Raw genomic sequence first — 68173 nt, forward strand, 5'->3', positions numbered from 1 at the left:
TTGGAAAAGGCCTTGATGATTACCCATAGAGGAACTGACACTCTCCTCTATACACCCTTTGCAGTTATCTTGCCTTTATGACTTGACATCTCTGTGGTGTGCAAAGAGACCAACCTCTACTACCAAAACTCCCAATAGGTATACCCTTGGAGTCAGGGGACCAGAAAAGCTCTTCCAAACACCTTGAGAGGCAATCACTGAGTTGAATGTGCAGCACAGCTCCCTCCTTCCATGCAAGGGCTGCCCCTTGTCCCAAGGTATGGCTGCAGAAGTCATGATTATGTCAGTGGTTTATTTATTTACCTGGAATGGGTTGGGAGCAGATGCAGACGGACTGGGTTGGTTGGTTTACTGACCTTAACATGTATCCTGGTGCTACTCTCTATTTGAATAGTCACTAGACAGAAACTGTCATGGTTATCACCTTTGGCATGTCAGGTGCACAGACATCTTGCCACAGGTGAAAGTGTTCTTTCAATGCGTACAGGCGAGAGGGTTTTCAATATTCTGCATGTTCTTGCACATCACATATGAACTGACTGTTTAATCACATGGGAGAAGGCAAAGAAGAATAGAAGAACTCTTTTTTTTTTTTTCTGAGATCAGACTGCTGCTTGCTGTCTGCACCAACCAATTGCTTTGTACATCCTGAAAAAATTTCAACAAGCCGCTACAGCCCATGTGTCCGCTGTGCACCGGAGTGTCACAAGACGTGTTGCATGAGGATAACGGTGAAGACTGCTGTTGCAATGTTGATCGCCCCCAGCAGGCACCTCAACAGCAGGGAGGGATGAGGAGCAACCCCACCATGCCCATGCCGATGGGTCACTGGCTGATTGGCCAAGGGCAGAGGTAGCAGCATGAAGAAGCCCGGCTCCCACCTGCTATAAAACCAGGGTGTCTGGAGCAAAACAGTACTCCCTGGATGCACATAATTCCTGGTGAACCAAACCCATCATCAGGTAAGTAATTCCAGGGCCTCTTTCAGGAAAGATGCCATTCAGTCTCTCTGCAAATCCATCTTCCTGGAACCATCTAAATTGCAAACTGTTGGAAGAATCTGTGAATATAAACAAGAACTAGAGGAGGCTGGGAAAGAAAATAAACATTCATATGAGTATTGGAGCCCAGAGCGTTTGGAAGCTGGAGTTGGGGTTTCCTAACTGCAGGGGAGACTGGTAAGGTGCCTTGATGCTGGAGGAGACACCCAACGTCTTCTGTTCTGGGGGGAGCAGGGACTTTACGGGGCAAAGTTCAGGTAGCAAAATATATTTTCCATCTTTTCAGGCTTCAGTCAACTCAAAAGGTTGAATTGTGTTACTGTTTCTGGTCACCAAGAATTTCCTGCCTTCTTGCTCCTCCCCGGGGCTCGGCTGCATGGAGCGCTGGCAGTAAATGTGAGGCTGGGGAGTTTTCTTATTGCTGAGAAACCTGGGAATTAACGTGAGTTGAGGTGGTACAGTCCCTAACTGAGCCAGGATGACCTTCCTGAGCCTGGGGAAGCAGAGGTGATGGGGCAGGGTGGTTTCAGTGGCCAGCTGTGGACCACCTGAGGTGTATAGCACCAACTAGCCCTTCATATAGTGTGGCATCTCCAGGTGCAAACATTTCTCTGACTTCCAGAGCCTGGATCTTTTATTGACCTAACTATTGGAATTGCACTGACTATTGACACAAGCATCTCCTGATGTGTAAACCATCTCTGCTTTGGCATTTGATTAAGAAGAGACAGAAGTGAGAGAACAAATGCACTAGTGGTACTTCTGACCTGCTGACTGTGCTAGAAAGTGTATCTCGTGTTACCCCTTGATTCTGTATCGCAGGAAAATTATTTAATTCTGCTCAGGAGACAAACATGCCCTGTGAAAGTCCTGAGGGACTATAAATATTAAAAGTAATTTTTCTTTCCTTATAATCTGAGTTTCAGTAGATGCTGTCCTGAATAAAATGGCAACAATTAAACATGAGTCTTCTAGTCTGTGTTTTGGGGAAAATACCAGGAAGAACTGCGAGGAATCATTGAATCATAGAATAGGTTGGAAGGGACCTTAAAGATCATCTAATTCCAAGCCCCCTGCCATGGGCAGGGACGCCTTCCACTAGACCTGATTGCTCAAAGACAGTGAAAAACACTCTAGTTTGTCCAACAGGCTGGTACTTCCCCAAATGCTTCAAGAATATCCATGAACTTGTAATGCTGAGTCTTTATTACCTCCTTTTGTTAGTGATGGTGGTTCTGCCGTTTGGCATGCCATGTGTGCCCAGCCTTCTCCATGCCCTTTCTTTGTTGCCTTTTTGTCTCCCCTCTGCAGCTCCGTGAAGACCTGGGACAGGCGCAAACCATGCGGATCCTGTACCTGCTCTTCCCCTTCATCCTCCTCTTGGTCCAGGGTGCTGCAGGTGAGAAGAGGGCAGTTGGGGTGAGGTGTGAACCCCCACGAGTGGGGTTCTTCATGTTCTGGGAAGTGATTTGCCAGAGATGGGTAACGATTAGGAGGTGTTGGTTCTGATGAACGGCTGGGCTTTTGGGTTTGATGCTTTGTGCACATGGTTGGCTGAGATCCATGGGCAGTATCAGCCCCTCTAGACCCACACACGATTTTTATAGGTATCCCATACTCATGTTCTTTAACTTTTGCTCTGTGCAGGATCCTCCTTGGTTCCAGGAAACAAGCAGCAATGTCATCGAGAAAAGGGCTTCTGTGGATTTCTGAACTGCCCTTTCCCCTTTGGCATCTCAGGGAAATGTTCAAGATTTTTCTTTTGCTGCAAAAAGTAAGCTTTGGGATTGGAGATGAAGTTGGGCTGCGACTGTGATAGCAGAAATAGCTGCTGTTGTGTTTAAGCCCCAAGCCTCGCTACTGGCTTTGTGCTATACATGCTCCAGGGCAGAAACCAGGGGAGGTGGAAGGATCTAGGAAAGGAGAAGGTGCCCTGTGAGGGGCAGGTGGAGCCATAAGTCAGACAGCACCTTCCCCGTTCCCCTCAGCTCCATGGGGCTGCCTGACCTGGGGGCTTTCAGAAATCCTTCCCCGGGCTAGAAAAGAATGAAGGCTGTCCTGTAGGTAGTGTGAAGCTGAGGAACCACTCCCTCCTCTGCAAATCCTTGGAAACAAGGTTGCAAACAAGCCATCTGCAATACAAACTGATTATCTGCATTGGGATTAGTCTTAATATGTCATTGCCATTGTTATCCAGGAGAAGTGATATGCACAGGGAGATAAAAAAAGAAGGGAAACAGAATAAAAGCAGATGACTTCAAAGCGTGCTTTCTTTCTGCAGACTATTCGGTTGAACAGCTGGACTTTCAAAGCAGGATGTCCCCCTCGCTTCTCGCTCCTGGAAACAGCTCCTGACATCCTCTCCCCTTCCCGCCCCTGCAGTCTCCCCGTGCAGTGCCCGTGGGAGTGGAAGCACTGCTCCTGCTGGGTGCGAGGGCACCCGTGTGCTGGAGACATCCTGCCCCAGGCCTGCTGCCGTTTGGCCAAAGGCTGCTTTTCCCTGCTCGAATAAAGGCGTGCAGTTTGGCATTGCAGCTGGTGGGAAGCGTGCGCGTGTCCTTGTGCCAGAGGGTGCCCAGGGGTGCTGTTCCCCACCAGCACCGTGGGGATGCCGGGGCTGGCAGTCCCTGTGGGGCCAGGCTGTTTGCTGCGGGTGAGGAAGGCGCTGTGTGGGTGCTGCCTGCTGGGGAGGGTGAGCACGGGCATCCCTTATCCCAGGCAGCCACAAGTGCCAGCAGCGTGAAGAGGGCTGTGCCTTGCTGGGCACGGCCAGGGCTGCCCATCCGACCCCATCTGTTGGCCCTACAGGTCTCACCACACAGCGGGATGGGACCCACATCTCCCTCATCAGCTGCCAGCCCCACAGAACCCAGCCTTCTCTCAGCCCCACATCCCTTCTGGAGGGGTCTGATCCCCCAGGCAGCACACAAGGAGTCCTTTATAGTTCTTGGAGGGAATATCATACAATCCTAGAATGGCTCAGGTTGGAAGGGATCTTAAAGATCACCCAGTTCCAACCCCCTGCCATCAGCAGGGATGCCACCCACTAGATCAGGTTGCTCACAGCCTCATCCAACCTGGCCTTGAACACCTCCAGGGATGGGGCATCCACAACCTCTCTGGGCAACCTGTTCTGGTGCCTCACCATCCTCTGAGTGAAGGATTTCCTCCTCACCTCTAATGTAAATCTCCCCTCAAGCAAGGGCCAAGGCAAAGGGCTCGAGCTTAAAAGAAGTCCTCCAATGATGTTTGGGAGGGTCCTGCTTATCACAGCTGTTTCTCATGCAGCACTGTGATTCAACGCCATGTAGCAGCTCCACGTGAATCCTGGCTTTGAAAACAGGCAGCTGAACCTCGTAAAGGGGTGGGATGAGCACATACCATTCCCTGTGTCTCTCCTGAGATGGCAACCCTGTACCTGGGGGCCCCAGGGCTTGGCACTTTCCCTAGGAGGGACTTTCAGTCTTGTCAAGATGGGAAGGAAGTGCTTCTCTATGTTGTACTTGATGATATGTATGAGTCTGCTTTCCTACTGTATTCAAAAAGCAGACTTGTCTCAAGATAAAGGTTGAAGCTCAAAAAATCACCAAAAAGAAGTTTCTGCTCGAATTGAACTCTAGGGAAACCTTGACAGCTGGTGCCTGGCTGCCCACCAACTCCTCCTGCGTTGTGAAATAACCACGATTCTTGTCCTTCATGTTCATGGTGTGTGCTTTGTCCGCAGACCTAACCATGGAAGGTTACCTTGTGGAGCAGTGCTGCTCAAGAGAATATAAGCACTTTGGACAAGCTTATGTAGTTCAGGCAGAACTGCAGGGGGGAAGAAAGAAGTCAAGCCAAGAAGAAATATTTCGATACCAAATATGATGTGATCTGTGCAGTACGTACTGCTTGAACACCTACATTTCTAGTGCCATCTGATATTGCTCTTGGACTCCGTGTGCTGTTGTAGAAGAGTGAAGGTCTCTTGCAAGTCCTGTCCGTTGCACACCTGTAATTCTAAATGTTGTAAGTAAGGTTTAAGGATCTTATCTGTGCGGTGTGTTAACTGCGTTGAACGCTCTTTAGTGTAGGAAGTTGTAGCAGAAACAGCAAGCTAGATGTTGCTTTTTCATATTGTATTTGGTCTAATAATGAATACAGCATAATTATCCTGCTTATCTGCTGGTTAAATAGTAAAAACTGTTTTTTTATAAGATAATTCTTTTCCACTGTTGCATTTCTCAGCACCTGTTATGGTGACTACTGAAATCACCCTGATGCTTTCAGACAGTTTCACAGCTTTGTTTCTGTTCTGGTGTCTTTTTTTCCCCATTAATACAGAGCACTGGGCTTGCTTTCATCCACAGCAGCGTGGCCATCAGGGCAAGGGAGGGGATTTTCCCCCTCTCCTCTGCTCCGTTTTGTTTGTTTGTTTGTTTGTTTTTTGGGGGGGGGGGGTTATTGCAAGACAAAGAGAATTTTTTGCTTCTTTTCATTTCCCATACGTGCTTCCTAGCACGTGTTACAAGGCCAATGGGGGGAAAAGGAGAAAGGAATCCTTGTCCTATTTAAGGGTTGCCCTAGTCACCATGCTACCCGAATTTGGCATGACAGTCCCTGCCTTTGGCTACGATACGGAAATGATGGGAAAAAAAATCAGGATATGAATTTTTATATCACTACATAAGAAATTGTGCTACAGAGGATTAGAAGTCAGATGGGACACCTGAGGATAAGATTGTTCCCACCTAAGAAGTGCAAAGAAAGTCACGGGACGTATAAGTGCTGTGTTTTTGGCGCACAAACAAAATCACCTCCTGAGCAGCGTTTCAGAAGTGTATGTATCCCAGTTAAGAACTGGAGGCAGTGTGTCATGGGGTGGCAGAGGAACTAATGAAGAGAGACAGGCATAAGCTATAATTCTCCAGCTATTGGCTTTTATGCATCTTCTCAGAGGGACAGGTGAAAAATAAAAGGCAAAACTTGCACCTTTTGCTGTGAAACTGCAGGACAAACAACTTCTGGAGAGCAAAGAAGTGGCTGAACCTGTTGCACTGTTAAAAAAAAAAAAATAAGGAAATAGGCCTACATCTTTCCAGGGATGCTCATAGGCAGCTTCCAGCAGCCACAGCATTGAGTCCCACGTGCTGATGTTTTAACAGATTGTGGGTATCTCTTTTTTCAGTTATTTCTATTCCTCTTTCCCAAAAGAAAATAAAGGGTTTCTGCATATCTTTGTTCGTTTGTTTGTTTTGCTTTTTCTGTTTGTTTTGAAGAATTTTGGCATCTGAGTACCTTCCCACAAAGGGAAGCTGAGTTCTTCCAGCCAGTAAGGTATTCAGTCCATGTCTATCTATCCCTTGACAGCTACATATCTCAGAAAAACCCAAATTAAGGAGCGGTTGGCACACTGTAAATTGATAACCTTTGGAGTTTACGTATCAAACCCCAGGTACAGTCGTCACCCTTAGCCCATGCAATGGACACCCACGTTTCAGCAATGTGAATGCTACGCAATGGCAATTTATTCAAAAGGAGGGAAGGCAATGCAGAATACCTTTGGATTTACTCTATATCATAAAGCTTTTTGCATTAAAAACAAGAGGTGCTTAAGACTTTGTTGTAGCAGGATCCAGTGGTTGTAGCAGGAAGGGGATTCAAAGAAAGTTCCTGGAAGAAATTTTCGTAGCTCTTGAATGGACAGTCCACGAAGTTTTTATACATCCCATGGCCTGCACAAAGAGAAAAAAGAAATGTATTTGCATTCCTTCCCTACTTACTCGCAGTCCATGCATATTTTCCTCCTGGGTATATACATTCCCAAATACCTAATGTCAGGTGCAAGTCAGGCTGGGGCAGCCTTGTGCACTCACGCCTGTGAGTGGGAAGGGTGCTTTCCGATTGCCCCAGGAAAAGCAGGGAATTAAATTGCTGTTCCTTGATATTGGGGTGAGTGTGTTCATTCCCGAGTGAAAATAGAATAGGTTATCTTTGGTATGAGAGTTTCTTTTTATGACATAGTTGCATTTTTTTTTTTACACACATCCGATAACACTCAGATCTCTGTTCACCCTGCAGTCAAAACTGAATTCCCATTTGTTCCCCACACACCACAGCAACCCAGCTCTGAAAATATTAAACTCTGATGTTTTGCTCCATCAGAGGAGTTCTAAAGTGGTCAAAGAGACCTGGGGCAGCACATGCCTGACATCTCTGACTATACTTTGCCCTTCTTGCTGAGGCACATCATGGAGCACATCTCAGGAGAAAGAGCACCCCGGAGCTCTGCTAGCAACCTACTTCAAGACCAGACTGTCCTCATGACATATTATTTTTTTTCTTATGTCCAGTCTGAACATTCAAAAATTCACTTTGGGGTTAAGGACATAGGCAATATATTTGTCTGCTATGGATGAACCTCAGTGAATGGCAAACTCACGATTTGCAGCAGGAGCGGAACCCAAAGCAGCTTCCAACTCTGACCAGGTGGATGGGACATCTTCCGAAGTGGCAGGACCCTTTCCTACAGAGAAACATGTCCCGCTGGGGCGAAGACAATCCTGCAACAAGAAGAACAAAGTTACTTCCCTCCGATTCTGCAGGGCAGGGTGAATGCAGTCTCAGTGCCAGCAGGATTTCCCATTCGTTGAGCTGCCTTCACCAATAACTGTTCTTAAAGTCTGTTGCTGTTGCCCAGATTTGGCCACATGGAAAGGACAGGTAAGAGCAGAGCTCACAAAGCAGATTTACAAATCCTTCCCTGCGTTATCCTCCCACGTATCGATTTTTACATGGACTCTTCTGCATTCCAGTGTGTCCTGGTTTCAGTTAGGACAGAGTTAATTTTCCTCCTAGTAGCTGGTAGGGTGCTATGTTTTGGATTAGGATGAGAAGAGCGCTGATAACATGCTGATGTTTTAATTGTTGCAGAGCAGTGTTTACACCAGGCCAAGGACTTTTCAGCTTCTCGCTCTGTCCTGCCAGCGGGCAGGCTGGGGGTGCAGCAGGAGCTGGGAGGGGACAGACCCAGGACAGCTGACCCAAACTGGCCAAAGGGGTATTCCATACCATCTGACGTCCTGCTAAACAATATATAGGGGTGGGGAGGCTGGCTGCTCGGGGGTAGGCTGGGCATCGGTCAGCGGGTGGTGAGCAATTGCATTGTGCATCATTTGTTTGTACACATTATTATTATTAGTACTATTATTATTGTTATTATTATTTTCCTGTCTTAATAAACTGTCTTTATCTCAACTCACAGGCTTCACTTTCCCGTTTCTCTCCCCCATCCCAGAGAGGGAGGGGGGAGGGTGAGCGAACGGCTGTGTGGTGGTTAGCTGCCGGCCAGGTTCAACCACAACACGGGGACAGCATTTTCAGGGAGAAGGTCAGACTGATAAATGCCTATGTGGCATTGCTGAACACTTAGGGGTAGGACTCCCAAAGTCCCAGCCCTGTATCTTGGTCATGGAGGCAGAATATCTAGCATTAAAGCACAGGTTAGGAAAGATACAGACCTCCTGGCTCCTTGTCCTTTACCTTATGGAACAGAGACATGCCTCAGAGGCTTCACTACTGGTTCCTATCCAAAAATAGTTGGCCAATCTTCATTTTTGCCCACATGTGCACCACTTTGTTGTTTGAAAACCATGGCCAGCACAGGCAGAGTCTCGGGTGTCTAACTCCAGAACATTTAGCATCAACATTTTAGGAAGACACCAACGAAGAGGATTTTTTTTTTTTTTTTCAGCAGTCATTATTTCCCCAACTTTGAAAGAGTTTTCACAGGAGACGTGGACAGCACAGGCACCAAGCTGAGTATTTGATTAACTCCTGTTTGGTTTCTATTCATTTTAACTAATAGTGCTTAAAATGCGCCAGGGAGCTTGCTTCGGGTGCACAAAAATCCCTTCCTAGCATCCTTTCGTTTCTTTTCATCTTACCTGGAGAAACCTGGAGCGCCAGGAAGAGGAGAGAAAAGAGCAGGTAAAGGATCCTCATGGCTGCAGGTCTGCTGAGCCACTACAGGGAAGAAGACCAAGAAAGGTGTGACAGACAGCCCTCAAACTTACTGTCTTCTGAACTGTACAAACATTGTATTAATCAAAATGGCACTTATATTACTTTTTGTTCAAACTTTCAATAAACCCAGTAATGCCTGTGTGGCCTCATGACTGCTGTGTGAGCATTTCTGGGAAAAGGAAAGACATATGGGGCAACATGCTTTCGGGATATGTGATTATTAAATTATTTTAGCTCAGATTTCCTCTCACATTTTGCAAATAGCCCTTAGCCAAAATGCAGACATGACCTTAGGTTTGGTTAAATGTTTTATCTAATAAATAAACAACACTAAGCAGAAAGAGGTGATCCTACAGACAAGCTTACAAACTACAAGAAGAAACGTTCATTTTGCAACTTTAAAACTTATCAAGAAATAGCAGCTAAAAGCTACTTGCTCAAATTCATCAGTTTTATTCTAGAATGATTGAAATTTTAAAAAACAAACGTGCAATGACTTCATTAAAGCAGTCAATGATTAATGCGACTAATGTTTGTAAAATGGGATAAGTTAGCCTAGAGGGGGCTTCTGGATAGAAAGGAGGTATTTAATCATATATCTTGACATTCTGATCCATCACAAATTATTTTCTCTTAAGCAATGCAGGGAAACGAGGTTGTGATGGAATACTGTATTTCTGCAAATAGAACGGCAGAGAGTAGCCCAAAGGGGATTTGCAATTAGTATCAGAAGTCCGCTCCAAATTCTACATATTTGAAAGTATCAGGGGAAATAAATAAACAAAGTTAACTTAATTCTGAAAATTAAATAAAGTTCTTAACATAGATACCGAATATATTCTGGTTTCTGCCTAAGAAGCCAGCAGCTTCTCTGGACCACAGACCTCTTTAAAACAACCTGACCCAGACCCATTTTTTCCTAGGAGTTAATAAGCAGAGTATCTTTATCAAAGCCTACTACGCATTAGCTCTTATTTGAACTGCTTACTCAACCTGTGTAACTGTGTAGATTAACATTTTTAGTAACATAAAAATTTAGGTTAATAATGCAGAGGTTTTTTTGTTTGTAAAAAAAAAAAAAAAGAGAAAAAAAAAAGAAAAAAAATACGTAACAGGAGAAGATATTAAAAGAAAGACTGAAAAGAACCGAGAAGTTACCAGGTACTAGATGAGCCCAAAGGTCAGACGAACTCTTCTTGGTCCCTTCCTTCCACGGGGCTTTAGTTGTGAGATGAAAGCGTCTTTTATAACATCTTTGCTATGGGTAGTGACGATTGCTTTCTCTTTTCACCAAGTATACATTGAGCCAATCAAAACGGGACTCATCTTTTTGGTGACTTCTAATCCAACCAGAATCGAGTTGCTTCTCACTTCCCAGTCAAAAAGCAGAGTTTGCCTCAGCCTACTGAAGATTTGCTCCTGGAAAATCCCAGGTTCTCCATGCAATACCTCTTGTGACACTCCGGTTTGTGTAAGATGCGTTAAACCACAGGGGTATGTGTCAAACATCTTGGGACATATGTCGAACCATTCCTGGTTGGGAGCAACAGAAGGCACTGCAATACAGAGCGTCTGTGTGCTCTCCCCGTTAGTTTATTTTCTGTTCCATGAATGCAGAATATAAGAACATAGAGCCTTTGGGAATAGTCTAGCTACAATCACATGCAATAACCAAAATGCGTCTTGGATTTGTATAGTGCTTAATTGCGTTTATTCTTTTGTTTCCACATCTTCATTTATATATTTTTTTCAGTTCCTAACATCTGTCTTGCCTGTTTGTTCATAGGTAAACACTGACGTTCCTAGAGAAGCACCCACAATGAAATTTTCAATTGCATTAGCATAGTTTTGAAGTAATACCCTCGTGGTCTTCATGCTGATTCAGGTTGCGCAGGGGTTTTCATGCATGCAAACTATATTCCCTAGGAGGAAAGTGAACAAGACGTTTTACTTTAAAGGTGCTCCAAAGGTGCTCTGAAGGTATTGCAGTGCCTAGTGTGGGCTATACCACCACCAGGTCCTGTAGTGTGCATCCAATATTTCTTTCTCTTTTAAACCTGGAGAATTTGTACATGAGGATCAGCAATATGAGGAGAGGCTGAGGGACCCATCTTTGTTCAGCTTGGAGAAAAAGATAGTTAAAGGGGAATCTAATTACTGTTCATAATCACCCAATAGTAGCCATAACGAAGATGGAGCCACACTCCTGTCTGAGGCTCACAGTGATGAGAGGTAACAAACAGAAACTTTAGCTGGGGAAATTCCAATTAGATGTAAAGTTAAAAACCTCTCACAATGAGGGTTGTCAAACACTTGAACAGGGTCCCAGCAAATTTGTAGTATCTTGATACCTGTGGATATTCAAACTCAGTAGACAAGGCCATAAGCAATCCCGTCTATCTTTGAAATTGGCTCTATTCTGAAGGCACAGCTGTGCCTCCAAACACCCACTCAACTTTACTTGGCTTTATGGCTCTATTTAAAAGCAAAATCCAATCCAAACTCAATCTGTAAATCCATACAACAAAGATTTGAGGAGCATCAGCAGTCTCTAAGGTCTGTGGATCGTTTCTTATTTACTAAACTTCCATCGCACCAAGTCACTTGTTAAGTTTGGTGTACCCAGCAGCTATCCAAAGACACCAATACTGAATATTCTTTCATATCATATTTTAATTTACACCTCCCTTCAGTCAACAAAGCATTGTTTATGTATCATTTTAATATAACACTCAAATTATATCATAATAGGTTATGATGCATTTGCTATTTTCAATGACAGGTGTATTTAACAGACCAAAATCCATCTTCAAATGGCACCATGGCTCAGAGATCATTTATTCTCAAAACTAAACTGAAATATTTAATTTCTTATTGAGTCCTCAATTTAGTTATTAGTATGGTAATTTTTTTAATACTTTGATATCAATTTCATAAGTGTACATACATATACATATGTGCATACATGCACAGGCACACACAGAGAGAGAGATATATAGAGACACATATGAAAATATGCCTACAAATGATTTCCCTGAAATTCATATCCTGATATGAATGAGGTAGCTTTTTATTTTCTACATATTTTTGAAAATGAACAGGTTTCTTTGCAGTATAAAAAACTGATAGTTCAATTCCTGGTGTGTCTATGAACTTCTGACCATAAAGCAAGAAAATGGAGGGAAAGAAAATGGCATAACATGCAGTTGCTTCACAACTTGCCAAGAGTTTGTGGTTAGCTTGCCTACCAACTGTAATTGTTACTCAACCTGAGGCAGTTAGGAGCAAAATGAAGGGATAATTCCAAACTTTGCTCCTAATAGTTTTCTGGTCAAAAAAAAAAAAAAAAAAAGTAGAAAATATTAAGAAGGTCTTTTATAGTATCATTTTCATTGAATTATTTAATTATTAATAAATTATTTAATAAAATTACTATTAAAGATATCAAATTATTTAATAAATCTCTTATTTAAAATGCTACTACACCAATACCTGACTGCTGTTCCACCCCTCACCTCCAGAGGACAGTTTGTTCATTGCAATGAAGGCTTCAGGCATCTCCAGGTCATTGTATTCAGACACAGCCAGGACACTGTTCCTCATTTGTGTGACAATGGCACCCCTTAACCTCCTTCATGTGTGTTGAACTGAATTCTTGCCATAAGGCATAACCATTGCATAGGAGGCGAATGCATTTTAATGCAATTGTGGAGTGTACAGTATAAAGAAATTCAGATTCCTCTAGATTCACTGCAAAAGCTGTTACCAGCTGTTGTACTACCAAAGTAAATCCACCCGAAGCAGGATAGCTGGTATTTAGGTGGTGTTCTATATTTGTAAGTGCATCTGTAATGGATGTACTTCGTGAAAGCTAACAGACAAAGCTTCAAGACAAGTTTAGATCATCTCAATTAGTAACAAATATATATACGTGGTTATACACTTTGATCAGTGTACTAAAACTATCTAACCAAGGTGATGAATTTAATGATCATGTAGTAATCTTGATTAACCAAGGAGAAATCATAATATGAGGTTAAAATCTCCATGGACAGATCCCACTCCATCTTCTCTTTGATTTGACAGCTAAAGGTATCAAGCTAGGAGCAGAGTCCAGCCCTTTGGTGCTGCTGTGCCAGCAGTAAGGTCCACACAGTGGGAATGTGTTTGCTGGTGTCCTTGTCCCCTCTTTGTGCCTCTTTTCTAATTGGTCCTGTCAGGGGTCCAATGTCATCCAAAATATTGCTGTATTTCACTTTCATGAGGTCCCCTCAGGAGCGAAATGTCTCAAATGCCTCCAGGCCCACTGAAGGAAGTGGCTGGAGATACCTTGGCATTTTCTACACTGCTAGGCAACGATGACAGAGAAAAAGAGACAGAAAGCATGAAATCTGTCTCTGACATCTCAGTCCAAAATAGTAAAATGCCTTGGAAAAGCAGCTTTGAAGCTACAGGAACATGTACCTGTTGTACAATAGCACCCATCACAGAGAGAAACTACGTTTCATTCCTGACCATGGTCACTGCAAGAGTCTTCCAGGAACGTGGCCATTGAGGATCAAATGACCTCCCTTTTCCCTGGGGTTGCAGCAGGACACAAGTGTTAGATCATAGAATCATAGAATCGTTTACGTTGGAAAAGACCCTAAATACCTCCAAGTCCAACCATCACCTAACACCACCAGGTCCACCGCTAAAGCATGTTCCTAAGTGCTACATCCCCATATCTCTTAAATACCTCCAGGGATGGGGACACCACCACTTTCCTGGGAAGCCTGTTCCAATGCCTAAACTCTCTCTTCTGTGAAGAATTTCTTCCTGATATCTAATCCAAACCTCCCCTGGCACAATTTGAGGCAGATTTCCTCATGCCCTTGTCACCCACCTCGCTACAGCCTCCTTTCATGTAATTGTAGAGAATGATGTTTCCCCTCAGCCTCTTTTTCTCCAGACTCTACAAGCCACCAGCCCACCTGTGTGTTACTGCTTATGGTGAGAGTATTCCTAGGAAAAATCCCCTCCTTCCCCACCAAACACAGCCAAAGTTCAACCATATGAATGCCATCAGAAGTAATTTTATTAAAGGGAGGAAAGAAATGGTTTCTGTGGTGAGGCCTGGTCCAAATTTATGTTTTCACAGATGCTGTTGTTTGCTTCAGTGCAAAGGAAACTTGTGAGAGCAAGATCTGTTGCCACCAGGAGTGATGGGGTCAGGGTGATTGAGAGGCCACTAGGTAGATGCAGAAAGGATTTCCAAGGAGAATCCAGGGAGTCATCAGTGCCTCCACCCCCTGCATGGTGAAAAAGAGACACTCTCAGCTTACACACCAGGAGGTTTTCTGCAGTGATGTTATTCTGGGGGGATCTCTCTGCTTTATGTCACGGCACCACAAGATAAGCTGCCATGGAACGTGAATGCCCCCTGAGGACCCTCCGTGCCAGCAAAGCTGGTGCTGGGGAAGTGAGAGAAGATGTTGTCAGCAGCTGTGCCTCTCAGATATTACTCAGGAGAAAATACCAAGAGGATCTCAGTCACTGCTGAGGTGATGCCTTGCACTTTCACATACCTCGCACAGCAGGAACCTCCATTACGACACGTTCCAACCCAGTAATATGGCCGCCGACATATCCCCGGAAAGCAGATTCCATTTTGGAGTACACAAGGGTCGACTGGCCTAGGGAAGACGTGCTGACCTGCACGGCGAAAAAAAAAGAATAGTTGTTTACCACATAAGTGAGCAGAAGTGGATGCACCTTCTCTCTCCTCTCTAATTCCTCTTCACATCTCAGAATCACAGAATCGCAGCATGGGGGCACCCCTGGGTGCCCCTTTCCCCCCCCCTACCCCTGTAGGGTGCCCAGCCCCATGTCCTGGCAGCTCTGGGAGCTCTCCAAGGAGGCCCCCCAGGTCCATTTCTGCAGAGCTGCTTTCTATCTGGGTGCCCTTGACCTGTCCTGGTGCTGGGCCTGTTCCTCCCCAGGACTTTGGGCTTCTCCTTGGTGAACCTCTTGACACTCCTGTAGGCCCACCTCTCCAGCCTGCCATGGTCACAGCTTACCTGCCACTCCTTGGAGCACCATGAAGAGGACAGCCAGGAGCTGGTAAAGGATCCTCATGGCCACTGCTGAGCTGTGAAGTCCTTATCTGCAAGGAACAGAGACTACAAGACCAAAATTCACCGCATGGCTGCTCCCTCCTGACTGGGGGAGTGCTTAAAACATGCCCTGAATGACGAAACCCAGAGGCTTATAAAATACAGTGAACTTGAATGAAGAATGCTGTGGAAACTGCATCCTTGGAGATATCCAAAACCTCCCTAAATGCACCTCTGACCCAACCTAACCACATCTTCTTTGAGCAGGGATTCAGACTAGAAGTCCCCACAGTTCCTTTCAACTTAAATTGTCCTGGTCTTCTTGCATTGAAAAATGATATTCCAGACCTGCACGACACAGGACAGATTACTCTGAAACCAACACACACCCATGAATTTTACTTTCAACCCTACTGTAGTTCACAAAGTGTTCAGGGACTAAGTCTACTACCATCATCCTTCTGAAAGTCAGAAAAGGACTTATTTATCTCTTGAACTCAGCCAAAATGGGACTGAAATTTGGGCAAGTTACGTAGCTCAAAAGGCAATCTCTGATGCCTACAGTGGATGTTTCTGGGTCTATCTCCACTCCCTTTGGAGGTCAGCAAAGACAGCTTCCTCCTGCAGTCCCTGCAAGCCACCCGTGGTTCTGCAGGACATGCACACATCGCCACGCTCACTGCAGTAATGAGACGGGAGGGGTTAACGAGTGCTGAATACTCGTTGGATTGAAGAGGAATGAAAGCAAAAGAAGTGGAAAAGGGGAAGGAGGTGAGGGTGCGTGTCCAAGACAAGGCACGGGAGGAGGTATCAGCAGAGGAGGTGCAGGATCACTCACCACTGCCTTCTGTCTCTCTTCTCCAGCAGATGCCCCAGACCCAAACATGCCTCTTTATATAAAATTTGGGGTTGCTGGCAGAGCAGTCATGGGCCAATGAATGAAGCCTTTCCCAGCTAGCTTTGTTCAGCACTTTGGTGTCTTCCAATGAGACAGGAGGCTCCGTTTTGGAACTGCTTTGACCACAAATCCCCCGATCTTGGTGCAATCCATCTTACAGCATTTCACTTTTTGTAAGAGACGTTAGGCCACAGGGTTATGTGAAATACCTGGGAACATGCAATGACTGCCTCCTAGGTCCTGCAGGGTCTTTGTTCTGCCTTCAGCGTGCAGCTTAATTGTCTAGCTTGCAACAGCAGCATGGCCATTGTGTGCCTCCGTAACATTTTGTCCTTTACGTCTATCCTGGTTTTCTTTTGTCCATGTCAATAAAAGAATGAGCACTGCTTTCTTTTCGGCTTCTTAACTGCATAGTTAATAGTTTACTGCATAGTAGTATATGAAATTTTAACCTAAATGCATACAACTTTTCATACAAAATCATAATGGATCACATTTCCATTTCTACTGCTGCTTCTTAGAGTTACTCTTGATTTTTTTTTTCTGCTGTTTCAGTGTCCTTCCTAATACAAACTTCCACTTAATCTTTCTCAGGCTGCCCAGACTCTGGCAGGATAACCAGCATACCTGCCAGCCTCGTATTTATTTCTCAGGTTATCTGGTCCTTGTTTCTTTGGGACCTTCCCACTCCCCCATGTTACCCCATCTCCTCTGGATGCGCCTTTGCTTATCCTACTCTCTGCTATAGAAGTTTCAACCCCTAAAAAAAATTGTCAAACAAATCATTGTACCTGAACCAGCAACTTAAAAAAGTCAAGCCATGCTTGATAACTTTCAGACTTGATAACCCATGCCTTGAGAAGTACGTTTCTGTAGTTCAAGGATGGTGGGAAGACCCAGATGCATGCAGCTGCTGCCAGCTTGGCAGTCAGACTGTGCTGTGCTGTGTCCCACCAGGCAGGAGGTCTGGCCCTTGTCAGCTATAAAGCTACCAGATTTAGAGTTGCTTGAGTCGACTGAAAGGAAAGGCAGCTCAGATGCCCACCTTCAGGTTATTTAAATCTATGTTTTGGTCCCATCTTCATGGGTAAAGTCTCCATGAAGCCTGGCTTTGTGATGAAGCCTGAAGCACAGACAAAGATTACTGCTGCTCACGCAGTGCTGTGGCAGAAAACACCAGGCAGCAGATGAGATTTCCAGGCAGCTTTTGGCCAAGTCAGGTCTGGGCAGGTTTCCACGGTGCCGGCCAAGGCCACCGAACAGGCAGCAGGACATTTCCCCAGCTGGATTTCGTGATATTCTTGCTAATTGCGGACGTGCCGTAAGGACAAGTGTTGGGCAATCGTACCAAAGGTCTGTTATCCCTTCCTGTCATTTGCACAGAGCACACTGGGAGAAGAGGATGGCAAAGAGAGGGTGGAGGATCCTTTTGGCCTGAAGTTGTCTGAGGACTCCTCGACATCAGAGGTAAGCCACAGCAGGATAGAAATGATAAATAGAAACAAGGGGCTTAATTCAGTGACCTTCACCCCAACATCCAGAGGAATTTGCAGTGCTCTGGGTGAGGTGGGGCTGGCAGACAAGGTTCAGGAAAGAGGAGACCAAGCTTTGCTGGAGCAGCCTGGCTGGCCAGGAGGGAAACAAGGACATCCCATGTGGCATTTGCCTAAGTGTGAGCAAACGAATCGATCCCTGAATATTCACAGAGCACAGGAGTCTGTGGCATTCCGGGTGATAAAAAGATCTGCTTCAGGCCAGCTGGGATTTAGAAGAATATTTTATATATATAGCATTTATATCTAAAACTTTGTTAGCATGACCACATGGAAGGACTCTTCTTCTAAATACTAGATGGCTTAATGCACATATATACATATACATATACGTATACGTATACGTATACATATACATATTAGTGTGAATGTCCTAGGAGGACTGTAGAGAAATGAGAGAGTAAGAAATAACATCATTATAAGAAAGTAATTACTTAGTATCCTGACTGGTATTGACTAAATCATAGATTGGGATAGCTGGATTTTTTTTTCCTATTCGTATGTTCTTCGGCTAAGATAAAATATAAAGCAGGTTAGAAAAATCAGCCTTTATTTGTTAGAATACTTATGTATTATGAAATAAACATACACAGACATTATATATGTATAATATAATAATGATGCTATGATTCTATGGTTCTATGATTTTATGGTTCTCTGACATATATGTGCCTGCATGTTGTCATTAAAAGAAGAACACAATTTAAGTGCTACACACATCCTTTGCAGCATCATGGAGAGAGGAAAGTAAATTAGACGTGCAGCTGTGAAAGTATATCTGGTATACAATATTAATTCATGGATTGTGTATATTTAATTACTAAGGTACACGTTGGGTTTAATTAGTAAGATACAGGTTAAATATGGATACCTTTCATGATCTTGAGTAGCCAAACTGATGTTTAAAGTCAATAACAATATACAGTGGTTAAAATAGCAGGTAGTTTAACTACCCTATTTTAGAAATTTAAAGTAAGCTTGCCAACAAGCATAACAACAGATACAGCTTGACCAGGGAGGTTTTGGAGTCTCCCTCCTTGGAGATCTTCAAAAGCCACCTGGACGTGGCCCACCCTGGATATGGCCTCCGACCTCAGCCATTCCATGATTCTGTGTGTTTCTGTGAATTCATGAGCTGAAGATCTTGTCCCAGTATTGGCAGCACAGGGGAACACTTTGGCCTGAACATATTTGGCTCGTTGGCTGCTGGGAAGTGATGTTTCAACTGCTGGGAAATGCTGTGAGAAGCCCAAGTCATTGGCTGGCAGGTCTGTGGCAGCTTTGTCATCAGCAGGAACATATAAACGCTGTTGTTCTGGGGCAAGGCATCACCCTGTGAAGCTCAGCACCTCACTGAGAAGAACCAGGTAGGACAGACCAGCCAGAGTGCCCCCCTCTCCACGTGTTACCTACTGATGCCTGAAGTCCTCTAGGATGAGCTGATAACAACTGACAAGGAGAAAAAATGCTTATCTTTTTGAAAATATCCTTTGCTTATCTAAAATGAAAATTGTCATTCCAAGGTGTCTGCTTCTGCAGCTTAATTAAAAGCTTATGAACAATGAAAAGTATAAGACTTGATATTTGATATTTGATTAATGCATTCGAATTATTATTGTAGTCAACAACGGTGATTCTGTATGATTATATTGGTTTGTATCATTTGCAAAATTTAATTAGAGCCTGAAAAAAGGGCTGATGCTGGGGAGATGCTTTGAGGCTTTCAGCTGCTGTATGTTATAGAGGTGTTATGAAGAGAAGGGATAAATGTCTCCTCAGATTTTTCTGTAAAGATATTTTCAAGGACTTGCTACTGCTTTGTAAGCTACAAATCATTATTATTATAATCATTATTATTTCTACAATTAAAGTCTCTGAGCATTCATTATCTAGAGAAATTAGAATGGTTTAAGTCATTATCTACAAATCCCTGAATCAAAATACGTGATAATTAAATAAAATGGACACTTTTGTCATTAATCATCTTGCCACAAACATGCAGCACCACACCATAATGGAAGTATTGATGCTTTTGTTTATGTAGCAATGTTGTATAAGTTATAAAAGACACCTAGAAAAACGTGCTTAAATTATAAGAATTGGATAAGATGTGGAGGGTATTTATTTTATTTTAAATTATAATATTCAGGGTTTATGAAATTTGAATGTAGGTGGAATGTTGACTGTCTTTGCACGCAATGGAGAGAAAATCGCTATACTCATTTTATTCTTTTAAATTGTATATGCATAAAATACATTTTCTTCATCTCATGAACTGAACTTTATGTATTTCTTCAGAAAGTGGTATTTCAATAGATTGATTCTAGAACATTTACTCAATTGCATAAATGACAACTATTATTCAACTTTTATTTACAAATTGCAGCTTATATGTCATCCATAATATTTGGGTCAAGTAATGGCCAATGTACCTTTTCCTGTGCTTTTCCCTAGTAGCTGTTGTACCTTGTGCCACTGCATTTGGACATGAAGATCGTTTACCTTTTCTTTGCTGTGCTCCTCGTAGTGCTCCAAAGCTCTTTAGGTAAGAGATCCGTAAAGTCAGAGGAAACCCTGAGGGGATTTTGTGAGTACAGAAAGGGTAAAACAGAAATAGAAATAAAACGGGTTTACATCTCGGGCTACTTCTGTAGTAGTCAAACACTCTGTATGTGATTGTTGACCCTCCTTTGGAAATGAAAAGAATTTAATGGTGTGGATGTGGCCAGACCACAGGCAGACTGGGATATTGCTGTGATGCTACAGCCCTGACTCATACTTGATCTTCTTTGGGAAGGAAAATCAAGGCTCAGCTTCTTTGCACAGGTTTCATGCGAGCACCTAACAACGCCGTGCAATGCAAGCAGGCTGGGGGTGCCTGTTCCACGGACCACTGCCCCCCAACCAGTACAAGAGCCTTTGGACGTTGCCAGCAAGGGATCCCTTGCTGTCGGACTGTGGTGAGTTGAGGATTTGATGAAGACTGGGTGTTTCATGGGGGAATGGGTTCATTACTCACTTTAACACATCCAGTCTACCCTTGGGATGTGAAACTCCTCCAGTGCAAGCTCCCAAGGGAGAAGGGACTCTGTATACTCAGAGGATTTCCTAGGGGTTTCCTCGCTTGCTCCCTGTGTACCACACAGGGTCAAAAATCATGCAGCTCGAGTGCCTTATAGGAAAGACAGTTCACAGTCAAAAGTCTCTGGCAGAGATAAGTAATTAGCTAGAAATTGTCTCTTTTCTCTGCAGTTCCCATTACCTGGTCCAGATGCCTCATGACAAGTAATATTGGCTTTGGAGGACACATTTCTCAATAGGATGTGCATATTGTCTAGGGACCCATGAAGTTTTGAACCAGTTAATAGGAAACCTGCATGTTTTATATTGTAAAGTCTACCAGGACTCACTCATGTTCAGAAGAAAAACCTGAAAGTCATGTTGTCTATAATTGTCCCTTTTTAGGGGAAAAAAAAAAAAAATCCAATTCCTTAGCAGAATTTAAAAGTTTCTCCTGCATATTTATTCCAATACAAAACAGGAAAAAAAAAGCAAATGTACACTCTGCTTCTACTGTTTCTAATACTTAATTTTCTGTTTCTTTTTGCTGCAAGATGTTGTAGTTGCTCTTGGTTTTGGACACTCATTTAAACTTTGTTCAATAGTAATGGCAGAGACATTAAAAGCAAAGAGTGAGCAGCAGATTTATTCCAGAAATTCCATATCTCCATACCAGAGACTTCAAGGTACGAAAGAAGCTTCAGGAACAGCAGCTTCCTTGCATTTCATTATTAAGTAAAATAGAAAGGTTTTCTATTACATGATTACAAAAATGATTACAATTTAGCGGCAGAAAGACTGTAGAGACCCTGCTAAGAATTCCTGAATTATCCAGGAATATTTTTGCTCTCAGTCCTTGGTGCTCAGTCAGTTCCTTCTGTGCGCTTTTATTCAAATATTTTCCTGGTTATAAGAACAAAATCTGAAAGTTTCTTTTCTCTTTTGCAGTATGACTAGTGTTTGCCAGTACCTTAGACCAGCTAAGCAGATCTCCTGCCAATTTATGAGAGACGTCTTCCCTTTAGAAAATCTGGAATTTGGGGCTAAAAATATGGTTTTAACACACACACACGCACACACGCAAACACACATAAGCCCTAAAACACAAACAACAGAAGAATGACAACAAACACCTCAACAAACAAACTGAATGGCCTGAAGAGACTGCAAAAGTGATCCTTGGACCACCTAGAAAAGACTAAGCTTTTTCTTTTTTTCTAAAATAAAATAGTTTCCTAACAAAACTGCACTGCATCCCAGAGCGCAGATTATTGCCATGCAGAAGTCTGTCCCCATGAGAGGATGCAGAACGGGTTCTCTCCTTGGCCTCCAGAACAGATGCTTGTGTTTTTCTTTTATATCTAAAATATAAATAGTAATAATAATAATAAATAGTAGTAATAACGGGATCAGCACTGGAAGAAAAGTCTCCAGGAGAGGCTGAATGCACAGCTGTGGTTTTCAAATTTCGTAGTCTAAATATCTCTACAAATTTTAATGAACCTGCTCCAGAAGACTTGTGTCTGAGCCTTATACCTGCAAAGAGTTGTCTTGGTTTGTGTTTTTGCTGTAAGACCTGGATCCCATCTCAGACAGCGTTAGTGTGACATGGGGTAAAGTTCTCCAGGAAACCAAACCCCTATACAGACAGGAGCATGGCCTGATCCTCTTCCTTGTCAGATTAACTAGCTACAGTCAGGGATAACTTCCCCAAACACACTGTGATTAGGCTAGTAAAAAAATGGAACAAAGGGGCCATGTTCAGGGCACATGGCAGTCCAAAACCAGCTCATAGCAGCTGATGGGATGGAAAGCACAGATACTTGTAGCTGTCCCCCATCTCAAATCCTTTTGCCCTGTGTTCTGGGATGCTGGGGATGGGAAGGGGAAGCAAGGGACACTTCTGTACCTCATAACAGCAGGTGCTGAGGCTCCAGGGTGATGGACATGCATCCAGACAGCACAGCGCTGTGGTAAATAGTTTGGCTCGTTAGGATCCCACTAATGTGATGCTCGTCTAGACCAAATAAAGGTAACAGGAGCAGAATCACATAGATGTGGCGAGGCAGTTTCAAGACCTAAAGAAGTTGGCCTTCTGCCATGCTAGGATTTCTCTGCATTGCTGTTCTCTGCTCTTCTTGGTGTGCAGGCAGGTGATGGAGGACTGGAGAACTTCTGAACCCCACCCTGGTTTATGATTTACTGACATAACACGTTGCCACACACAGACTGCTGCAACCCAGACGCTCTGCAGGATGATTTAACAGGACTCAATGACACATGCACTTAAATTAATTTAGTTAAATAAGCGTCATTTACAGGTTGATTTTTTATAGACAATAATAACAACAAAAACCACCCTGACATACACAAGCAAATGTCAGCAATGTGGTTTCACAGTGACTTGCTTTTATTAGAATTGAAGCTGCAAATCTCTATCAGGGCTACAAGAACTCCTTCTCAGATCTCCTCGTGCTCCCAGGAGTCTTCACCCCATGGGAAAGGCTCCTCAGGTTTGCACCAAGGCTGGGATTCATTGATGTCAAAAGTCTGGAGATGTCTCAGGTTCCCAAAGCTCTTGTCTGCCTGGTCAGTGAGGTATCAGTTTTAGGAACTGGGTGTCCTGCAAAGAGAAATGAAGTGCTTAGCTATTCTGCCTATCTCTGTCCAAACAAGTAAATGATGCTTTCCCGTCTCAGGCTGATGCAGAAATCTGGTAACACGTGGAGTTAGACAACAGGAGATCCTTGGGATCTGGAACTCTGCTCTGTGCTCACAGAATCACAGCAGGGCTGAGGCTGGGGACACCCCTGGGTGCCCCTGTCCCCCCCCGCCCCAGCAGGGTGCCCAGCCCCACGGCCCCGGGCTCGGGGAGCTCTCCAAGGAGCAGCCCCCGGCCCCTCTCGGGGCAGCCTGTGCCAGGGCTCCGGCACCCGCCCGGCCCAGCAGTGCTGCCTGAGGGGCAGGGGGAGCCGCCGGGGCTCCGGGCTGGGCCCGGGGCCTCTGGGCCCGGCCCTGGGCACCGCCGAGCAGAGCCCGGCTCCGGCCTCTCCGCACCTCCCCGCGGGTCCTGACGGCCATGGGGGAGCTCCCCCGGAGCCTCCTCTGCTCCAGGCCGAGCAGCCCCAGCTCTCGCAGCCTCTCCTCACAGCACGGGGGCTCCGGGCCCGGCAGCACCCTGGGGGCCCCGGCCTGGGCTCTCCCCGCTGGGCCCAGGTCTCTCTGTGCTGGGGGGCCCAGGACTGGTCCCAGCACTCCAGGTGCAGCCTCACCGGTGCTGAGTAGAAGGGCCATGAGACAAAGCAGATAAAATGGAGGATGTGGACGTTACCACTCAGCACACACCACAGTTTGCTGGCTGCAGCTGCCGATGACCCAGAATGCCTGACGGGCATATGGCTTAAGAATAAAACTGATTTAGGAATAAAGCAAGCATGGTCGATCCTCTCCTTTTCTTCCATGCCCTCAGAAGTGTGACAAGGCCTCTCACTTTTGCTGTATCCTTCAACGTGATGTTTCACAGAAAGCGAATTCAATTAAGTATAAAGGCAAATAATTAAAAGTAATTGAACAATTAAACAAAACAACAACTACAGCAACAACAGATTTATAATATCCAAAGGTGTGTGGATCTGTTACAGCTCCTTTGATATGAAATGCCACCAATGGCAGAGTTGGACTGTGACATTACAGCATGGCTCCCTCAAGTACAGCTCCAACAGATGCAGGAGCTTTCTCGTGGGTGCTGATGAAAAAATGTTGGACTTCTACAGGGTGGAAGATCTCCTACAGTCTGATTTGGTCTAATACCTGACCCTTTGACCCAGTAAAGCAACCCAGATGGAGAACTGCATTGCAGGTGTGAGTCCTGACTTGCTAATGGTTATGCTGTGCTGAAAACCTTGGGGTTTGGTGGCGTGAAGTTCCGTGCTACTGCCTGTGTGGATTGAAGAGGAGTCCTCAGAGCTGTCTGAAGCCAGCTGTCTCCACACTGCTTAGCAGGGGCACAGTTTGAGCATGAGCTGGTTCTGGCCTGGCACCAGGCTCATGCTGGAAGAAGAACCAAGTTATTAGCAGTATGGAATTTTAAAGGCTGTAGGCTTGAGTGTGAGCCCAAACCTGCATTAGTATCACAGATGAGGTATGGTCTCGGGGAGAAAACAGCCCTCTTGCTGCAAAGACAGCCAGCTCTGGCAAAATCCAGCTCCTTCCCTGCTTAGCACCAAATTCTCCCTGTGGCCTTTTCAGAGAAAGCAGACTGGCATTTTTCTTTCCTCTAGCCTCCTACAGGTAACATAACATTCACTTTGGTTATGTTTTATATCGTCTCTGTCTGAAACCTGAAGCCGTTTGGTGCCCCAGGGACCAAATAATATAGAATGCCCATGGGCTTCAAAGACGAAGGAGGCAGGACAGGACACTCCTTTGAAACTAAATTTCCTAGGGGTTCAGAGGCTAATCCAGCATCAGCTCCATGGAACTGTGTGCTGCCTGAGCAGCAAATATTCTGTTTAATTCCATAAGGCTCTGTTTTCTGTTATCAGCCAAATGCCCAGCAATTAGAGTGTTGATTTTTTTTTATTATTATTATTATTTCTACTTTTTGGAGGACATAAGAAGCAGGAGGAGGTGTCCTTCTGCATGCCAAAGAGAAAGAAAAGCCCAGTAAATCTATTTGTACTTGCATGAGCATTGCACTGGAGGAATTCATCTTACCATTTGCAGCATTTCAGCTTCCCACCACGGCAGGTCCCAATGTCAACCAGAGAACCAGAGCATGCAATAAAAGAGCAGGAGCCATGGTTTTGCCGGCATGCTACGGTGTCAGCATCTCCTTGGCTGTAAGCTGAAAAAAAATTGAGGGAAAATTCATGTTCATTTGTTAAGTCTGAGGGTAAGGAGAGTTGCAGCATCAAATTAACCAGGCATGGTGTGTGATATCATGACATAGTGCTTGGCATGCGGGTTTGTGATTGGGGTAACTGAGGTCTTTACATCCATATGAAATGCAAACTAGTTAGAACAGTGGGCTGTAATGTCTGGAGAGAGAATCTACCCTATTAGCAGTGACCCAGAGATAACTTCTAGCTTCCTTAGCATTTCTGCTGGAGACATGTACTTGTCATTCCAGTTACACACAGTAATGCTACAGCATGTGAAAAAACCATAGGAAACACAGAAAAAAAAATACCTTGAAATGAATCTCATATTACCCTAAAAAGTGATGTCATTCAAATTAAAATGTCTTAACTTGACTTTTTCAGGCTTTTTCAGCAAATGCAAAGCATATTTATGATTCATTATCATTATTTGCTGCTTCCAATAGCTTTCTGCATGCTCACAGGAAAGCTGTGCACTGTGTTGCCAAGTAAGATATGGTAAAGTTAAAACAGTTGGCAAAAAAAATCATAAAAGGTAAATCTTAATCACAGCCAAACCTGTGGGACTAGAATTCCCAACTAGAATTTTTGATGCAGTTATGTATATACTATAAAATAAAGCCTGTTACTATTGTCACTAGTGTTGTATATGGTTTTAGCTAGATGCTATGCTGTTTTTACCATGCTTGGTATGTTCAGAACTGAAGAACCAAATGCTCGGGTGATGTCAAACTCTGCAGCTCCATCTTCATCGGTACAACTGCCTGGGCTTATCCCAGATAAAGTGCTAGCCCCAAGCTAGCCCCAAGCCCCCTTGCTAGCCCCAAGCGTGATTTCAGAGAGTTTCCAGGTTAAACATTACTTGTTCCAACTGGCATGTTCAGGCAGAAATTCAATTTGTGTTCTTTTTATATTCCTTAAATGGATCTCCTACAAGTGCCTGCTCTTGGTCTAAGCAATTCTACATCCCTTCACTGAGTAGACTGGCATTTGCTGGTCTAGGAAAGTAAGTAGAAATTTGAGTCTACTGCAAACAGTGGAAAAAGATTAAACTTCTCTGAAGACCCCATAACAGTCTGGAATGATGCATGTGCTCGAAACCAATTTAATGCACATGGACAATAGAGTTCAGGCAAAGCCCCACAGTCTCAACTACTTTTTTTTTTCTTTCCCCAAAATAGAGGCCTACTAATCTAGAACACACACTGACAAGGTGCAGGTGTGAATGTGAGAAGAGAAAGCTCCCACATCGCAGCGTGAAACGCATTGTTGCGTCTTAAGTATCACCCTACAGGGCTGCCTGAATACACAGGAGGACCATCTTTTTGCTATCATGCCGTCAGACAACTGGGCACAGGATGGATAGGGCTAGAAAGAGACCACCAGCAAGACTATCAAGGACCTTGACTCAATAGATTAAAGATTAGGGCTACAACTAGGGAAGGGGACTTATAGTATGTCAGTCAGAGCCCAAGAGCAGAGAGGTTAGGACTTCTCTGCACATTAGCCTCCATCTCAGCTATTTTCTGTCTTACCTGGAGCAGCCTGGAAGATGAAGAAGAGAAGAGCGACAAGGAAGAAAAGGATTCTCATGATTGCCAGCTAGTGATAGTCTTTGCAGGCGTGAAGATACCTGAAGATGGACGGAAGCTGATGAATGAGGCAGAAGATGGTTACTCCCCGTCCTTATAAAGGCTCTGGGACTGAGCAGTGCAGACAATTAGGGGGTGGAGGAGTGGTTGTCTGTAGAACAGAGAGTTCATTGCCCTATCACTATAGAGATTGGTGATGTATGAAGATGTTGCAACCCGACACATTCGAAGATGCCTGACCTGAACGATGACCAAACCATGTTAGCTGACCTGAGGAGCCAAAACACCCTGTGCTCGCGTGCCTGGTGCCAGCTGGTGGGCTGCACCCGGGCAGGACACAGGATTGGAGGAGGAGAGAGGTGGGTTTCCATGACCCACAACACTGTAAACCATGCAGATTTGCTGATGCCCCGTGGCTCTTGGCCATGGTGTTGTGACAGACTGTCCCCTCCCCAGCCCCAAGGCACTGCTAGCGTAGCAAGGCTGCATGGAACTGGGAGGCAACGGACCCTCCTCTTTTTGTGGAGGAGTGGGTCAGAGCTTCAGTCCTCACTGGGATAGGAGTTGGAGGGCTGCAATTGGAGGAATTGTGTGGAGTGAAAGGATTGTGGACGTTCCCCCTCCCTGCCTGTGAAATCTCAGCATGGTAATACCTCTGTTCTCCCAGATTTTCTCCTTGCATGGTTCAAAGCTCAATTATCTACATCTTATATTTCAGACCTTAGCCATTAATTTTTAAGAAACCTGGAAAATGAAGTCATTAGACAGAAAGGCCTAGAAGGAAGACCACTGTGCATTGTGCCACCTTATTATGGGAGACTGCATCCCAAACCCCTTTCAGCACCCAACTATGTCTTGAAAACGGTGAGGTTATGTGCCTCACTGCTGCTACCAGCATTCAATTCCTGTACCCCACTGACAGTTACAACTTTCTTCCGAAGCCTCTGTGGAAACCTCAGACCTACTCATTCTCTGCCCCAAATGACTTCAGTTTAATAACATTTTCCCTTGCAGCTAGTCACCTTCCTGATGTGGTTATAAACAGAATCACATCTCTCTGGCTGGTTCCTTAGATTCAGCATACCAGGTCTGCTTGTGTCTAATTGTGTGTGATGTCTTCACATCTCTTATCACTTTGTAAGGGTTTTCATTTTTCTATATCTGAAAAATAAATAAAATCTCATTTTTTTTTCTCATGCCTGTGAAGGACCATCCATCTATAGGACGGACCAGAGGAAGTGTCACCAGACCTTTGTACAGCACTCTTAATATTTGTGCTTGTCTACAAGAATTGCCACTCCTGAGGCATATGAGAACTGCACGTGTGGTTTTGTTGTTTTTTTCTTTTTTTTGCAAACATCATAAGCCAAGAATCATTAATGAAATGAAATCATGAGGGTGCTTAATTTTTTACTGCTTCTGTGTGAGCAGCAAACTGAAACAATTGGGAATAAACAGCAGGAATTCAGCTATGTCTGAGCACAGAGGGCATGGACTTCTGTGTCTGGGAAACCAGCTGCCACAAATTGGGTGTCAGGCATAAAGTGGGTGCTTCAACTTGTGAAAAAATGCATTGGTTTTCCATGTCAGGACGAGGATTTTAGAAACAAGCAAAGCTCTTCTTTACAGTGGATGGCAGATGAGGAGGTTGAGGAGAGACAAGAAGAGGCAGGTGGCAAAGTGGACAAATTCCCCTCCTTGCTTTATGTACTGTTGTCCTTGCCCAACAGACTGGAAAAGTATGTAATGCTGGTGGGACAGGTAGGACTGACAGCACTGCCATGACCCCATGAGGTACAAGGGAAGGAAGGGGAGCCTCAAATCTTCCTGTCTCATGTGAAGGGCACAGCACCCAGAAGATGCCTGGGGATATCAAGCCTACATTTCCTTCCCTTCGCACCCCCTGGACTGACGGTGGTGGGTTGACCCAATACGTTGCTGTAGTGATGTTTTTGGGGAACACGATGAGGAAACAGCTCCAGACCTCTGCCAGGAGCTGTGAGAATTGGGGTGGGCAGTGATGGTCTATGGAAAGGGCACCCGCTCAAGGTTTCGCACACACACGGCTCCATCTCTGAAAGCAGAGGATCAGACAAGAGGGAAAGAAAGGGGCCGTCCATGCTCATAGAACATGGCCAGCAAAAAGCAAGACCCCAAGGGTGAAGCTGCTTGCCATCACATTTGCACAGGCTTAATGGAGAAGGAAAATGCACTTGAATAAATTTTCTCCTGTCTGTTCCAGGGGCGTTGGTTTTGGGGGAGAGATGCTGCTGAACCAACCCTGCTGGCGTTGGCATGTTACACATTATTCAACACTCTTTGGACCCAAAAAAACATCAGGAGAGGGAAGGAAAGGGGGAAGAGCTCCATCTTCCTCACCGCCCTCCCTCAACTCCTGCTGGAGAGCACCAGCAGTGCTTGTCCTGAGTCCTAGCTCCTTCTTCTGGAAGGTAAATACACTGGGGCCATAAAAGCCCCCCAAAAGTGGCTCAGGACAGGGAAAGGGAACTTAGGTGAGGTGCCTTGCTTCTTCCTTCTCCTTGGCACCAGGGGAAGGTGCTGGCAAGCAGCCCCCAGCGCACAGGGAAAGCAGTGGGGCTGCTACTGATAGGAAGCTGTCGTTCCCGAGGTGTGCATTAGGGTTAATATTTGACCTGGTAGTGAAGGAGCAGGCGGAGGAGTATGCAGAGGACCTGCCCTTGTGAAAAAAGAAGGGCAAATTCATCACCCAGAAAAAGTAACTTCATCCTTTTGACTCACCATTCCTTCGTGGACTTGGTAGGTTTGTTGTTTTTTATTTTCATCTCGGGAATTTTCCGCTTTTATTCTGTTTTATGAGCTGTAGGACAAGGAGTGCAAATGTCTCCAGACCCGAAATAGTCTCTGCTTTGAATCACAACTGATGGGCAATTAATCTGCCAGAGCAGAAGGGCAAAATCAGTTTAGACAAAATCTTTTACAGCCTAGGAGTAAATAAAAAGCAGTCAGCGAGCTGAGTTTCCCTGTCCCAGAGCAAGGGGCAAGGAAGAAATGACAGCAAGAGTCACGGACACAGGCAGGCACAGAGGAGGTGGCCGTGGGTGGAAGGTACAGGACGTTCGTTCCCCTTCGTGGAGCACTCGATAGAGGCTGCTCATGCATGAAACCAGGTTTCAGTGGGGGTATCCAGGCCACTGCCCCAAGTGCCTGCCCAAGATCAGCCACGGGAACATCTCCAATCTGGCTCCCTACCATGTGAGGGGAAGAAGTCACCGATCAGCAGATTTTGGGGAAATCCTTATCATAATCGTTATTTTGATAACTGGTCTGTCCTTCAGGTAGTCAAATGAGATTTTTTGAGGTCCTGTAAAGCAGCTGAGAAGGAGACTTTTTAATTTCTTTATACCATCTTACCTAAAAATAGAGGTGAGTGTGTCCTGGAGAAAAAATAGTAATAATAAAGTTGCCTGAAGATTGGTTGGATATTCTGTAAGGTTATCCCAACCAGAAAAAGTACTTGAGGTGGATTCAAACGTGGGTTACTGCTATGTTCTTGAGCCTTTTCTGTTTAATAAGCCACAGAAATAGGTGCAATGTGTAGCCCTATGGTGTCATTTAGCACTTACAGAGCACAGTCCTGTTGCTGATGTTAATTCAGAAGGGGTCTAACCTCATGTGACAGATCCAGAGCTGCAGAAATCAAGAGGTTGTTTTTATTTAATCTTATTTATTTACTTATTTTATTGAATAAGAAGTCTCGTACAGTATCTTTGCAAAGTAATGGGGAAAAGTTGGACGTGCTCTCCTCTTCAGGCTTACAAGGCAGGATTGTTTGATGGGGAAGTTAAGACAAGAGGAAGGAAATAAACAGACACACAGCCTCCGTGTTAATTTTTTTAATCTTTTCTGATTTCTGCATTTCCTCTGTGTTTCTGATAGGAGTTCTTTTTAGACTAAATCCTCCCCCACCTACCCACCTCAACCCTATTGCCACCCCCCAAAAAAAGGCTACATTTGTAGGGAAAGAACAATCTTTTTGGCTGGTTATCGACTCAGATTCAGAGACATGGAGATCAAGTAAATTGCCTAAAAGTAGACTCCAGTGCCTTGTGGAAACTCCTATTTATTTATTTTATTTTAATCCTAATGCACCTGGGTGAAATCAGCCTTGTGTTACCCTAACATCCTTTTAAGATAGATATAAGAAATTGACTCCAAAATAATTGACTTCTTGCTTCTATGACTAGTCATGGTGGGAGAAAAGAAGTTGATTGTGAGACTGTAACTGTAGGAGGATGCAGTGAAAAAAATACCTTGGTTTTGCACTCTAGCATTATAGATCTCGTGGTTATATCTGTGTTTCCCCCCTCTTCCAAAAACACAGAGAAACCATATCCAAAATACCTACTGGGTAGGTCCGACATATGCACTGGTCCTTGAATTATGTATGAGAATTGCTTGGATCAGTGGCTGTTTTCCAGGCCAAAAGTTGCTGGGGACTGTGCTAAAAAATTGTCAGTTTAGCATACACAAAGCCCTTGGCAACAGTTCTCTTTGTGTGTGTGTGTGTGTGAGGGACGGAGCTCCTTGTGAGAGTTTATTTCTTTGAAGTCTCTCCTACATTTTATACCTCCTTCTTCCTGTGTAGGAAAAGGCACAGGATAACTCTCCCCTCGTAACATTCTCCAAGCCACATTTCTTCTTCCAGAAGACTTTTTTTTTCTTTTTTTTCCCAAAAAAAGAAATCTTTCCTGCCATGGTGTCTCTCAAAGCTTTGCTTTTCTGACTGATGGGGTGCTTAATCACTTTTTTTTTGGTGTGTTTAATCATGTTTCCTACAGGATACAATCACAGGACGGTTTGGGCTGGCAGAGACCTTAAAGCCCACCTGGTTCCAGCCCCTGCCATGGGCACGACCCCTGCCCCCAGCCCAGGCTGCCCCCAGCCCCATCCAGCCTGGCCTTGGGCACTGCCAGGGATGGGGCACCCACAGCTCCTCGGGGCAGCCTGCGCCAGGGCCTCGCCATCCTCATGGTAAACAATTTCTTCCAAATGTCTGGTATAAACCTCCCCTCTTTCATCTTGAAGCCATCCCCCCTTGTCCTACCATTATCAGCCCGTGTAAACAGTTGCTCTCCATCTTTTTTACAAGCCCTCTTTAAGTACTGAAAGCCCACAGTGAGGTCTGTCTAGATCTACTGCAAACTTTATGAGATCGAGAAACCTGATGTTCATGGAAGTCATCATTCATTGATGCACCATCTGTTTATACGTGGCATCGTTATATTAGGTGATTTTTTTCCTATCACTCTTCTTAAGAGTAACTCTCCTTTAATTTTCTTTTATGACCACTGTTGAATACAGGTCTGATGTTTCTGAGAACAGTTTATATATCATCCAAAACCTTTCTTCTGTGTAGAGATAGTTCAGACCCCATCACTGTGTTTGTACAGTCAGGACTATACATATTTCATGTTTGCAACAGCATAAGAGCTTCTTCATTGCCATTTTGTCATCCACCCACTATCAAGAGATGCTTGTACAGTTCCTCACACTCAGCTTTCAGTCTTGTCCTCTCAACAACTTTGGTTCCACTATCAAACCTGGTTTCTGTTTTAGCTGTCACCTTTTCCAATCCACTTCAGAATATGTGAAAGTTCATGGGCTGATTTGTTTAAAGACATTGCTAGACTCTACAAGCCTCAATTAAAAAAAAAAAAATTAAAAAAAGTAAAAACACAAAGAAAATTGCTGCTAGCAATAATAAGAGATCATAGGATCATAGTTACTGGTTTAAGAAGACATTTATTTTTGTGTGTGAATAAAATAATAATATATTTTTTGCTTCACATGCTCCAAGAGCTGCAGGAACCTGAACAGATTGAACAACCAAACATCCCTGTGAGGTAGGCTGGAATAGGTGGCCAAGGTGACAAAGTGGCTTGCGTATTAATTAAAAGCAAAAAAAGGGAGTGACTTCAGCAAGGAAACACCTGGATCTCCAGAAGCAGTGCGCTAACAGGATGTGCCCTCTGGAAGCTTCTCGGAATGCTCATTTGCAGGTTTAGACGGAGGAGGAATCCATCAAAATCACCTCCTCAAGGCAGTGGAGACGTTGCTGGTACGAGGGCGCTGACCCAGCCTTCTCTTCTTACTCTGCCAAAATCCTGTAAAGACGCAAAGGCTCTTGTTGTTTTGCTGAAGTGGAATCCAAGCTCAATCTCTAAAAGACTCAATAGCTGCTAATTATCTTTCAGAATAAATGTATGGGGTGGGTTCAGTCACGAGCTATATCAGCCAGACCTATAAATGTGGTTTAAATACTCCAAGGCACCTCAAATGCCACTAAACACCACAATTTAGTCTACTGAGTCAAACCTTTTGTGTCCCACTTCAAAGATTTCTTTCCTAGTAGGTTGAACCCTCAGCTAGAAAAAAAATGATGTATCTCAGAATACCCTGATGGCCACTGCAGTGAATCAGCCCAGCTGTAAATCTAATGGCATGATAGGAAGATATTTAATCCTGAACATTGGCATCCCTCGATATCACATATGGGACATTCTTCCCAGAAAGAGAATTTCTGCAGAAAAATTACACCTGAAAGCAAACTCACGAGGTCTTTTTCCTTTCCCAGCCCCAGTTCTCCTTGGATCAGATGTTCTTACAGATATTCAGGGTTGGAAATCCCCCATCTGCTCTTACCAGTCTGTTTGATATCAGTAGAAATTGTTTCCTAAAGGGAAGAAGCTTTCATGGAGACAGAGGGATCGAGTCATTCCTTTGTAAAACCATCTACTAGTAGGTTGCAACTGCACCATTTATTCTCCTGAATTCCTAAGTGAATTCCTTCCTTATCACTGAAGTCACAGCACTGAACAAGTCCTAATATTGGTGTGACTTGGGTTCCTTGAAACCACTGAGCCTGTCGTCTGAGCAAGCTTGTGCTAACCTAACAACTGAGGACCTCCATCTGCTGAGCAAATGCTATGAAAGCTGTTCCCTGGAGCCATCTCTTTGCACTTTCTTCAGTTACTGGGAACCTTTAAATCCTGGCAAGTCTGTAAATAACAGAATAAGGAACTCTGGAAAACTCAGAAAAATGAGTATGTGAGTCCCTAACTGTTCATTTTGTCAAAAGTCACAGGAACCTTCCCTAATTTGCCACTGAATTCAGTTTGTGGGATAATTGCTGCAGTGGTCAATGGTCATCACATGGCAATGAATTAAACAGAACTATTCTAAGAACTAAAATGCCCAAGGAGTATGTTTCATCCTAAGCTAAACTGCACTCCCCAAATGCATACTTAAAAGGATTTAAATCAGGGAAACTCCAGACTTTATTAGAAACTGGTCTCCAAAGTGAGAAGTGAAATACCCATGCAATTGTCTCCATCCACTCACAAATTCACTGATCGTCACCTAAGAGGTGCACAGTTGTGGGAGGAAGGAGAGAGAGTTTTTGTATTTCAAATTGAATTTCTAGGTCATTTTGGAAATGAAAAGAACAGAGAGATGGAGGACACATTTTTCCCTCTGATAAGTGAAAATGCTGTGAGATATTTTCCTAATAAGCTTCTTTAAAAAGTTATTTTTTCCCATCAAAAATAAAAATAAAAAGAATTAATAAAAATAAAGTTAAAAATACTGAGTTCTGGGAAATGTTGGCCCTACTGGAGTTTTACCCTCGTATATAACGTCCATGAAAATTAATTGTCTCCTTAAACATACATATACGTGGCCACCCTGACTCCAAATTTCTCTCAAACAGCTGCCCTGCAAGACCCACAGAAACTTGCATCCTGCTCGAGGAAACAGGAGGAGAAATGGCAGGAGAAAAATGCCCCCCGACACCCCTCGGCCCTGCGGCACGTACTTGGAACAGCATTTCAGCAGCCCCCCCTGGCACGATCCCGAGGCGGCGAATGTGGGTGGGCATGCCCCGGCGCGGCAGAAATTCCCCTGGCTCCTGCACGCCGCGGTGTCAGCAAAAGGCGCATCGGCAGAACCTGTGGGGAGAGGAGGACGTTAGGATCTCAGGTTTTTGTTTAAAACGGTAAGGATAAATATGCAATAAATCATTCATTTTAAGGAGGAGGGCTCTGATGATCATGGATGGTCTTGGGATGTTGGGCACCAGCCCAACAGCATCACATTTTGCCGATCGTTGCTTTTTCTCCTACACACGCTTTTCTGCTTGCATCCCCTTTTCGTTCTTGGTAGGATTTAGCTTGCATCTCACCTGGAGCAGCCTGGAAGAGGAGGAAGAGAACAGCAAAGAGCAGGTAAAGGATCCTCATGGCTTGGCTGTGGACTGCGTGCCCGTGCGAAGCTCCTCAAAGACCAACAGGGGATGAAGTATGTCTGAGGAAGAGGCGAGGGAAGGCAGCCCGTATTTATAGGGCCCACGAACAGGCTGTGAAATGTTGATGGCCGAGCCCTTTGTCAATAAGTAACTTCACCCAGCCTCCTGGCAAGCAGTTTGGCTATCCCCCTTATCGCAGGCTGCAGCGAAATGTGCAGCAAAAATGTCGCAACCTGCAGCAGTGAATTTCCACTGCCCGTGTCGGCCGGCTGTGTAATGGGACCACCAGCCAAGCCCCACCAGGCTGCACCAATTCGCTCGGCTTTTGCAAACCTGTTTGCACCAAAGGCACAGGGGTGGGTCATGCAGTCTCTCGGGAGCCAGGCACTGCCAGAGCCCAGCCCCAGCACTGACTCTGGGTCTGTCATTTGCTGGCTAGTCATGGAGCATTTTGTCTCCCCAGCCCTGTTACTGGAGGAAAGCATTGGGAAACGTTTGAGTTTTGACGTGGTTTTGCTTCCCCACTTTTTATACAAGATCCAAGGTGCCCTTACCCACTGCAGAGAGCTGACATGAAGGTCTCTTCCTCTTTTAGTTCCCACTCGTATCCCACCTTGAGTGCTTTGCACTTTTACCAGCTTTTGATGTCCCCTTTTGTTTCCCCCCTAATTGCCCCAAAAGGTTGGGAGAATGGGCTGGATCCACAAGAGCTGCATGGCTGATACGGATGGGCTGGCTCTCCTTGCAGTGAAGGGAAGGTGATTTCCAGATTCAAAGTGAAATGTTAGCAGCTGTTCGAGGCACTGACTGATTCCGAGTTCCTGGAGGACCTTTCAGTGGCTACCTTTAGCCCTGGCAAAGCTGAGTTTGCTGTATGAGAGGTGCAGGTCTGCCACTGACTTTTAAAATGCTGAGTTTTGGTGAAATGGGCAGACAGAAAGCCCAGAAGTGCAAGGGCTTGGGCTTCATTTCAGAGCCTGATCACAGGGGCTGGGAATTTTTTGAGAAGCATTGTTTAGGGGATCAAAGCACTGAAGCTTCTTCGTGAAATCCTGGGCTTGTAGATGTCAAACTACTGCAGCAGCTTTGCAGCCTTGGGACCCTACCCCTTGTCCATACACCGTCACGCATAAATAGGTTAATCCCCATCAAAGCCCAGAAGTTCCTTCAGTTCCTACTTCTGGCATTCTGCTTCAACGGTTTGCTTCCTTATTGCTTCATTTATTAGATTTAAGTGGAAGTTAATGGCACGTTTGGTCTGAGGCTGATCAGTATGTTGAACACATTACTGATGCCTATGTTTAACCTACATGCTAACTAGCAAGCTAAGAAGGTAGCAGCAAGGTGAGTTACCTCCTAATGCAGAGAATAGCAATAAAATAAGCACTGATTTTGCTCTTTCACCCATCAAATCTAATCACCAGGAACTGCCAAACACTCCAGAATGTTTTTTTTTTGCATACCACTGCTTTGGATGTTACCCCTTTTTGGCCAACAACCCTCCAGCTTTCTACTGGAGAGGAGAGCAGGGGTCTGAGCTTTGCGACTCCTGCCTTTTCTCTTCCAGCGAGCTGTCAGTGGGTGAAGGACACCCTATGATAACAGCTGAGAGACAGACACCTGACCTGCAACATAAACACAAAGAAACCAGCAAAATCCCACACCCACTTTTATTTTTATTGATTTTTTTTAATGGGGAAGACCTGTTGAAATGTGGGTTTCCCCCCGTTTGTCTTGCGTTTGGAGAGGCTGACAGTGTTGTGAGGCTTAGCAAGTGGGTGCATGTTCTTTGAGCACTCATTGCTCCCCACAGGAGTTCATTTTACGGATGAGTCAAGTTCCCCGCAGACAAAATCAGAATGTGGCAGTGGGGAAGGTGGTGACAACTCTTTGCTGCCGCGAGCAGCATTTGAACAAGCTCCACTTGCTTTCAGGGATGCACCATTTCCCACCTGTGGAACAAACTTAATCTATTACAGAGTCAAATGCTTAAAATCTCAAGGGTGCAAATTGCCAGAGTATTCATGGATCTCGCCGAAAATCCTTATTTCTTGCAGAAGGAGAGCAGCACTCCAGGAAAGCGAGCACCAGTTTAAGCCTCGCCAGCGCAGGCACAGCCTGCGAATGTCATTCAGTAGGAAAATTCCACCACTTTGGCTCCTAGCAAAAACAAAGACAGGTGCGAGCTGGTTGCTTAAAACCAGGCCAAACCTGTATAAAACGCCCGAAGAGCAGAACCATGTGTACAGCGGCGACCTGGGGCTGGGACACGATGCTGTGAGCGCAGAGCTGTGCCCTGCGGCAGTCAGGGCCAGGAAGGAGTCCTGCAGAGATCTCTGTTGAAGTTTAACTTCCCGAGACGAGCTGGGAGCTCCGGGAGGTGCCTGCCCCAGAGAAATCAGCCTAGGCAAATAGTTTGAAGGGGCTTCACTTAAAATCTTATGCAGGAATACACCGCAAGGCAAGTAGGACATAAATAATTTGACAAAAAAAAATGGTAGCTAATGAGAGAAAGGGAAGAAACATTGTATTCTAAAGACATTTAGTTTTGCTTTTGAGATCAGCAAGATGGTCAGATTAACCCAGCAGAAGCTCCTTCACCTGTACTCCAGCAGTTAAGCACAAAAGGACGTGGTGCATCCTCCGATGGAGATCTCTGGATGCTCATGAAGGGACCAGCACCTCAGAAGGGTGCTCTCTTTATTTTGCTCCATTTACAAATAGGTTTACATTTGTAAATCCATAAGGTATGGATGGATATTTAGGTTCAAACCAATTTTGCTGAAGTTTGTCCTGGCAGCGCAGCTTTACAGAGGCATCACTGCAAGTAAAAGCTGAATGGTTGGTGGGGCCAGCTCTTGCAAACGTTGTCTTGTCCTGATAAAGGCTAACACAGAGTGATTGAGTAGATTTTCCCCCTTTCTGCAAGGCAGGTATTTTTCTCGTCTTCTTCCTTCCGTGGATGACTACCTCCAGCTAAACGTAGTTCATTACGATCACTATATACCGTGTTGGTTGCTTTTTTCATCAACGTTTCCTCTCAAGCACAGCTTAGAAGCTAATGACTAGTAAAATGTTGGGATGAGGGTTTTTTAGGGTCTAAGAACCATGGTGCTTTTGGGAGAGGTTATTGATAAAGAGGTACGTGCATTTGGGCAATGGTAAGTCTTGATTTTGCCATTTTAACCATGAGTATGTGTTTAAAACCACATAGGTGTGTGATTATTTAGAAAAGCATGTACTTACAACCCGCTAATACCAAGCTTGTGTTAACATATACTTCAGTATTCTCCTTACATTCCTAATTACAGCACTAATCCTTACAGTACATGCAGAGTGATTTACGTTTATAGTGCTTCTTAGTCCATTGGTCAAAAACAAAGTAAATTAATGCATTTTGATAATACTTTGTTCTTTTTGACCTTTATCTGAAGCTTCCAATACTTGGAAAAAATTGATAAAAGAATGTAGACTGAGATCTTATGTTCCTCTCATCACCATCACCATGTGCACATAGGGCAATTTCAACCACCACACTAAGTTTTCCCTACTTCTGTGGCTGATTGTTCTACTTTTACAGTTTTCCTCATAGGACATTATTGTCAATCAAATTTACAGCTCTCTTCTTGGCAGTGTAGGTGACCTCAGGTGCAGGGTGGTAAGAGATTTCCACTCTGCAGCTCTACCTGGGTCCCTTTACAGGGATCTACATCCCTTTACACATAGGCGTATAACTCATAGATCAGGAGTAGCTCACACTGATCAGTCTGCAAATCCATGAGTAGGTATGACTACTGCCATGTCCATTTATTAACTTCCCATCCCTTGAGGTGCCTTTTGGGACTGTCTTGCTAAGGGCACGATGAGAATGGGGACATGAGGCCTGGTGTAGCTTCATCCGTATTAATATAAACACTCTGTTCAATACACTTTGCTTTTGAGCAAAATGCTCCCACGTGATTTATCAGTAAAGAGTTTCCTTAAACTTTCTAGAGTAAGAAAAGCATAGCAAAGAGAAAATAGAGAATCCTGACGGGTGAGAGACTTCCTAGCATCATCGAAAAGGCACAGATCTGAGGTGGGCAGAAGAGGCTGGAAGCCACCTGTGCACGTAAGGTTCAAGGACGCTGACGTGCTGAGGTCTGGGAACCTGGTCAATTATTATCTATTAGCAGCCTGGCTACCCTTGGTTGCTTTGATCTCCCTTGCATACATCCTCATGTTGCAACCCGTACAGTGAGTCAGTCAAACAGACATGTACACGCTGGGGCTGAAAATCAGTGTGGTGAATGCAATGTCCTCTGTGCTCCTAAAGTCTGTGCAAAAGGGAGATTCCTGGAGGCGCTGAGGATCCTGTGTGGATGGTATTGTAAGAAACAGCACAAAAACATTCATGTTAAGAATTAGTGTGTACATGACTAGAAACTAAAACACCAGAAGTATTTTCATTAGTGAATGGTGTCTAAATGCTTCTCTCTGTGCAGCACCAAAAAGACTGCTCCTTTGGTCTACCAGGAGGTTTTCTGTTCATTTTTGCACCATCATCATCAAAAACAAAATCCACAGGAGCTCTTGTTAGGGAGGAAGCTGCTAATGCTGTAGCCACAAGAACTGGAGTCACATATATCAGACAGGTCAGTGTGGCATCGACCTTCACCTGCATATGTGTGGTTATTTTCGTGGGTAATAGACAAGCCTGTTGTGTCTGCCATGTCCAAAACCTCATTATAACCTGCTGAGGTGTAGCTAATGCAGTCAGTGGAGCCTGGACAGTGATTCAGCTGACCTGTCTGTGTCTGCACTCTCAGATTAAATAGTGTCAGGACATGAGCACTGAAACCTGATCATCCGTAATATTAAATTATTGGAACGGCCCTGACAGTTTTGACCTCTGCTAGCTCTCTGCCAAAAATTCCTGGGCTGTTTCAGTGATAGGTTCGGGCTAGGAACTGTTCCAGCAGGCAGTCTGATGTGGTAACCTTGTTTTGGCAGCTAAGGAAGGTGCATGATACTGTGGCCACACCACACCATAGGATCTCAGGACCTAGAAAAAGGCTCTGTTTACATGTATAGAAGTACGGTTTTCCAATCTGTGTGTGCAACTAATTATATTGATGGTATTCTTTATTTTTTTATATACATATTTTTCTACCGGTTGCAAATGGGGCTTTAACAAGCTGCTCCAGCAGCCACCTCCCTTCCTCCTACCCATAGCTCAGCTGTCTGCAACACCTCTTTGTCTTGCCGCTAGAAATATTTCCTGTGCTTAATTTGGGATTAATTAACTATTACACAGATCGGCATCCTGATCAAATTATGTAGTTGCGCACTCCCTCTGTGCCTGTCTCTGCTTGGGTGCCACTGTCACAAAAGAAAAAAAATCACAGTGATGAGGTGCTTGTTAGAGGCATCTAAATCCCACGCTGGAAGTCAAGTGTCTCAGGTCTGTGCCTCCCTTCTTCGGCACTGTGAAGGATCATTACCAATCTAACAGGCAACAAATCCACGGAGTTAGAAAAGCTGCCTTGAAGTATAATCCTTCAAGGAACAAAGAAAACAAGCCGCATGAAGGACTCCCTTAGAATAAGTAGCTACTCACTTCGCTTTACCTGGTTACTTCATTTCTAGTCCCCTGGAAAGCAGCTTACATCTCCTGAGGTCAATGTCAGAGGCAAACCGTGGTTATGCAACCCGTGACGCGATCAGGTACATAATCAATTTCCAATGAACAAATCAGTGCATTGCATAACATGCGCAGGGGCTGCATGGAGCGTTTGCTTTCCCCTCTCCAGTGGGCTGCATCTGCTGGGGACAGGAACAGAAAGGGGAACACCTGCCTGGGGACCAAGATCTCCGTCCTTGTGCCTTCATCACTGCAATGTCTGCTTCTCAACTGCTGTCTTAAGATCTTTCTGTGCAAAGTGGTAGCCCAGGTGAAGCAGAGAGGGAATTTTACCACTGCTGCTGGTTGCATTACGCCTCTACGTGCCCACGTGGTGATGGCTGTGGTTGGGGGACAAGCAGTGAGTGCTGACTTGGGGAGGATTTTCTGGCACTGCAGCTAGTTTCAGTCACTTCCTTGCTTCAACTGTACTATTTGTGGGTTGAAAATAGGTCAGTATAGGACTATGCTATTTCTTAGAAACCGGGAAAAGGACCCTAACCATTTCCTTGATATCTGCTCTCTCTGTCCCCTACATATCTCCTGGAGATAGGGATAGACCATCATCTATCAGCCTCTGGGAGTGCCGTGGAAATCAGCTCTCTGCCTCCCTCCTTCCTTCATCTCCCCATCCACGGATGCTGCTTCCCCACCACGCTGCCCTCTCTTTTTCACCCTGCTCCTGCTTCCTCCCATGGGCCAAACCTACCTGATTTTCATCAGCTGAAGTTAACAAAACACTCGAGGCTGTTTGCAGGGACTCAGCCCCATCACCACGGTGGCTAAGAGGGTCGCTTCCAGTCATGTAAAGGTCTTTGCAGAGCCACCCATGGCCATCAGCTCCTGCTCCCCTGAGCATGACTTTGCTGAGAAACCAAGCCTTCAGCAGCACCTCAACCCCCTGCCTAGGACAGGATTCCTCCTGGGTAATGAGCCCAGACGCCAGCAGGCGATGGATGACCTTTGGAAGGCCAGGGTTTGCTAGCAGCAGGCAGGGCTGCATTGCTCAAAAGCCCCCCGTGCAGTTTGCACACCCACGTCTTTGCTGGGGGTGTAAGGCATGGTTTCACCCACCCCCATCTCTGGCCCTTCGGAGGGGCACTGCACACAGCTTCGTGGGCGTTGGTACAAAGAACATGCGTAGGTGTTTGGCTTTGGTATGGGATTACAGGAAAATAAAAAGAAAAAAAGCATGTCTTACAGAAAAAAAAATACACCTCCTCACAGGCAAGCCCCACGGATCACTGCTCCTCAGGTGGGACCGGCAAGGCAAAGTCCTCTGAGCTGCCTTTGCTCTTGCTCAGATCTGGATCTACTGTGTGCATCATCTTTCCTCCTGTTTACCTTAATGCTCCACTGACGATGGCTCTGATGTCTTCTGTTCCCCGTCCAGCACGCTGGGAAAGGTGGTAAGGAAGTATCTGAATTCTGCTTTCCTTCACACGTCAGTGAAGTCCATGGACATCTCCATCCCGCCGGCTGAACAAAGGCTGCTAGCTCTCTGCTCCTGAGCTGGTAATTCTGAATTTGTTTTCTGAACAGTGGAGACAAATGCATACATTTAGGCACTGGCCTCTTTCAGGTGAGTATTAGGATGCAACAAACAGCACCTGAGAAAGTAATAAATACAAAGCTTCTTAAATCAAAAATAATTGCTTTGTCATCTTGGCTGGTCATTGTGAAAATCCCCAGAAAACAAGGCAGGTATTTCTGAGCAGCTAGAGCTGCAAAATAGTCGCAAACATATAAATTCAGCTGACGGCAGCCTCCCTATGACCAGTGGTGGTTGGGTGAATGTTATGTTGAATGCTTTGGTCTGCGGCCATTCCAAATAACTCATCATGGGAACAGGAGTCCTTGTGAATATGCCCATTATCAGATGGACAGAGGGACTTGTAAATCTTGGGGCACTGTGAGCAGGGAACAAACAAAAACATACAGGAAGGGATTGTTTGGAACATCCTCATCCCCAGAGCTGAATGTGGCATCCAGTTCTCCCCCTTCACAGCTCGGCTTACTGCAAAGCAGGGGACTTAAAGCTGTATTTTATTTGGCCTTTTCAGGGAAAACGAGAGACCCAAAGCTTGGGATTTGGATCTTGATAGACTTCTCCATCACTTCTCCATCAGTACTCAGATGCTGAGGAAAGAGGCTTTAGAAGCTGCTAGTGACGCTGTTCCCAGGAGTTGGCCTCCCTCCAAAATCAGGAGGATCTTTGTCCTTGAAAAGGACCAGCAGAACAAAAATGACCAGACCTTGACCACTAACAGGGAGATTTGACCTTGCCCTCAACTCAAACGGGTGTCTTCAGTCAACAGAGCGGAGGGAAATGAAAATGAAAGAGGAAAATTAAAATGAAGCTTCCAGTGCAGTCATGGGGTTGTGATGGAAGTGAGCATAGACCCATGACACAAGAGTAGCACAGATGCTTATACAGATGGAAAAAATCCTTGCTGCCTGAAAATGTATTTCAAGTCTCTATACTATCATTTTCATAGACACAGAAAATCCGGAGCTGAACCCAATCTAGTACTGGGAGCAGGGGTCCCAAGTCAGGAAAGTTGGACTTGTGCTCACAGGCTTCATGTACAACTCCGGACAAGCTCGTTGCACATCAATATGTAGAGCAAACTGTTTTGTAATAGCAGACCTCAGTAGGAATGATCATGATTTTCTGAGAACTGGATTTGCATTGGAAAATGAAGATATAACCTGAAACATCATTTGGTACAAGGGTTTATATTTTTATAAAATATTTGTTAGCTTTTTCACCTCATACTTTCCCATCGGATATCACCTCAAAGATTTCCTTGTTCATGCAAGCTGGAGAGTTTTAGCTAGAAAAATTCAAAGACCCTTAATATTATGAAATAATTAGGTTTTTAAGTAACCTATAATTCCTTCCCCTGCATGGGAGACCTCAAGTTCTACTGCCTGATAAACCATCCCCTTGATTAAACCTCATCACCAACCAGCTCTTGCCTAAATAGTCACTCAGATCATATTTGTGTTTGTTTTTGTTTTAAACAAGACTTGAAAAAGTCTTAAAAGTTCAGTCCACTGAAGAATGAGAATAATCTGTAAATGTCATCATTTGTTTGAAATGTAAAGACTGTTCTGCAGTGAAAAACTGTCTGCAGTTAAAATATATTTTTTACCAGAAGTATACCAGAGTAATTCATCCTAGCAGCTGCAATTTATTCAAGTGTGCTAACACTCCCAGCAAAAGCATCTAGCAACCTGTACTGTATCAGTTTGACTTGTAGGAGATCTGCACAAGGAGATAGCTGAGTTTCTTTTCATTCAGAAGAGCCAAAGGGACAGAAAATCACGTTACAGACAGATTGGTGGCATAAATCTCCCTCCTGGTTCAGCAGAGATGACAGCTGAGTGAAAGCAGCCAGCATGTACGGGTTTTAGCATGTACAGTTTTCAGCTCTGCCACCCTCCCCATGGCATGGCTACATGCAGACCATCCACAGCTAGGTGCCATCTCTGCTGCCTTTGGGTGTTTTCCTTGCTCATTTGTTCTTGGAAGAGCCAGGGACATAAAAAAGCAGTGAGGTAGCGACATCTGGAGGACAGCCACCAAGGAATTCTCACCCAACCCATTGGTGACACACCGATAGCTTTGGGACATGGAGCAGGGGGCCTTTAGGTCTCGGTTCATCAGAAAAATGAGAATGGGAGTCACAGGAGGGTGCATGCTCTAGGTTTTTGGCACAGGGATAGGAACAGTGGAGACACTCTGAAGGAGTTTGCCATCCTTCTTTCATCTGATTCTTCTGTTTTCTGCCTGCGGATGAGATTCCCCAGCAATGTCAGGCTTGGTGCAGCCCCAGGGCTCTCTAGAGCTGTGACGCCCAGCTGTGGGGTGGTCCGAGCCTAAGGACTTCCTATGTTCCCTTCTGCTTCCATCCCCCAAGTCACCAAACAGGGTTTGCACAGCCCCAAAGCCTTCTCTATCTCTCACGTTGTCCCCCCCAGAGAATAAATTGGGGGTTCACAAGAGGTTGGGAGGGGACACAACCAGGTAGAGGACCTAAACTGACCAAAGAAGCTTTCCATGCCAGATATGTCATGCTCAGCAATAAAATGGGAAAAGACGAGGCTTAGGGGTTAGCCATCTTTTGCTCAGGAACTGGCTGGGCATCAGTCTACAGCGATGAGTGATTGTCTTGCTTCATTCCATTGTCTTTCTCTCTTCTTCCACTCTTTCTTCACTTATTAAACATTTTTTATCTCAATCCACATTTTTTCTTGCTTTTACTCTTTCTTTCCTCTTCCTCCATCCCTTTGAGGGCGGTAGGGAAGTGAGTGAATGGCTGTGCAGTGCTGCACTGCCTACCAGGGCTAGCTTGCAATGCCTTTTTGGGACACCCCATCTGCCAGATTGCCTTGGCTGATCTTCCTTCCTGACTAAAGGGCATTATGGTGCCTACATGAACTTTTGAAGATGCTAGTCCAGTATTATGTTCTGTCCAAAACACCAGGAATATTCCTGAGTTCATTAGGGGTGTGAGCTCAAGACTACTTTGTTAGGTGAATCCGACGCTTGTGCTGTTCTCAGGGACTTTGGGGACAATGTTCTCCTCTGCGTGCAGGACACACAACTGTCAGACTTTGCTTGCTGCTAAATGCCTGATCCTGGAACAGGCAGAGCAGCCTGGACCTGCTGCGGATGCTGGGGAAATTACTGTTTTCTGTTTCTCTCTACCCTTTATTGTCTGTCTCAGTGCTCCTTTGTCTCTTTTCATTACGTTCCCTGTTTATGCCCTTAAAAGTTCACTTTTAAAGAGCCATTAAAAGAGTTCAACTGCTTTTAATGAATTATAACTATGGGCATGCCTTCCAACAGCTTCAAGTCTTTTTTTTTTTTTTTTCCCAGCCCCCCCATCCCCTCTGTCCTTCTCATCAAAAAGTGCATGGGAGACCAGGCAGGGAGTAGGCAGAGATTTGCCCTTCCTGATGGCTAGTCCTGATAGCTGGGTTTCGGTTCCTCACAGCCAAATGTTTCAACAGAATCAACAGAAAGATGCAATCAGCAGAAAAACACAGTGGGGCAAGTCCAGTGACAGCCACCAAGGTGGTGGGGGACTTGGACACCTGACATATGGGGAGAAACAGAGAGTTGGGTTTGTCCAGCCTGAAGAAGAGTAGGTAAAGGGACATTTTCTAGGAGGGTATAGGGGAGATGGACCCAGGCTTTTCTCAGAGTGCACGCTGACAAGACAGGAGGCAAAAAATAAAAAATTGCAGCCACAAGACAGATTCCCATAGGGTGCCAAGACCGCAAATGCCAGCGCTGCAATGTTAACTTGTCCTGCTAAGGATCAGGAGACTGCAGGCTGGGCTTGGGGGTGTTCAAGGAACAGTTGGACGTGGTGCTTAGGGACATGGTTTAGTGGGTGACATTGGTGGTAGGGTGACGGTTGGACCAGGTGATCTTGGAGGCCTTTGCCAACCTTAATGATTCTGTGATTCTATGATTTTTTTTTTCTAAATGCCCTGATCCGGAGGCAGATGCACTTGCCTTTGTGTAGGGGTTTCAGGGCCAGGAGAATCAGTGCCAAGGCATGGCACCACGGCTGGGATGTCCAAAAGATATAGGGCGAGGGAAGGATGAAGCTACCCAGATACTTCCCAACACCTAGCCAGCAAGGACAGACCTCTGCCAGGGCTCACTTGCTGCCCTCCACCAGGGCTGTGGGATATGGAGCAGGAGGGCAAAAGAAGCTGTCTGTGGAATGCCCATCCCACAGCACTACCCCACCGCGGTGGGGCAGGCTGACCCCGGTGTGATTTGAACACACAGCCTTCTGATCTGGAGTCAGACGCGCTACCATTGCGCCACGAGGTCAGGGATGAGGGGTGTCCTCCTCAACCCTCATCCCATACCTCTGATTTTATGGCCAAAGAATGCTCCTTTAGGGAAAGGGATTTTGGGTCCATCTGACGACGGAGTGGGAGCATCATTGCCAGCTGCTCTATTAAGCCTGGAAGGAGGGCTTTAAATGAGGAAGAAGATGAAAATATGACAAGACCACTGCCCAGAACAGCCCCTCTCCTAGGAGAGACATGGTGTCTCCTGCAGAGCCAGTGGGATGGCTCTGCCACTGCCCTGACATGGGCTGTCCCAGACCAACTGATCAGCAGAGCAGGATCTTGTAACACCAAAATCTCTTCTGGCATACACCAGACAGGGTGGATGGTGGCATTAAAGCCAGGAGACCCTGGACTCAGCCCACCCAACGGCTCCTGGGAGCTCAGCGCGCAGCCACAAGGCTCAAAGCCCTCACTTCGATTGTGCAAATTCTTTGACTGTACAAATTCTTTGATTGTACAAATGTCCTCCAGCAATTGAGATTTCTAGGAGAGTGCAAGACCTATCAGAGAGGTAGCGGCAGCTTTCCGGAGGGATGCATGGGCACCCTGCCCATGGTCACCTCGGGGAGGACACCGGCACCACCCCGACCACATTACGTGCCAGGGAGCCCCACACCAACGCCCTGACCTCGTGGCGCAAGGGCAGCGCGTCTGACTCCAGATCAGAAGGTTGTGTGTTCGAATCACATCGGGGTCAGCCCCGGGCAACGCTCCGCACCCTCTCTATTGCCTCCGCTTTTAGAGACGCCCGTGCTGGCCTGGCAGAGCAGTGGGGGGTGGCAGCGGCAGGGCCGGGCAGGTCTGAGGGGCCGAGGGCGATGTCCCCAAGGAGGATCATGGCCTCGGGGAGAAGTGGCTGGCTGCAGGGTTAAGACCCAGTGTCTCCTCTTCACCAGGATTAAGGGGGAGGATGTGGGGAGCTCTAGGCTGGTCAGCTTTACCTCAGAGATTCCATGAACAACGTGGGGTCCCAAGAGCCGTGTCCACACGCAGCAAGGGCGTGAAGACAGCTATGAAGAGTCCCCATGGATTTCCCAAGGGCAGACCCATCCTGGCCAATGTGGCAGGTTTCTTTGAGAGGTGACTTCTGCAGCAGGCAAGAGGGGACAGGGGAACCTCGGTTCTCCTCACCTCTCACAGGATGGCCCCTCAGCGGCACAGCCTTGAAGCAGAACCATGAGGTGGCTGGATGGGGCCACGGACAGTGCCTGGAGGCCGAGTGGATGTTCCTCCCTGCTTGGGATGCTGCTGAAGGGGCTTTTACACCATGAGGGACACGGGCGGCCCAGTGGGGGCACAGGGCTGGTGAAGGGCCGGGGCCAGTGGCGCAATGGACAACGCGCCTGACTACGGATCAGGAGACTGCAGGTTCGACTCCTGCCTGGCTCAGCACTTTTACTCTGCTCGTGGTGCCCCAACTCCTTCCATCGGGGTCTTCCTCCTGCTGCCTCTTGTTCAGCCTCGTGGGCTTGTTCTCCGCAGGGTATTGCTAATCCCTGTGATAGGGGCTCCAAAAAGCATTTGTTAGGGGAAAAGTTCAAAGAGGTGCAGAAAAATAGGGGAAAGCACAAATCTAGACTTGCTCCCTGTTGTCTGTGCCTTGTACTTGCTTGGACTGAGGAGGCCAGTCTTGGACACAACGCCCCAATGTGAAGTGCTAGAAGGGATTAGTAACACCTCATCTTGAGCTGGGGGCACTGCTTTTAACTGCCCAGCCCAGCATGGAGTTGCCCTTCAGAGGCGAAGGGCCACACTGATGGTTCCTGTTCAAGTGGTTGTTCTCCAGGACCCTGTATGTCACCCAGCCTGCAGTACTGCATGGCATTATCCCATCCGAGGTGCAGGACATCTCATTTGCCTTTACTGAACTCCTTCTTCCTGTCCAGGTCACTCAGAATGACGGTTGTTCCTGTTGGTGTCAGTCATGAGCTCATCCCACCCCATTTCTGTGTCAGTGAAGATGTTCAACAGCATCAGTGTCAGCACTGATCCCTGAGGAGCAGTAAGAGCCATTAGCCACCTTGTGCACTCCCAGTCCCTGCATAACCCCTCAAACACCATGTCCCAGCCTTTTTTCCAAGCACTCCTTGCCCACAGTTACTCATTAGCCTTCAGCTAGCTTTTGCTCAGTGGTGCTCAGTGGGAGAGCAGATCTCATGAGGAAAACAGGCCCTCAGAGACCTCAGCGGAAATTCTGCCATCCCACAGTCCCAGGAACTCACCTTTCCAGGCCTAAAGTGCCCTGAGGAGTGGTGGCTGTAGAAGCACGTGGCACACTCGCAGCTTTGACACGATAAGTTACAAGATGATGCTCCCATGGTACCAACACCAGAGAGATGGGCAAAAGGCCTGAAGGAGGAAGGACCTCAGGAGGAGAGCTGCCCCCTTGCACCTCCAGGACAGCCAGGCCTTCTCAGGGCGAGCCAGGCAGGAGTCGAACCTGCAGTCTCCTGATCCGTAGTCAGGCGCGTTGTCCATTGCGCCACTGGCCCTTGCCTCCAGCCCAAATTGTGCCCCCACCATGTTTTCTGCACCATCTGCGTGTGTTGGTGGCTGGAGGGAACTTGGGGCACTGCTCTTTACAGCCCAGCCCAGCACGGAGTTGGATTTCAGAGGCGAAAGGACACACTGATGGCTCCTGTCCAAGTGGTTGTTCTCCAGGACCCTGTATGTCCGGGGACTTCGGACAGTCACCCAGCCTGCGGTACTGCATGGCACTATCCCATCCCAGTCCCTGACCATACCCCCTCAAGCACCACATCCCAGCCTGTTTTCCAAGCACCCCTTGCCCAGTTACTCATCAGCCTTCAGCTAGCTTTCACTCAGTGGTGCTCAGTAGGGGCCGACTGGCTCTCCCTGAGCCCCGTCCCTTCCCCAGCCCCCTGCAGAGCCCCTGCAGGGATGGGGGTCCCAGGACCCCAGCAGGACCAGGGCCAGTGGCGCAATGGACAACGCGCCTGACTACGGATCAGGAGACCGCAGGTTCAACTCCTGCCTGGCTCGGCATTTTCCTTTTCTCCGTATCCTGGCTGTGATGATGGTGACAGGCACTGCTTTCTCCTTTGTGGTCTGCCTTCTCCTGGCTTTTCTCTCTTTTCTCTGGGCTTCTCCCCCACCGCAAGAACAAGGGTAGAAAATGCAATGAAAATAAAGGTTCATGGGTTGAGATAAGGACAGGGAGATCACTCATCCATTACCATCCCAGGCAAAGCAGATTCAGCATAAGGGAGATTAATGTAATTTAGCACCTATTGCTAACAGACCGGAGTGGTGAGAACTAAAAGCAAACAAATTGGCCATCCGTAAGATCTCACTACCCATGGCTCACCAGGCAGGAGGAAGAGGAGGACAGACCATGCTGCTTTGGGCTCAGCTAGGAATCACAGCTCCGTTGAGCCCTGGGATGATCCAAGCGCTTCGTTGACTGGCAGTCACAGACGGACCTCCCGTGGGGCAGCAGGGATGTCCCCTCTGACCCACCAGAGCAGCTGAGGAGCTGGTGCCACCATCTTCCCTTGCTGCCTGGCCTCCCAGGGGGAGGACTCAGCACAGACATCACAGCAGGATGGGTGCAGTCCTCACCCTCATAGGTGGGTAAGGCAAGGCTATCATGGGTGGGGATGGAAGGAGCTAGTCTTCGCAGTTCCCTCCAGCCGCCAACAGGCAATGCAGAAAACACAGTGGGGGCACAATTTGGGCATGGGGCAAGGGCCAGTGGCGCAATGGACAACGCGCCTGACTACGGATCAGGAGACTGCAGGTTCGACTCCTGCCTGGCTCGCCCTGAGAAGGCCTGGCTGTCCTGGAGGTGCAAGGGGGCAGCTCTCCTCCTGAGGTCCTTCCTCCTTCAGGCCTTTTGCCCATCTCTCTGGTGTTTGTACCATGGGAGCATCATCTTGTAACTTATCGTGTCAAAGCTGTGAGTGTGCCATGTGCTTCTAGAGCCACCACTCCTCGGGGCACTTTAGGCCCAGAAAAGCGATTTACTGGTACTGTGGGATGGTAGGATTTCTGCTGAGGTCTCTGAGGGCCTGTTTTCCTCATGAGCTCCACTCTCCCACTGAGCACCGCTGAGCAAAAGCAAGCTGAAGGCTAACGAGTAAGTGTGGGCAAGGAGTGAGGGCTCTGATACGCTTGGGTCCTTGCATCCTGACCGGGTGGCACAAGGGCAGCACATTGGCACCCAGGTGAGGCTGGTGGCTGAGTCACACCAGGGTTGGACTTGGGGTGTCCCTGTGGGCAGGTGGCCTGCCCATGCTCCCTGCGGGCCCCATCTGTGCTGCACGCAGGACTTGGCAAGTTGCTGACAAATGCAGCAAGACGGAGGTGAGATGGAAAGGCAGACGGGGCCTGGAGCATGTCGTCTACCAGGTCAGAGTGCTGCATCAGTTCGGCCTGAAGGGGAAGAGTTAAGGAGGGATCTACATTTTGCTGTGGGATTTGTTGTGGTGTCCCTTGCACTAGGTTGGCCCTAACTCTTCCCCTTTTGGGATGCCCAGCTCTGCCATAAGGGCCTGCAGGGCAGGAGGCTGCTGCATTGCTTTTACCCTGCAGAGAAGAAGCCCACGAGGCTGAACAAGAGGCAGCAGGAGGAAGACCCCGATGGAAGGAGTTGGGGCACCACGAGCAGAGTAAAAGTGCCGAGCCAGGCAGGAGTCGAACCTGCAGTCTCCTGATCCGTAGTCAGGCGCGTTGTCCATTGCGCCACTGGCCCCGGCCCTTCACCAGCGCCATGCTCCCTCTGGGCCGCCCAGTGTCCCTCACGGTGTAAAACCCCCTCGATGCCCGTCACCAGGCCCTTCAGCAGCATCCCAAGCAGTGCCAGGCATGTAGGAACATCTGCTGGTCCCCCAGGCACTGCCCATGGCCCCATCCGGCCGCCTCATGGTTCTGCTTCAAGGCTGTGCCGCTGAGGGGCCATCCTGTGAGAGGTGAGGAGAACCGAGGTTCCCCTGTCCCCTCGTGCCTGCTGCAGAAGTCACCTCTCAAAGAAACCTGCCACGTTGGCCAGGATGGGTCTGCCCTTGGGAAATCCATGGGGACTCTTCATAGCTGTCTTCACGCCCTTGCTGCGTGTGGACACGGCTCTTGGGACCCCACGCTGTTCATGGAGCCTCTGAGGTAAAGCTGGCCAGCCTAGAGCTCCCCACGTCCTCCCCCTTAATCCTGGTGAGGAGGAAGCACTGGGTCTTAACCCTGCAGCCAGCCACTTCTCCCCGAGGCCATGATCTGATCCTCCTTGGGGACATCGCCCTCGGCCCCTCAGACCTGCCCGGCCCTGCCACTGCCACCCCACACTGCTCTGCCAGGCCAGCACGGGCGTCTCTAAAAGCGGAGGCAATAGAGAGGGTGCGGAGCGTTGCCCAGGGCTGACCCCGATGTGATTCGAACACACAACCTTCTGATCTGGAGTCAGACGCGCTGCCCTTGCGCCACGAGGTCAGGGCGTTGGTGTGGGGCTCCCTGGCACGTAATGTGGTCGGGGTGGTGCCGGTGTCCTCCCCGAGGTGACCATGGGCAGAGTGGTCTGGTGGTGTGATGGACAACACCTGGCTGGGATCAGGAGACTGCAAGGCTGATTCTTGCCTGTTTTGACCTAATATGGTGCCCATGACCTTGCCTTGGTGGAAATGGTGGGGATCAGGCTGCCCTGGTGTTCCTCTAGGAGTGTTGGGTAACCGAACTTGGGCTTTGCCTTGGCTCTGCCCCCCTCCCTTTTCTTTGTCACGTCTTCTGCCAACAGTATAACCTTTTTATATCAGAAATCCATCAGGCATTTTTCTCAATTATAACAAGTGTGACATCCTTTTTATATGTCCTGTTTCATCTGAACCTACTTGAGGACTGGATAGAGGCAGGGCAGCAGCACCAGCACCTCTGTCTTTCCCATTCCCGTACCCCTTCTCTTTCAAAGTGTGCTGTTTCCTGTTCAACCCATGTGTGTTTTGCTCCACTTTCGTCATTTCCCATCACTCTGCCTTCAGCCTAATGTCAAAAATTCTGACATCTTTGCAGTCAGTTCTTACTTGCCATGAGCTCATGTTAACAACCTTCGAATGAGAGCTCTGACGCTGCTGCTAGTATTTATTTTTCTTTCTAAAGAAAATAAACTCTTTGAGTGTACAAGTTTTGACGAAGTGCAGTATTTATCACAGCTATTAAGAATGTCCCATTTCAGTAAATCCTTGGTGAATGAGGATTAAATAATGAGAGAAAGGTCATAAAAGCAAATAAAAATTAACCCCAAAGCTACTGGAATGTTATAAGTGATAGTTTAATAGACACATAAATTTTCTGCAATGGATATAGTTGTCTAACTATGCTTAAAGCAGTTTGCTTGACTTGTATAGTCAATGAGTTTCTTGTCCATAGTCTGTATGTGCTGTGTATAAATGCAGTAGATTAATATTAATTAGGAGGAAAAGAGTGCTGCTGAATTTTATCAGATTTCTATTAACAGATAGTTGTGGGGGTAACAAATCCCAGCATTCTCACCTGGGCTAATCCTAGAATCATTAGGGTTGGAAAAGACCTCCAAGATCTAGTCCAAATGGTAGGGTGCAAGTCTATACGGAAATGCTCTTACATGAAAAAAATAAATCTGAGCAAAACACTATCCGAAACCCTTCCTATACAAGTTTTTGAAAATGATCTTAATTTTTAAATGAAGTAATTGGCATCATGTGGTGACCATTTTCCAACTGTAAAAGGTATCATTGACTGGCAAGGCACGAAGTGCTAGGGGAACATCTGCTGGGGTGGCATTCTGCCTTAGACACCTGAATGTGCCTGCAAGGAAGGTGCCTACCTGTGCACTGAGCAGCAGAGCTCCCATTGTTACTGTAGTTACATGGTTTTATGTAATTATATGCTATATAAAGTTGTATAAAGCTATAACAAGTTAAGATTATAGTTGCATATTTGTCCTGAACGTGGGGCACTCACTCCATCAAGCTCGGTGTCTGAAACCAAACCTCTTCCCTGCTCTCCAGACCTATTAAAGATCATCAGATGTTTCCTCTAAATTAGCAATGCAGAAGACAGAGAAAGGAGGCGGGCAGCTCCCTGTCAGCCTGACCTTTTCTCTTTCTTCCCACTCAAGCCTCCCACAAGAGGGAGCCGTGAGCTAGCTCATGGGCTCCACCAGCCGCAGAGCCAGGCAGGAGGTGCTTTTTGCTCAGGGAAGGAGCATCCTTCCCCAGGCCAGGCTGGAAATTCAGCTTATTTATCATTTACCAAAATTATATATATAAATATATATATATTATATATATGTTATATATATATTTATTATATATTTTATATATTTAAATAAATACATACATATATTTATTATATATATATACTTTATATATATATATAAAGAGGATTTTGATTGTTAGATCATTAGAAAAGCACTCCTCTTCTAGCAGGTGATTAACATGCTTGAGGTACTGTATCTCTCCTTCATTTCCCATAGGAAAAAATAAAATAAAATAAAATAAATAAAAATAAAATAAAATAAAATAATAAAATATAAAATAAAATAAAATTAAAATAAAATAAAATAAAATAAAATAAAATAAAATAAAATAAAATAAAATAAAATAAAATAAAATAAAATAAAATAAAATAAAATAAAATAAAATAAAATAAAATAAAATAAAATAAATAAAATAAGGTGAACATTTCTGGTCTTTAATTAAGCAGAACAGGGACGTTTTTTGCAATTTTAAAAATAAGTTTGCAAAATTAGAAGTCTGGATTCCTGCTCCAGCCTGATGAAGTGCAATGTTGGATCTTGTCTGAGAGCTGAGACGTTCCCCTTGGCTTCAGCTGGAATCCGAGACAGCTGATGTTTCCCCATCAGCGCCTTGTTTCTTCCATTTCTCTGCAGTGCCTGCAAGGGACCCAGACAGACCTCCTGCCACATGGCTGCTCGGGAGACCCAATGGCGCCTGCGAATCTGAAATGAAAAGCTAAGACAGAAGCCAGAAAAGTGGAGAACAATGCACGTTAACCGAGGGGAAGGCTGCTGTTGTTGACATCGAGGCCACTGGGTCGGAACAACATCCATAAATATCACGTGCAGGAACAGGCTCAAGTAGGTGGCACTGTTTTTGAAATAAAATAAAAATAAAATAATAAAATAAAATAAAATAAAATAAAATTAAATAAAATAAAATAAAATTAAATTAAATTAAATTAAATTAAATTAAATTAAATTAAATTAAAAACAACACTTCCTTTTTGTTTGTTGACAGAAAAGTGACAAAGCATTTCCTCAGGACTCCTTGGAGCAGTCAGTGGGCAAACACCTGTTTCTGGCTTATGGGCACCCCCAAAGCACTTGGTGCTGGGGAAGAGACCAGCACGAGCACGCTGGGTTGAACAGCTTCCGTAATAGCTACAGCATCCTGCAGTGCTGACCACTTCCAACACATCAAGATTTTGCTGTGTAAGTAGCAAAATTCTGTTTTTAACAATACAGCAAGTTCCAGAAAATGAAGTCCTGGCGGTCAGAGCACAAACCAAGCCAGTTAATTGCAGGCTGCTCTAACACCTTGCTCTTGGCAAAAGGCTCTGGACTTGAGGAAGCAAAGCCTGGGAGAGCAGTGGTACACGCTGAGTCCTCCCTGGGAAGGCTTTCTGCCATTTTCTGCATGATTTCACCTAAACGCCTCACAAAACCGAACGGGCTTTGTCCAGAAAGGCTGGTGCGTTCTGACTGACACGTGTTTTCCATACGATGCACAACACTTCCAGGCTGAATGCAAGTGTAAACCCCTGAACCTTAACTAATCTGCAGCTTTCCTTACTGACCTGCTGCTCTACCTCTGAGGTGTAAGCTCTTCTCAGTTCTTCTACATTCTGCTGAAGTTCAGGTGCTTGCTCTGAGTGAAACAAGAGTGGAGATGGAAATGCCCTGTGATGTGTGCTGGCTTGACCTGGATGGGTTAACTCACCACCTGGGTGTTTTCCAAGGTGTCTGAGAGCAAAACGAGCAAACGCAGGATCCAGGAGACATGGTTGTCTGTCAAGATCTGCACTTTCTTGTGCATTTCACCTTTCTTCACATCTTCTGATTGCCCTGCTCTTCTTTATTTTCCAGCATTTCCAAGATAAACCAGGTAGGGTGCAAGTCAACCACTCCTGTCGTTTCAAGGAAAGGGTCCAAGATGTCCTGAATGAGTCAGGAGCCTAGGAGAATATTAAATAGTGCTTACTCAACTATATGTAGGTGTTTACATCTCAGTGTCTGAATCTATTGGGCATTTGGCCTCACAAATTTTAGGTGGTATGAATGGCATCCAGTTGCCCCGTAGTCATATGCAGACTGTCCCAGAGGTTCTGTATCTGAGGTGGTAGTCCCACGAGAAGTTTTGGAAACCCTAGAGCAGCCCAAAGGAGTTAGGCCTATGCATATGGGCAAGGGCATTGAGTCCAGATTGTCAAGCCAACTAATATTTTCAGAAAGAAAATTAGTTATTTAGTTGGTTCAGATTTTAATTCCAGGGTAGGCTAATTCCATACAAAATTAGTTATTGATGAATGGAGACTGCAAACACTGCAGCAGCACCTTGAGCCCTCTGCTATTGCCAATATCACAATTAATCTCCTGTCATTCCCGGGTGCCTCCTCTCCCACCAAAATGATGACAGGCTTTCTCCAGGCAGTCCGTTCCCAATCATCTTGATCTTTGAGGTTAACAAGTAATGAAGCTCTCTGGGCAGGTCGATATTGAGAAGCGGCCTTCCCAGTGGCTTGGTAAGGAGGTGTAGCTACCTCTCGGCTTGCTTTTGTTCCCCTCTGCCATTGTTCAGGTTTAGCAGCGTGCAGCGGTCAAGCTGTACTCGTGGCTCTGTGGCCCGCCTTCCATGCTCACCACTGCCAAAGTCCCCGGACGGCCAGCTCTGTTCCCACAGCCCTATAAAGCAGGAGTGCTCCTTCCTCCCCTGCTCCACATTGCTGTGCTGTGGTCCCGTCTCCTTATGCTGGGACCTCCTACCATGAAGCTCTTCTCCTGCCTAGTGGCTGTTCTCCTCTTCCTCTTCCAGGCAGCTCCAGGTAAGGGGCAAGAACCATGTGGGGTCTGCATTTACAGGGTCAGAGTCTTGTTGCTACTCCTTTTAGGGACGCTCCCCATTAGTCCTGGAAATGAAGTGAAAGATGAAGCCAAAGTGACCAGATATCAAACCAGAACTTTCTGACGGAAGGCCCTGCTTAAACCACAACAGGGTTGCTGGCTTCTCAAAACTCCTTGAAGTTTCTTTATGGCCTTTCGTGGCACTGCTGGAAGAAGGCACCATGGAAATGATCCGCCTCTTCATAACCCAGGGTCACAAGTCCTCTCTTTTAAGTACTGTAGGAAAGGGACAGAGGTATTCCCTTGTATCACTCAGGTAGAACTACACCAGAGAAGTTTGTGTTGGCTCTGTGAATATGCTGGCTCCCCTTCCTCAGCCCTTCTGTTGCCCCAATTCATCTACTGACTGTGCTTTTAGCCTAACTTCTTCATATTTAAGGAAATTCCCCCTTCTTGGGGTAAAGCTTTCAAAAACGGAAGGAACTGGGCAAGTCTGCTCTCCCTTGTAACTGGACCAGATCCCAACACTTGGTTTTGTGCAAGGTATAGGTACATCTCAAGGCATACAAGCACCTTGCTGTCCCTTCCATGACCAACCTGCAGCACTGCAGTCCCAGAACTAAAGGGCATCCAAAGGCTGAGCTGTCCCCGCCCACTAAAAGGATAGGATATGATCAAGGTCAGGATATGATCAGAAACAACAGCTATCTTTTTCGCTGGTTGTACAAAGGCCTTCCTTGGAGTCTTGTGAGGTCCACGAGGCTTCTCAGAACTTCTGGAGAATCTGTCTTGTGCTTTTGGGGTATTTGTATCAGAACCCTATTAGGGGTTCACGGGGTTTCAGGAGGAGGAAGACCGTGGGAAATGGACTGATCCCGCAGCATAAGTGGGAATGCTGTTCTTCCTGTAGGTCTCGGCTTGCCCAAAGACACCTTACGTTGTGTTCGCTACCACGGTTTCTGCTTCCAACCAAAAGCCTGCCCACCGCCATTTGCTGCATTCGGAACTTGCTCTGAACGTCAGAAAACCTGCTGCATAGGTACGTGTGGAAACCCTGCCCGGGCAGGCAGCATTTGGAGAGGAGATTAGTTGGGGGCCTGCTGACTGCATCCACACTGCTGGGTTTAACAGGCCCCAGCTGACCTCTTCCTCATAAATTTGTCTAATCCTTTCTGGACTTGCTTATTTTGGAGCTCCTCGGTAGTCAATGAATATCATTATGTCTATACATGCTTTATATCCTGCTGTGCTGGTCTGACCTAGAGTTCATCCAGCATCCTGTATCTGACCATGGCCAGAGGTGGATGCTCCTCTACAGTTAGTTTGTGTGGCTGCAAAATGAGTATAATGAGCACCACAAGGGTGTAATTACACTTTCCCATACATTCTCCCGGCTTTCATGAATTTGCAGCTCAGGACTTTTAAATCTAGACATCCTTGTGTTTTAAAAGTCCTTACTGGATTTTATCTCTTAAGTTACAAATTTATTCTGTATGTTTTAAAACCTCTTCCCTTGTGATTTCATTCTGTACTGTAAATGGAACAAATAGTCATTCTGCAGCCATCTTCTTCATAAGTTTACAATATTCCTCCTTCAGTTATTTCTTTTCTTAGTTGGTAGACCACAAATTTCTCTTCTTACAGAAGTGCTCTGATTAGCCCCATAGTCCTTTGTGTCTTTACATTTGAAGACATAGGAACCAGAACTTCATGATAATCTCCATGTATGAGAGTGCCAGTGGTTCAGATAGCGATGCAATTATGTTTTCTGTTTTGATTTAAATCCTTTTCATTCCAGACGCTACATCAAACCTCCATACTTGTCAAGAAGAAGGGGGCCATTGCGTACCTCCGAAAATCAAATGTCTGCAAGGGCAGCTGGGACTTTGCCCTCGCAAAGGATGGAAGTGCTGCAAAGAAGCGCAATAAAGACTTCGCAGAACTGCAGAAAACCACAGAAATGCATGGACAAGAAAACAAACAAGCTTTCTTCCTGGTGTTGTAGAGAAGCTGTCTGGCTTTCTCAACATATGAAGTATGTAATTACTTACAGCCAATATGTTTTTTTTTAATCTATATAACGAAGGCAATAAATATTAAACAAAGAGTGTAACAGTCACATAAATGCTCAGAAAGAGGCAGAATGTCTCTGCCTTACACCCACGCAGAGAAATCCACAGAAGCATAGCCGTTACGCCCTTGGAAACCACATCCCCTCGTAATCTAGACTCGACCTCCCTCCCTCTTCTGTCCTGCCATGCAGCTTGTAGTGCAGCACTTGGGCTCCCTGCCTGCTTGAACTTCGCAGCCTTCTGGAAGGCGGCTGCCGTCGTTCTGCCTGCAAAGCCCCCAGCACGTTGAGGTTTCCTGAGACTGCTGGTGCATGTCACAGCAGCCAGGATGAGACCTTGCTGCTCAGTAGCTCCAGGGATCCTGGGCTAGGCGCTGTCTCTGGATCAGGCTGTGGTGGGAAGACCCAGCTCTGTTGTGGTTGGAAGCCTTTGGTTGGCGTCTTCCTCCAAAATGCACTCTTTGGTTTCATTCCTTGGATGCAGTTAGACAATTCTTGGGAAATACTGAATGTGCTCAGCTCTTCTCCAGCCCTTTGTCAGGCAAGAGGGTTTTTGGGGAGGTCAGCACCTCTCAAGATGCAACCGATGTCTGCAGAGCAAAAAGCTCACGAGTTCTCAGTAATTAGAATCATTTGTGCAGAACTGTGCCAGCAGATGCAATCTCAATTTAATTGGCCTTTTTTAGAGAGCTATTTTTCAGAAAATGGTATGTGATCATCCTATCTTTGCTCCAAAGCAAAGCCTCTTTGCATAATTCTGCATCAGGAATAAGATGACCATTTGTGACAATGACATCTTTTCCTTCTAAAGAAATAGGTACAGTGACTTTTCAGTGACCGCCTCGCACTAGCGTTGCTATTGCAATAACTACCTTTTTTTGGCACTGTAGTTTGATTTAGGGGCCTAAACCTCTCTGCACAGGGTTTAATGGAAATGTATAACCTGTGTAACAAGGAAACGGTGTAAGTTTGTCTAAACAGACACGGAAATACCACACATACAGGCTTGGTAGAAGGGAACTGGGATTTTGTTGAATGCTGTCCTTTCTCTACCTAATATAGATGTGTTTCATGGGTTGCTTCAACTGGTGGGAATATTCCAAATCTGTTCCACACTGTCCATGTGGTACACCCTTCCTGATTAGCTGAGAGCTCAAGTATTTCTGGTTTATTGTCAATTAATAAAGATTTATTTATTTTTGCAGAAATGTTTGAACAAACACTCTTGAAATTCACGCCCTGTGAATGCTTCTGAAACTCAGTCACAGCAATATTTCTTACAAGGAAGTACTGAAAAGAAACCTATGTATGCACTGCTTACAAATGTGGAAATTAACACAAAGTTCTTTGTTCTTATAAGTTTTTTTTTCCTTTTTTTTATTTTTTTTTCACTATGTACGCTTTATGCCTATACATGAAAACTCCTGCTTCTCTGCCAAAAAAATGCCACTTGACTGTGCTTGTGTATTGGTCCCAAATGTTAATACGACTGGTATTTCTTTCCTGCCAAAGCTCTCTGAAGACATAAACAGACAGGTAAGCGAGGAAGATGTAAATCAAGATAAATTTTAAGTCTCATGGGTGCATACAGATGCCAGTCTCCAATGCTTAATCAGTCCGGTGAGCTGGACACAAGCCATATGCATATACATACTCTCCAAGAAATGTCCCACAGGTAATACGCCCTTATACGTAATAATACATGGGAAATTTATGTCCTTTTTCAGCCCAAATCGGCCTCTCATTAGCATCTAGAGACTCATGGTGTCCTCCTGAAAACATGGTGTCCCGTGTGTCCACCCTACAAACACCCTTCTTGCAATGATGCCCAGAGAAAGCTTCCAGCTGGTGCAAGGGTTTAATCAGTTTAAATTAAATCAGTTTAACTGATTTTCTAATTTAACTGGTTTCCTCAATGAATTCTTTGCACTCTTTTAATACCTCTGAGGGTGTTTTCTTCCAAGTCTATTGCTGGCAGCTCAAGATGTGTTTTACATAGGTATTCCCTGAGATTGTGCCATGAATCAGGCAGATGTGTGTGTCTTACAGCTGGAAAGAATGGAACCTTTCCCAAAGCCACAAATTTTTTAATCTAGCATGGATTAGTAATGGGGAAGAAAGATTTAGAAATTATTTATCGTTTTTTTAAGCAGTTGGGCTTTGACTGTAGGCTGCCCTTTGTAATTTTGGCTAGACAAGAAGGAGAGCAATTAATACAACTACACAGAGGGGAAAAAAATCCCTCAAGAGAGGAAAAAAGCCACAAATATATAAGTATTATGTGGTAGACGTCAGAACAAGCTTATGTTCTGCCTGCACCAGTTGATTTGAGTTATATTAGGAGCTTTAAATGTCAGCAGCATTTCCTGGAGGAGTCTTGGAAGAACAAGCAAGAGCAAGAAGTATAGCTGCAGATGGCTCGTCTGCTTCAGAAGTGGGCAGGAGGAGCCTATATTCTTTCATTTCACAAGAAACTGAGGTTTTTGAGGAAAGTGTGTCAATGAGCATGTCTGAGGCACTGTAGGAAGCTGCTGTCGCCGGCTCTCTGCCTCTCACCAGGCATCGTGCTGTGGAGGAGTCAATGGAAGGAAACAGTGGCTTGCAGAGCTCCCTCTCTTTACCGTCCTCCTGATTTGCCTGGTCTTGCTTATCAGCATCACATCGCTTTACAGGACTGAAAGCAATTAATCTTGAGTCACTCCACCATTTCCCTGCCTCTGTGGTGGCTGATGGACACGGGCAGAGCAAGATCTGCACGCTGAAATCCAGCTGGCACAGATGGGAAAGCCAGACAGGTTTGAGCACACAAACCTTTATCCAGACCCAAACCAAAAGCAGCATCTTCCAAAGCTCCGTGCAGGCTGAGAAAACTCTTTGCTGACACATACTTGATGGTCTGTGGAAACCAGGCAGCTCTGTGAGCCAGGAACCTCCTCCCCACTGACTCAGGCAATCAGATAACAAATGGAGCCATGAATTTTAGCTCCCTGGCCCACCTTTGAAAGGTGTTTTTTGCTTTTCCCCTAAGATTGGGAGATGGTGTGATGAAGCATTTCCTTTTTTTTTCTTTTTTTTTTTTTATTTTTTTCTCTTTTGGACCGCAACCAATTGTTTGTACAAGTTTACACTTGTGCAGGGTGGTTGCCTGGTTTTGCCTGCTTAGTTACGTCCCTCATCACACAACACACCAGCCACAAACACTGCCAACTTATTAGTTACTTTTTAGAGTTACGTGACTTTTCTAAGGCAGGAGGGTTAAAGCAATACTGAATCAATCAATAGCAGTGGCTCTGAGAGCCCTGCTGAGCTGTTTACAGGCCACGACACCAAACAGGAGGGCAGGTCCAGCAGCCTGGTGGGTCACCTGTTGGAAAGTCATCCTGAGGCTTTGGTTTGGGTTTGAAAAACTTTGCAGTTCTGCTTTCACTGGAGAAAAAAAAATCCTACTTAGAAGGACTTTGGGACATTAAGCTCCTTCTGCTTTGCTTCTCTGATTTCTTTCTCATTTCCTCGCCTTAGTTCCACTGCTGGAAGCATGCACATCTCAGCAGGTGACCCAAGGAGCACGGTGCAGGTGTATAGAGATAGGATGGGGGGCACCAAGGTCCCCCCTTGTCCCACCACCCACCCCCTGGTTAGTAAGGACACAACTGAGACACAAGCCAAGGTCCACAAAAGCAGCGGGGGATGAGAGCACCCAGCTCTTCTCCTCCAGGGGAATCATCTGTCCTACAGGGACCCTGGCTTGTGGGGTGAGGTGTTGTTCTTTCCACATACATTATGGAGCATGGTGTGGAGGGAAATCCCACAGGTAGCTCGGGATTTGGGGCAGGGTACCCACACTGACACAGAATGGGTGTCCTAGGGACGCAGTAAATGAGTCCAGAGGGATTCCTTGCACAGAAGAGGTGGGCACACTGTCAGCACTGCGCATCTGGGGCATTATTGGTGAAGTTTATGTGCCACGCTCCAATATTTTTCATATATGATCTGGGGTGAGTACAAAACCCATCCGTTCTCCTTGTCACCCCTGATTCTGACAGCACTGGGTTTAACCAAAGGCCTGTCAGCGCCAGAATATTGTCGGACTTTAAGATGTTCTGCACTCACCTTCCTTTCTGGGGAAGGTGCTCTGGAGGGGTGGGGATCGATGACCATGTTTTGCGTCAGACAGGAGATGGAAAGGAAGATAGTGGGGAAATCATTTGAAATCATTTGCAAACCAAACCCGGATATACAAATAACCAGAGGACATAAGTACCCTTGGGCAAGCAGTTGTGCCCTGCTTCAGCAAAGCATTTGGGCACACACGGAGCTATAAGTTCCTGAGTTTTCCTGATGACTTGAGAGCCCTAGAGGTTAAAAAAAAGAAGCGGGGGAGTTATTTTTGAGAAGACTGCAATTTGTCCTCTCCCTTCCATGTCAACCCTTTGGCCTGTCATTCAGCCACAAGAGATGCTCAGATGTGTACCCTCTTCTCCCAGACCTGGATAAAGAAAATGAGGGGTGTGCTAGCACTTGACCGCCTTGTATCAGGACTGGCCAGCCTTCTAACAAGATGTTTTAACCCATTTGACCCTAAAAGAGTCAATAAAATTTGTCTTTTATCCTTCTTGGCTTTAGTTGCCCCCACCTAGGCACTGGTGTCACTTGAATTGTCCTGGGCTATCCTGCTGGGCTTTCAGAGTGTCCTGTCTGCCACTGTCACTCACGCAGAAATCCCCAGAATTTGGGCATCTTCAGTGATGTAAATCAGGCTCCTTGTGGTTACCAATACAGGACAGCATGCTTGTTCTATTCAGTGCATCTGAATCAACATTTTATGATGGAGAAGGGAATTTTTAACCTCGATCCTTCAGCTATCCGGCTTAGGATGCATTCACAGGAGCAATTATATGAACACAGCTAAAGGAACAGCACAGGCAGCAGCCAGGCAAGGGTAGCTGGAGTACTGCACGCTGATTTTACAGCCAGAGCTACATATCTGTCACATAATTCCCATCAGATGGTGCGCTGCCGAGGTAACCAGCCACCTCCTCCACCAGGGCTGTGTGGTCAGCACACTCAGGAATGAAGCCTCCCAAATTCCTCGGAAGCCAGAGCCGGGGTGGCCTTTTTGGCAGGGGAATGACGGCCAGGTTTCAGTTGGGGAAAATATTCACATGGGCTCGGATCAAAAGGAATCACTCCTAGGCTCTCCTCCCTGCAGCTCCTCAGGAGCCTGTCCCAGGAGGCTGCTGCCACCCAGCCCAGCACCTCCCCGGGCTCTTCGCTGGCTGCTGGTGAAGGACAGAAGAAACCCCGCATCTCTTTTTTATTATATTTTATGGTATTTTATTTTATTGCATTTTGTTTTGTTTTTAATTTATTTATTTAGTTTAGTTTATTTAGTTTTATTTTATTTATTTTTTATGTTATTTTAGTTTAGTTTAGTTTATCTTCTCTTTTTTTAAACTCAACTCTTCTCTTCTCTTTTCTTTTTTCTTTTCTTTTTTTCTTTTCTTTTCTTTTCTTTTCTTTTCTTTTCTTTTCTTTTCTTTTCTTTTCTTTTCTTTTCTTTTCTTTTCTTTTCTTTTCTTTTCTTTTCTTTTCTTTTCTTTTCTTTTCTTTTCTTTTCTTTTCTTTTCTTTTCTTTTCTTTTCTTTTCTTTTCTTTTCTTTTCTTTTCTTTTCTTTTCTTTTCTTTTCTTTTCTTTTCTTTTCTTTTCTTTTCTCTTCTCTTCTCTTCTCTTCTCTTCTCTTCTCTTTTCTTTTTTCTTTTCTTTTCTTTTCTTTTCTTTTCTTTTCTTCTCTTTTCTTTTCTTTTCTTTTCTTTTCTTTTCTTTTCTTTTCTTTTCTTTTCTTTTCTTTTCTTTTCTTTTCTTTTCTTTTCTTTTCTTTTCTTTTCTTTTCTTTTCTTTTCTTTTCTTTTCTTTTCTTTTCTTTTCTTTTCTTTTCTTTTCTTTTCTTTTCTTTTCTTTTTCTTTTTCTTTTTCTTTTTCTTTTTCTTTTTCTTTTTCTTTTTCTTTTTCCTTTTCTTTTTCCTTTTCTTTTTCTTTTTCTTTTTCTTTTTTATTATTATTTTTTTTTCATGTAGCTGTCTACAGCTGGCAGCCTTCCAGCCCCACATGCCAGCTGCCAGGCGGAGGAAGCGGGGAAGCCGACCACCGGTGAGCACGAAGCAAGGCAGCATTGTTTGGAGCCGCAGCACTGGGTCAGAGCGACACGGAGGGTTGCTGAGCAGGGAATGTCACGGGGCTATAATTAACTCCTGCCCGCTCCCTCCTTCTTTCCTCCAGGATGCCATCCCGCTTGCCAACAGCACGCAGAGACTTCTGCAAAATCCCCCGCTCAGCCCTGCTGCTCTCCAGCAGAACCCAAGCAATGGGGATCCTCGGGCTCATTTTAATCTTCATCTCCCTGATCGCTCACGGTAAGACCAGGCAGGCTGAGGGTGGTAAGCAGAGGTAGCTGGGAAGAGGAAAAAAGCTTTCTTTGCTGTATGATCACATCAAAATGCCAGAGGTATTGAGGGGGGAAGGTGTCCTCAGGCTTCTGGATGAGATAGTGGCTAAAATGGTAAAATGTGCGATTTAATTCCCATGGGTAATGCAAATATGGGGCAATGCACTGCCTTTCTGGGAGCAGACCGGCCAGGGAATCCTCAGAAATGCCTTCTGCTCTGGGCTCAATTTTTGGATGCTCCAGGAGAATGTTTCTTCTCTTCTCCAGGCTGCATTTGATGCTGGGATGGGGATCCTGGGAGCGCTCGCTGCAGTCGTGCATGCCCAGCTCCGTGCACGCTCCCGGCGTTGGCTTGGCTAGGCACACGGTGCCCTGGGAAACTCCACCAACTTGTATTTTCTCACCTTGCTAGCTCGGGCATTTTCCCACCACCTCGCTGCTTCTTTCCACAGGGCACGCACACGGGCCGGACAGCTGTAACCACGAAGGGGGCTTGTGCCGCGTGGGGAACTGCATCCCTGGCGAATACCTGGCCAAGTACTGCTTCGAGCCCATCATTCTCTGCTGTAAAAGTCTGCCACTGACCACCGTGAAGAGCTAAAGGTGGCCAAAAGGGCAAGCTGCAGCACGTGGAGAGCTGCAGGCTCTGCTGGTGAGGAACAGGCTGCGGCTGGGGAGGAAATCCTGTGCCTTTCTATGGCAGTGGCTTCCCTGCTCCAGCTCCCTGAGGCTGTGCATTCGCTTGTGGACTTCTCAACACATCTTTTTTTCCTTTCACTGTGACTTTTTAAAGCCACCCAGGTTATATATCTGCCCCTTTTGGCGTCTGGTTGTTACCTGTCATGCGCAGGTGAGGAACTGCCTTTCTCCTTACCCCGAAACAATAAACCTGAGGTTTAGCAGAATGAGTGCCCATCTGTGACTGCGGCTGGCACCCAGCACAGCCGCTGCTAGGGACATGCTCTGCCACTCTCCAGGAGGGGATGCATCCTTCTTCTCCATCACTTCCAGTGCAACAGCTATAGTAGGGGTGTCCTGGGTTCATCCCTCTTCCATGAAGCAGCAAAAGGGAGGAAGACACCAGGCTTGCTTGCTTTAAGTGGAGGAAGGGATACGAAAGTGATGCAGTGTTGCCCTTGGCTGGTCTCCTCACCTGTAGGCTGAATTTCTGGTGCTCCTCCCTTTCTCTGTAGTCACCCAGCAACATCTCAAAGCAATTAGAATGTTTGCACCTGATGCAATCATTAAAAAAAAATAAATCAGATTTTATGCAGCTTTCTGCACGTAAGCTGCCTCAGCCGAAATCCATTAGCTCTCCAGTTCCACTCTTGGCCCTTCTGTGCTTTTGTGGCGTGAAATTTTGATCCCCCCGTTTGCCAGATTGCTCTTGGTCTCTCCTTCCAGGTAAAAACACTTCCCTCTGGGTCGATCAGTTCTGTGAAAGCAAGCAAACAATGATGTAATGAGGGAGCTATGCCAGTTAGCTGAGGCATTGGCCAGAGCCAGGGAAAAGTCCTCCCTGGGAGATGAAATTCTTGCTGGGATGAATCAAACAGGAAAATTCCCATTGACCTCACCAGGGTCAGGACCCATCGCTAGAGGTCCAACGATGAATTCACCCGACTTGAGGATGAATTCACGAGCAGCCCGGATCCTCTCCAGGGGTCATCCCAGCACAGGCAGAGCACGGTCCGGGACACCGAGGCACGCGGGGAGACGCCAGCGCTTCCCCGGTGCTCCCAGCGGCTGGAGAGATGGACAGGAGCGCCGGCTGTTGGCTTGGGAACCGCCACTGAAAACAGATGGGGCTGAGCCCGGAGCCAAATTCCTCCCCAGCTCCGACCGACTCCAGCCCGGCTCGCCAGCACGCGCTGCTGTATGGACACGGCACAGGCAGGGGTTTAAGTCGAGGCGCCCTTCCAAATCAAACAGCTCTGTTCTCAGCTTCGTCCACAAAGTTTGTGGTTCGCGCCTCTTATCTGGGGACCGCTAGCCACCATATTTATAGCCTGTTTTCCTGAAAAAGTGCAGCAGATGAGCTCATGCAGCTCATCCTGTGAATCTCCCTGCCAGATGCTAGGCCGCCTGCCCCCAATAGGTTTTGAAGCAATCAGCCAGCCAAATTTCAATTAAGGTAAGGTGGAAATGCTCAGGCAGCTTACAGGCAGCATTACACCTCTGGCAGTAATGTGACAATAAATGCAAACTGCTGCTAAAAGGCACGATCCCACTCTCCCTGAGTTGTGTGCTCCTTTGCTCACTGATCTGGCCAGAAATGATCCAAAACAAACCCCAGAAAAAAAAAAAAAAAAAGAAAAGAAAAAAAAAGCCAAAGATTTGTTGCCATTTCTGCATGATAAATAAGATGAATGGACACAGAGGCAGGGAGAGGAAGGACCAAGGACAGAGATGGAGTGTGGAGAACAGCACGCTGCAGTCCAGGGACTCCACAAAACCCTTCCCCGTGGTTTCTTGAAGACCCATTAATTCTCCAGAGACACTGCACCCAGTCACCAGCCCATGAGGAGCTGCTTAATCATCAGTATAAGATGCTTTGGTGTGAGTGTATGGGATGCTGCTCCAACTGATTACCCTCAGGATGGTGTATCCTGTAACCCAAGGGAAGAAAAAGGCACCTGCAGCCATGCGGACAGCCAGGGTAGAGCCCTACCCTCATG

General features: G+C 45.9%; 6 protein-coding genes and 2 long non-coding RNA genes across 10 annotated transcripts; 4 read left to right on the forward strand and 4 right to left on the reverse strand.

Annotated features, from left to right (window-relative positions):
* The first annotated feature begins 834 nt into the window (after window positions 1-834).
* On the forward strand, window positions 835-3535 carry LOC308192455. The gene is made up of 4 exons (XR_013948822.1): window positions 835-962; window positions 2313-2400; window positions 2649-2775; window positions 3283-3535. It is a non-coding gene; the product is annotated as an uncharacterized lncRNA (long non-coding RNA).
* A 2951-nt stretch (window positions 3536-6486) lies between these two features.
* Window positions 6487-10304, reverse strand: LOC308192454 (antimicrobial peptide THP2). Its single transcript, XM_080586042.1, has 4 exons — window positions 10164-10304; window positions 8927-9005; window positions 7423-7543; window positions 6487-6715 (listed from the first exon to the last, which is right to left on the reverse strand). The coding sequence occupies exons 2-4, from the start codon at window positions 8982-8984 to the stop codon at window positions 6700-6702; spliced, it is 195 nt and encodes a 64-aa protein (XP_080442168.1). The 5' UTR covers window positions 8985-9005; window positions 10164-10304; the 3' UTR covers window positions 6487-6699.
* A 3852-nt stretch (window positions 10305-14156) lies between these two features.
* LOC308193255 (gallinacin-7-like) lies at window positions 14157-15978 on the reverse strand. Its single transcript, XM_080587740.1, has 4 exons — window positions 15939-15978; window positions 15065-15166; window positions 14573-14699; window positions 14157-14296 (listed from the first exon to the last, which is right to left on the reverse strand). Exons 2-4 carry the CDS (start codon window positions 15120-15122, stop codon window positions 14281-14283), a joined length of 201 nt encoding a protein of 66 aa, XP_080443866.1. The 5' UTR covers window positions 15123-15166; window positions 15939-15978; the 3' UTR covers window positions 14157-14280.
* A 1334-nt stretch (window positions 15979-17312) lies between these two features.
* LOC308192473 lies at window positions 17313-21865 on the forward strand. Of its 2 annotated transcripts, none has more exons than XR_013948824.1 (4): window positions 17313-17465; window positions 20009-20096; window positions 20378-20511; window positions 21560-21865. It is a non-coding gene; the product is annotated as an uncharacterized lncRNA (long non-coding RNA). The 2 variants fall into 2 exon arrangements; XR_013948825.1 differs by having other exon boundaries at window positions 17330-17465; window positions 20006-20096.
* Window positions 21866-25323: 3458 nt separating this feature from the next.
* LOC308192469 (gallinacin-9) lies at window positions 25324-27188 on the reverse strand (the record flags this gene model as incomplete). The annotated part of the gene is made up of 2 exons (XM_080586070.1): window positions 27027-27188; window positions 25324-25457 (listed from the first exon to the last, which is right to left on the reverse strand). The coding sequence occupies exons 1-2, from the start codon at window positions 27082-27084 to the stop codon at window positions 25324-25326; spliced, it is 192 nt and encodes a 63-aa protein (XP_080442196.1). The 5' UTR covers window positions 27085-27188.
* Window positions 27189-32847: 5659 nt separating this feature from the next.
* On the reverse strand, window positions 32848-35464 carry LOC308192468 (gallinacin-10-like). The gene is made up of 3 exons (XM_080586069.1): window positions 35305-35464; window positions 34939-35071; window positions 32848-33229 (listed from the first exon to the last, which is right to left on the reverse strand). Exons 1-3 carry the CDS (start codon window positions 35360-35362, stop codon window positions 33214-33216), a joined length of 207 nt encoding a protein of 68 aa, XP_080442195.1. The 5' UTR covers window positions 35363-35464; the 3' UTR covers window positions 32848-33213.
* A 21440-nt stretch (window positions 35465-56904) lies between these two features.
* Window positions 56905-59342, forward strand: LOC308192785 (gallinacin-11-like; the record flags this gene model as incomplete). The annotated part of the gene is made up of 3 exons (XM_080586697.1): window positions 56905-56962; window positions 57892-58020; window positions 58780-59342. The coding sequence occupies 3 exons, from the start codon at window positions 56905-56907 to the stop codon at window positions 58908-58910; spliced, it is 318 nt and encodes a 105-aa protein (XP_080442823.1). The 3' UTR covers window positions 58911-59342.
* Window positions 59343-62763: 3421 nt separating this feature from the next.
* Window positions 62764-66400, forward strand: LOC308192466 (gallinacin-12-like). Of its 2 annotated transcripts, none has more exons than XM_080586066.1 (4): window positions 62764-64381; window positions 65128-65244; window positions 65330-65463; window positions 65948-66400. In XM_080586066.1, exons 1-4 carry the CDS (start codon window positions 64215-64217, stop codon window positions 66094-66096), a joined length of 567 nt encoding a protein of 188 aa, XP_080442192.1. In that variant the 5' UTR covers window positions 62764-64214; the 3' UTR covers window positions 66097-66400. The 2 variants fall into 2 exon arrangements, with proteins under 2 accessions (XP_080442192.1, XP_080442193.1); XM_080586067.1 differs by having other exon boundaries at window positions 64251-64381; window positions 65128-65200.
* Window positions 66401-68173: the final 1773 nt, after the last annotated feature.

The sequence above is a fragment of the Anser brachyrhynchus genome, assembly GCF_964034855.1.
Source record: "Anser brachyrhynchus genome assembly, chromosome: 3".
NCBI lineage: Eukaryota > Metazoa > Chordata > Aves > Anseriformes > Anatidae > Anser > Anser brachyrhynchus.

Coding starts and splice junctions, on each gene's coding strand:
- LOC308193255 (XM_080587740.1), bottom strand. CDS start 15,122: ATGAGGATCCTTTACCAGCTCCTGGCTGTCCTCTTCATGGTGCTCCAA. Junction 14,700..15,064: donor GGTGCTCCAAGGAGTGGCAG/GTAAGCTGTGAC, acceptor TTCGCCGTGCAG/GTCAGCACGTCTTCCCTAGG.
- LOC308192454 (XM_080586042.1), bottom strand. CDS start 8,984: ATGAGGATCCTTTACCTGCTCTTTTCTCTCCTCTTCCTGGCGCTCCAG. Junction 7,544..8,926: donor GGCGCTCCAGGTTTCTCCAG/GTAAGATGAAAA, acceptor TTCTTGTTGCAG/GATTGTCTTCGCCCCAGCGG.
- LOC308192468 (XM_080586069.1), bottom strand. CDS start 35,362: ATGAGGATCCTTTACCTGCTCTTTGCTGTTCTCTTCCTCCTCTTCCAG. Junction 35,072..35,304: donor CCTCTTCCAGGCTGCTCCAG/GTGAGATGCAAG, acceptor CTCTCCCCACAG/GTTCTGCCGATGCGCCTTTT.
- LOC308192466 (XM_080586066.1), top strand. CDS start 64,215: ATGGGCTCGGATCAAAAGGAATCACTCCTAGGCTCTCCTCCCTGCAGC. Junction 64,382..65,127: donor CTTTTTTATTATATTTTATG/GTATTTTATTTT, acceptor TTTTTCATGTAG/CTGTCTACAGCTGGCAGCCT. Junction 65,245..65,329: donor GTTTGGAGCCGCAGCACTGG/GTCAGAGCGACA, acceptor TCTTTCCTCCAG/GATGCCATCCCGCTTGCCAA.